Source organism: Oryctolagus cuniculus, chromosome 15, assembly GCF_964237555.1.
Source record: "Oryctolagus cuniculus chromosome 15, mOryCun1.1, whole genome shotgun sequence".
Classification (NCBI taxonomy): Eukaryota; Metazoa; Chordata; class Mammalia; order Lagomorpha; family Leporidae; genus Oryctolagus; species Oryctolagus cuniculus.
Genome location: NC_091446.1, coordinates 43098538 through 43170626, shown reverse-complemented (window position 1 = coordinate 43170626; position 72089 = coordinate 43098538). Strand labels below are relative to the sequence as shown.

General features: G+C 39.1%; 1 protein-coding gene and 1 long non-coding RNA gene across 8 annotated transcripts; one reads left to right on the top strand and one right to left on the bottom strand.

Moving 5' to 3' along the window:
- Positions 1 to 16308: 16308 nt before the first annotated feature.
- On the bottom strand, positions 16309 to 21313 carry LOC103351363 (uncharacterized). The gene is made up of 3 exons (XR_519153.4): positions 20855 to 21313; positions 18292 to 18651; positions 16309 to 16910 (listed from the first exon to the last, which is right to left on the bottom strand). It is a non-coding gene; the product is annotated as an uncharacterized lncRNA (long non-coding RNA).
- MINPP1 (multiple inositol-polyphosphate phosphatase 1) lies at positions 20038 to 61823 on the top strand. Of its 7 annotated transcripts, XR_011382385.1 has the most exons (8): positions 20119 to 20740; positions 22778 to 22975; positions 28838 to 28935; positions 33480 to 33613; positions 36692 to 36805; positions 44153 to 44191; positions 45115 to 45196; positions 60454 to 60591. XR_011382385.1 is itself a non-coding variant. In XM_051823317.2 (7 exons), exons 1-7 carry the CDS (start codon positions 20119 to 20121, stop codon positions 60848 to 60850), a joined length of 1602 nt encoding a protein of 533 aa, XP_051679277.2. In that variant the 3' UTR covers positions 60851 to 61823. The 7 variants fall into 7 exon arrangements, 5 of the variants coding, with proteins under 5 accessions (XP_017204269.3, XP_051679279.2, XP_051679277.2 ...); XR_011382386.1 differs by lacking the exon at positions 36692 to 36805; XM_051823317.2 differs by lacking the exon at positions 45115 to 45196 and having other exon boundaries at positions 60454 to 61823.
- The last annotated feature ends 10266 nt before the right edge of the window (positions 61824 to 72089 follow it).

The window sequence follows — 72089 nt, the reverse complement described above, 5'->3', positions numbered from 1 at the left end:
ATGGAGAAAAGCTGAAAGCATTTCCTCTCAGATTTGGAACAAGATAAGGATGTCAACTTTAGCCACTCTTATTCAATATAGTACTAGAAGATCTAACAAGAACAGTTAGGGAAGAGAAACAAATAAAAGCCATCAAAATTGAAAAAGAAGAAGTCAAATTATCCATGTTTGAAAATGAGGAAGTCTCCAGGAACTGAGAGACTGTTAAGGTTAACCAGATAAGGAAATGGGATCAAATAAATCAGACTCTTTGGGGGTAGGGCACAGTTATTAGATTTGAAAAACTGTGTAGTATGGATTGAGAACCTTGGGTTAAATGACACAGGAGCTACCAAGCAAAAGAGTGGTGGGAAAAGAGAGCACAAAGGGAGTGCATGATCTTGAGAGACTTACACTGAAGGAGCCTTGACACTCTCAGGGCTGTGGAACAGGTAGAAGAGAATGAAGGCACCACACCCCACGCCCAATTCCCTGTCAACTTTGTATGGTTTGGAAGATTGGAGTGAAAGTCCAGTTAAAGGAATGAGGCTTCCTCTGGACTGTTGATGTGTGACTGGATGAGAGGAGGTAGTTTAAGACTGAACCAACTCTCCCTTTCCCTTTCAGTACCTAGTACTGACGTTACATTATTTTCCAAGGTTAAAATGGCAATAGGAAAGTTCAGAAGTGGATTTACCTTCCCTTTCTTCTTACAGGCATTGTCTATTTATCATCTGTAAGTTATCTCAGTTTGAGCTGACCGCTGAAGACTGGTTAGATTTTGGTTGCTAAGTTCTGTGATAACCAGGCCACTTATAACCTACCCTGGAGCATTCACAGTGAAAAGACTGCCTATGGGCTACTTATGTGTGACTGAAGGAAGACCACAGGGACCCAGGCATTGTTATTTGTGCCTACAAAAATAAACTCTGAGGAAACGTTGAATTGAAGCAAGCTTCAGACAAGGCCAGTCTTCAGACAGACTAGAAAGCTGAGATTTTTAAAGATCCTCAGAAAGCTTATGCTTTTCCAGGCCACAAGAACATGTGTCTGCTTATGCTGATATACCCACCGCTAATCATTCAGACATTACCTAACATGAATACTAGCTTTAGTTCAATTTATCACATTAACCAGAAACTAGCAGAACTCTGGAAGAATTGGAAACATTAGCAATGTTCTAATCAAAAATAAAAATCTTAGGTTTGGGATACTTTGCGCTAGTAAGACTTGATTTTGGAAGCCTCCAGACACAAGCAAGTCCCCTGACCTAAGTGAGTGAGCGCATGTAAATGGAAAAGAAAGGGAACAACGAAAAAGGATTAGGAAATCAGAATACATTTATTGGTCGATTTGTATCCCTTAATCTGGAATCTGCTAGAACATGGTGTGACCTGCTCAACTCAAAGAAAAGCATTGACAGGATTAGATAAAATCTCTTGAGTTCTGTTCCCTAAAGGTTCACATTAAATTTGAACCTTTTCCAGGAAGTATGCTAGATACTCACTGTGGGTCAATTTTCAAGTTGATCTTTGTGAATCATATACCGCCCTGGGGATTTGACTAATGGCTAGAAAGATGATTGTACTTTCTTTCCCCTTTGACAGACAATGGTGTATCACTCAGAACATCCAAACACACACACACACACACACATACACACAGTGTGTTCTGGCATGTTTCTAATAATATCAGAATCATCTAGATCAATGATACAAAGAAGATATACTCCACAGTATTTTCCACATGCTGTGCCCAATTCACTATTGCCACTGTTGTGGTGGACACTGGTTTTTGCCAACATAGTGTATACTCTATTTATTTCAGATTGTCTCAAAGCCTTGTCTAAACATCTTCAGACACTGCTTGTTCCCCCAGCACACTCTTCATAACAAGCTAGAGCCTAGAGTTGATGAACTGTAGTGACTTTTTCATCTTTTTTGTAGCCACCATCTTCCTGCCTTAGGTGCAGGATGGCATCCAATCAAGTGCAGCCACAAAGATGGCCAGAAAGTGACAAAGCAAGACTGTGTCTCATTTAATTCACTCTATTAGGTGCTATGACAAAAGTAAAGCTAAGAATCATAAGGAAATAACAGTAACTTTTGAGGATGGAGATCCAGAAAAGCTCACATAAACCTTCCACAAGCAAAGGAACAAGGAAAGAGTTGGTTGGGAGACAATGCTTTTGGAGGAAGAAGTTGTAATGCCTTGAAAACAAAAAGAAGAGGGGAGAGGAGGCGGGGCAGGGGGAGAGTATAGAAAAGAGAGATCTGCCATCTAGTGTTTGCAAATAATGCTTGCAATTGTTGGGGCTGAACCAGGCCAAAGCCAGGAGCCAGAAACTCAAGTTCAGATCTTCCACGTGCATGGCAGGAACCCAGTTATTTATGCCATAATTGCTGCCTCTTACCATTAATGGGAAGTGGGAATTAAGAGCAGAGAATTAAACCCAGGCACTCCTATGTAGCACATGGACATCTTAACTGCTAGGCTGAGTATCCCTCAGAGACTTTTTAAACAGTGGTGGGCCATCAAACGTTTATGAGTAAGGAATTACATAAGCAGCTATTAACTTAGAAAAATAAGTAGGGGCAGAATGGGGGATGTATTGGAAAGGAGATCTGGATAAGGGAGGCTTCCTGAATAGCTTCTGTGAAATATGATAAGGGCTGTAGCAATGGAAAGGCAAGGAGATCAGGGATTCAAAAGACACTCAAGAAGTGTAATCCTCTGGGGGCCAGCATGTGTCATAACAGGTAAAGCCACCACCTGTGGTGCCAGCATCCCATTTGGGCACTAGTTGCAGTCCTGGGCTGCTCTACTTCCAATCCAGCTCCCGGCTAATGCAGCTGAGAAAGCAGCAGAGGATGGTCCAAGTTTTTAGACCCCTGCATTCATGTGGGAGATTCAGAGTAGCTCCTGGCTTCTGGCTTTGGTCTGGCCCAGGCACTGGCCATTGTAGACATTTGGGGAGTGAACCAGCAGGTGGAATATTTCTCTCTCTGTCCCTCCCTCTCTCTGTAACTCTGCCTTTCAAATAAATAAAAACTAAATATTGAAAAAAAGAAATGTAATTTTCCAGAAATAGAGAATGAGGAGAAAGAGAATATGGGTGGATACAGGTTACTAAAAGGGGTTGTAGAATCTCTGTCTTTTGAAAGTTACACTTAGACACATTGTATGTCTATGGAAAGTTTCAGAACTGAAAAATTAAAGAAGTGACTGAATAATACCTTGAGGTTTTCCCTAGTGCTAGTATCTGTGATTAAAAACTTAGGATCATAAATATGGCTTCTTTTAGGAGAAGTTATCAACAATTAAAATATCCAATATTCTCTCTCTTCTCAGGGTGGACTCTAATGGTAAACCCTGGAATGCTCATTCAACTCCATAGTGACTTCCAACTTTTCTCAAATCCTGGAATATATCCATGTAAAAATAATGCAACTACTTCTTCACATATAGAGAATTAGTATGATTTTATGAAGATTTAGCAACTGAAAATGTTCCTATAATTTTTTCATTTGTCCTTCCTGAATCAATGACTCCCTTAGAGTTTCTCTTTTATTCTAATTTTTTTCTTTGCCTTTAAATTTCATTCATTTTTTATAAACACTTTTACAAGGGAAATGAATTATGAAAATAAATGATACAAAGTGAGCCACTGACATGTTATACCGTTGAGATAAATTATGGTAGGTAATTTTAGTGTTCCAGTTGATAAAAGGGGCTCAGCCAAGCAAGGAAGCTTAGCATTAAGGTGTTCCAAATTGTTATATATTCAGGTTTAATTTTAGAAAAGTGAAGATCATGGAATATGCATCATATAAATAAATTTATAAATTACCTTCATCTCTAGTCAACCATATTATGTCATTTTCCAAGAGGTGAATTTTAATGTAATGCAGCATAGATTTATCCTCTGAGTTATCTTTAATTCATATTATTACTACAGCCAAAGACCTCATCAGCATTTTTCATTTCTATTATAAATTCCAGACCACCAGTAAACATTACAAAATCAGCACTAGTTTGTGAAAAAAAGGTACTGGAAGCTGAGAGGGAATAATACTGAACAATTAGTTTGCCCTAAAGGTTTCTCTTTAAGGATGTCTTGAAATAAGGATATATAATTACTTTTTACTTGAATCTTAGCTGAGTGGGTTTTACTGAATTTTGTTTATACAAATATTCACTAGGTTATTAAAAATTCATGCAACATATTTTATGAGGCACATTGTGTATTTGATTTAGCAGATTCAGAAGTAAACAGCATAGACATCTCATACTTCCTCCTGTGGAGTTTTGTGATCCAGGAAAGAAGAGATGAATTAGATTTATAATCTTCAATTCATTTACTTATTTTTTAAAAAATATTTATTTATTATTTGAAAGGCAGAAAGAGAGAGAGAGAGAGAAAAGAGTGAGAGAGTGCCTCCATCTTCTGGTTCACTCCCAAATGGCTGCAATGGGCAGGGCTGGGCCAGGCCAAAGCCGGAACCAGGAGCTTCATCTGGATCTCCCACATGAGTGGCAAGGGCCCAAACACTTGGGTCATCTTCCACTGCTTTCCCAGGCACATTTATCAGGGTGGCAGATCAGGAAGCAAAGCAGCCAGGACTCAAACTGGCACCATATGAGATACTGGTACTGCAAGTAGTGGCTTAATACCCTGTACCACAAGTCTGAGCCCAATTAGGAAAATTCCTAGGAATTTACATGCAGAGATTTCCAGGGTATAATCATATGTGAAAAACAAGGTACAAAAGAATATCTAGAGTAAACTACTCTGCAAATAAGAATGAAGTATATACAGGACAATACACATACATCCAAAACCAAAAAGAAACAAATTCTGGGAAGGTAAACCAGAAGTTAACAAGATTAGTTACCTATAGAGGGTAACTAGGACTAAGGGAGAAAACGGAATGAATGGAAATGGGTAGTAATGATTAGAGGGAAATGACACTGATGGAGTATTCTTGTGTGTATAGCTTTAATTCTTAGAAGCATGGTAATATTTCACATCCTAAAACATTAGCCAAGAGTTTGGGGATTTTTTTTTCCAGTCTTTGGGTTGCCTTTTCATCCCTCCCCACCTTTTTAGTAGGTAAAAAAATATTTTTTGAAAGGCAAATACACGAGTTCTGGGGGCAGGAGAGGGAGAAGGAGACAGAGAGAGAGAGAGAGAGAGAGAGAGAATACACTCCCATTTGTTGGTTCACTCCCTGAATCTCTGCATTAGCTGGGGCACCAGTAAATAATGCAGTTGGAGCACAGGCTTAAGATAAAATTTAAAACATCTTGCTAGTGCTGTAATGTCACATGTATGTTTATATTATTCAAATGTTTCACAAAAAAATAACATTCGCTAGCTTCTGTCACAGGCATTTCAAGAAAGGAAGTGCCTGATTAGATGGATACAGATGATGCAGAGCAGTAGATAAAAATAGAAGCAATACCAGGATATGTTTCAGCTCTTGATTATCTAAGAAATCAATGACAGGTACCATCAAAGCATCAAGTCAAGTTTTTTTTTTTTAATTTATTGATAGATAATAATTGTTCCTCTTTATGGGGTCGAGTGTCATGCTTTGGTACATTTATACACTGTTCTGATTAACTCAAGGGACTTGGGTGAGGTTTTGATAAACTGGTTTGGCCATTTTCAGGGTGCCAGAGCCTCCTTGCTGGCTCCTTTCTTTCTGCCTCCAGATTTGGTAGTTCTTTTGAATTCTCTTTCAACAACCTCCTAAATGTCCAGCTTCCACTCTTCACCTTCTATCATAGAACTCAGAAGACTGAGTAATTCCTCTGTTGGAATCCTTTCATGGCTTCCCTTTGCTCTTTAATAAAGTACAAAATCCTTAATAAGGCTAACAGCTTTCTGTAAGATCTACCCTCTGCCTATCTCCCCAAATCATTTAGAATAATTTGCTATCTGTATTTCTGTCTTTCTAAGTTCTTTCTTGTGTCTAGATCCAGTTCACAATCTTTATGCTTGGCTTCATTTCTGCTTGGGAAGTTTTTTTCTGCTGTTTCAACACCCCCGACCTCCTTTGAGTGGTTCTCTCTTAAACTTTTGCTGGACTTAGTATAAATCTGCTCCACCACTCCTCAGGCTGGAATAATCAACACAGACAGAGTCGGTAGCAAAGTTCACAAAAACTATTTCCCCTAAGGACATGCTATAAAGCCTCATAATAACCCCCTTCTTTGAGTAATTACTGTTTTCTTCCTTGCTGAGAAACTTTGTTCTCTAAAATCTATACTATTAGAAACCTTCTAACACAAGAAAACACTGTACTCTTTTCTGGAGACTCCAAGACACTTAGGGTACAGAGAACAAGCTTCAATTTTCAATCCAGGTGCAAAGCTTAAGAAAAGGGGGCTCCTGGATGCAGCGTTCTACCACCATCTTCACTTTGTAGTTTTCAAGGAAGAAGGGCCCTGGAGCTTGTCCAGACCTGATGTAAAACCTTGACTTCCTTGAAGTCTGTCAAAACACTGCTTCATTTAAATTGCACTCAAACTCCATTCTTTCCATGAATCCTGTAATCATCTTTTCCTTGTTTGGTGAAATGTTCAATGTTCTGTGCATAATCTAATACAATGAGTCAGTAAATCTGACTTGCTATGACTGTAAGTTGGTCCCTTGTATTTGTAGTCTGTGGTAGGACTAATAGCACTTCTTCGAAGTGCCCTTCATTGATGTTCCCAAGATAAAATAGATCTTCCATCCATTCTATCAAACATCTCTTTTATCCTTCATGGTATTCAAGGGACCTTCAAGAACTCCATGGGAAATCAGTATTGTGAAACTATGTATATATTTAAAACTTTTTTGCACCAAAATAAAATTGTCCTTTATTCAATTTTCCATGATACTTTTGAAATACCTTGGGGCTGGCACTGTGGCGCAGTGGGTTAAAGTCCTAGCCTGAAGTGCTGGCATCCCATATGAGCGCTGGTTCATGACCTGGCTGCTCCACTTCCAATCCAGCTCTCTGCTATGGTCTGGGAAAGCAGTGGAAGATGACCCAACAACTCCTTGGGCCCCTGTGCCTGCATGGGAGACCTGGAAGAAGCTCCTGGCTCCTGACTTTGGATCCCCAGCCGTTGTGGCGAACTGGGGAGTGGACCATGGGATGGAAGACCTTTCTCTCTCTCTCTCTCTCTCTCTCTGTGTGTGTGTGTGTGTGTGTAACTCTGACTTACAAATAAATAAATAAATCTTTAAGAAAAAAAGAATATCATTATCATTACAACAGAAAAGCAGAGGGAGAGAGGGGACAGAGAAAGAGAGGGGAGAGAGAGAGAGAGAGAGAGAGAGAGAACATAATTTCATCTATTTTCAGGTAGTAAACAACAGCTTGGTGCCATTCTTTCCTGAACATACTCTCTCCCTCTTCCTCTGAACACAACAATTGTTTATCTGAAACAGCCATGTCACCCTTTGTCACTGAAGCCTTGATGTTGTTATTTTCTAAGTTCAAAAGCCTGAGGAAGGAATGGGAAGCCTGAAGCCTCACAAAAGAGCATAGTATAGCAGAACAAGGTGAAATGACTAAAATGAACACCCTACCTCACAAGTTTGCCTTGAGGTCATTCTGAAGTCTAAAAACTACAAGGTAGCCACTCAGTAAATGGCCATAGAATAAATGAAAAACAAATGAATCAATAAGCAAAATGATTTAGTACATGTCTGTGTTTAATTTCTCATAAGGATGTATTTCTCTGGTAAGGATAAAAACTCAAATTAGTGTTTTCAGTTCATGATGTTGGCTAACACAGGCTCCTACTTATCTATTGCCTGGCACCTTTCCTTTCTAACAAGGTTCTTCTACTCTGCTGTATTACACTATCTAAAATAGCTACCCTGAGCTGGCTAGCACCTTATCGCTTTATACTTTCTTCACCTCCTTTATTCTGTGGCATCTATTATCTTGTTTAATCCTAAGTGCTCCAGTTATTGTTCATGTTAAGAACAGATATCTTCTCATGGGTATTTGGGTGTGAGGGCAGAAATTTCATGGCAGCCAAACATTGAGAAGTACGATGTAGCTGACACTGTGGCATAATGGGTAAAACCACTGCCTGAAGTGCCAGCATCCTACATGGGCACCGGTTTGAGTCCCAGCTGCTGCACTTCCGATCCAGCTCTCTGCTGTGGCCTGGGAAAACAGTAGAAGATGTCCCAAGTCCTTGGGCCTCTGCATCCGCATGGGAGACCTGGAAGAGGCTCCTGGCTCCTGGCTTCAGATTGGCCCAGCTCCAGCTGTTGTGGCCTACTGGAGAGTGAACCAGCAGATGGAAGACCTCTCTGCCTCTGCCTCTCTATAACTCTGCCTTTCACATAAATAAATAAATATTTTAAAAAATAATCAAGAAAGATCTTTATGTATGCTTAACTTTTATATATTTTATTATATTATTGAATCAAAACATTTGAAAGGAAAATAGCTGTTGGAGTATAGACTTTGTTTTATAGTCTTATCTATTCATACTGGAAAAGAGAGGGGCAAGTAATTCACATTTTGAGCATGTACTGTGTACCAGGAATGGCATTAGGCATTTGATTACTTATTTTTTTTAGTTTTTAGTTTTTAACAGATTCCATGTGCTTTGTAGAGACAATCCTAAGAACACAATTATATTCCCGTCCTTGCTGACTCCCTCCCTCCCCTCTCCCTTTCACCCTCCTTTCTTGTCCCTTTCTTTAGTTTTTGAGATAACATATTTTCCCTCCTTTCTTGTCCCTTTCTTTAGTTTTTGAGATAACATATTTTAAACTTACATTACAGTAAAAAAGTTTAACTTTTTTAAAATAAAAAGTTTAACTAGTATAAAGCAAAAGGACCTTAGTTTAATGGGAATATAGATAATGACTATAAACAATAATTTAATGGAAAAATGACCACTTTACTCATATACAATAATTTTTTAAGTAATCAGGGATCATTCAAACCATAGTAGTATAACATACTTAACCACTGGTGTCACAAAGGTATAAAACAAAGTCTAACAAAACTCTATTTGCAGCAATACTGATAATACAAAGACATTTCTTTTTCCTTTTAAAAAAAAATTTAGCTTCCACATATAATGGAGAACAAGTGGTATTTGTCTTTCTAGGTCTGGCTTATTTTATTCAACATGATGTCTTCAAGTTATATCCATTTTGCTACAAATGGCAGGATTTTATTCTTTTTTATATCAGTAATATTCCGTTGTGTTTATATACAACATTTTATCAATTCATCTGATGATGGATACTTTGGTTTATTCCAAATTTTGGCTATGGTGAACAATACTGCTATGAATATGATGGTATCTCTTTGATACACTGTGTTCAAGTCTTTTGGGTGTATACTCATTAGTAGGATTGCTGGGTCATATGGCAAGTGTATTTGTAGTTTTTAAAGAAATCTCCATACAGTTTTCCACAGTGGCTGCACTAACTTACATTCCCACCAACAGTGTAAAAGTGGTCCCCCATTGTCCACATTCTTGCCAGTATTTGTTACTCTCCATGTTTTGGATTTTAGCCGTTCTGACAACTGTGGGGTGATATCTCACTGTGGTTTTGATTTGCATTTCCCTGATGGCTAGTGATGTTGAGCATTTTTTTTTATATATTTGTTGGTCATTAGTATTTCTTTTAAGAACTGTCTTTTAAAGCGCTTTCCCCATTTTTCAACTGGATTGGGTTTTGTTGTTGTTGTTTTTAAATTTTTTAAAATTTATTTAGTTTAAGGAATACGACTTCATGCATTTAATATATACAGATTTGGGAACATGATGCTTCTTCCCCTCATACCTCCCTCCCACCCATACTCCCACTTATCTTCCTCCTCCCTCTTTCCCATTCTTATTTTTTTAGAGATCAATTTTCAGTTAACTTTTATACTCATAAGATTTTTTTAAAGATTTATTTATTTATTTAAAAGTCAGAGTTACACAGAGAGAGGAGAGGCACAGAAAAAGAGGTCTTCCATCTGCTGTTCATTCCCCAATTGGGTGCAACAGCTGCAGCTGAGCTGATTCCAAAGCCAGGAGCCAAAAGCCTCTTCCAGGTCTCCCACGCGGGTGCAGGGACCCAAGGTCTCTGGCCATCTTCTATTGCCTTCCCAGGCCATAGCACAGAGCTATATCAGAAGTGAAGCAGCTGGGACTAGAACCGGTGCCCATATGGGATGCTGGAACTTCAGGCAGCAGCTTTACCCACTACACCACGGCGCTGGCCCCTATACTCATAAGATTAACCGTACACCAAGTAGAGAGTTCACTGATTAAAAGAAAAAAAAAGATTAAAAAAACAAACAAGAAAAACATTGTTTCCCAACAGTCAAGGCACGAGCTGTTCAAAATCATTGCACCTCTAAGTGTCAGTTTTGCTCCTCTAGATCACATTTTGAGTACTCATTTACTACAGATCAGTGAGACCATATGGTATTTATCATTTTGTGACTGGCTTATTTCACTAAGTATAATGGTTTCCAGTTGCATCTGTTTTGTTGCAAATGATAGGATTTCATTTTTTTTCTTTACTGCTGTGTAGTATTCCATAGAGTATCTATACCATAATTTCTTTATCCAGTCTTCAAGTGATGGACATCTGGATTGATTCCATATCTTAGCTATTGTAAATTGAGCTGAAATGAACATGAGGATACAGATCACTCTTTCATATGCTGATTTCATTTCCTTTATATAAATTCCCAGGTGTGGGATGGCTGGGTCATATGGTAGTTCAATATTCAGCTTTGTGAGGTATCTCCATACTGTATTCCACAGTGGCTGTGCCAGTTTACATTCTCACCAACAATGCATTAAGGTACCCTCCTCCCTACATCCTTACCAGCATTTACTGTTTGTTGACTTCTGTATGTGAGCCATTCTAATGGGTGTGAGGTGAAACCTCATTGTGGTTTTGATTTGCATTTCCCTGATGGCTAGTGATCCTGAGCATTTTTTCATGTGGCTATTGGCCATTTGAATTCCTTCTCTTGAAAACTGTCAGTTCAGTTCCTCTACCCATTTGTTAATTGGATTGCTGATTTTTTAAAGTTGCTGATAGATCCAGGACATTGTTTTTCAGGTGGTTTACAAATATTTTTTCCCATTCTTTTGGGTGTTTCTTCATTCTATTGATGATTCCCCTTGCTTTGCAAAAACTTCTGAGTTTGATATAGTCCAATTTATTTAGTTTTGCTTCTGTTGCCTGTGCTTTAGGGGTCTTGTCCAAGAAGTCATTCTCTACACCAGTGTCTTGGAGTGTTTCCTCTACATTTTCTTCCATCAACTTCATAGTCTCAGTTCTTAAATTTTGATCTTTGATCCATCTTGAGTTTATTTTTGTATATGGTAAGAGGTTGGATCTAATTTCATTCTTCTCTATAAAATCGAGTTTTGCCAGCACCATTTGTTGAAGAGACTATCCTTACTCCACTATATGGTCTGAGCACTTTTGCCAAAAATTAGTTGGCTGTACATATGTGGATTAATTCCTGGGTTCTCTATTCTTTTTCATTGGTTTTTATGTCAGTACCATGCTGTTTTAATTACTATAGCTTTGTAGTATGCTTAGAAGTCAGGTATTGTGATGCCTCCAGGTTGATTTTTCCTGTTCAAAATCAATTTGGCTATTCTGAGTCTTTTGTGATTCCATATGAAATTTAGGATTGGTTTTTTTAGTTCTGTAAAGAATGTCATTGGTATTTTTATAAGGATTGCATTGAATCTGTCAATTGCTTTATGTAGTATAGACATTTTAATGATATTTATTCTTCTAATTCATGTGCAAGGAATATCTCTCAAAAATTTTTTGTCTTTGATGATTTCTTTCATCAATGCTTGATAGTTTTCACTGTAGAGGCCTTTCACTTCTTTGGCTAAATTTATTCCTAAATACTTGATTTTTTTAGTAGCTATTGTGAATTGGATTTGTCTTTTGATTTCTCCTTCTGTGAGTCCATAACTAGTATATATGTATTTTTAAACAGTCACCTCTCATCTATACTTTAAATCATCAAATATTTTTATTATTTCTCTAAGATTTTTGAATTTCTTAAAAAATATTTTATTGTATTCTAAAGTAAAACAGAGAAGATAAATACAAGTAGACCAGGGTTAACCAGTGCCTCTTCAAAGAATTTCTTCTAGATCTGCTTTGTTTGCAAGATTTGTGTGCATACTTTTATGTATATATGTATTATATATATATGTATGACATTAAATATTACACTTATACAGATAATAACAATTAGAAAACTTCAACAATACTTGTAGCAATGTTAATTTTATAAACAAGTTTTTAAAAAGATTTATTTCAGGCAAAGAGAGAGAGAATCTTCCATCCATTAGTTCATTCCCCAAATGTCCACAAAGGACATGCTGAATCCAGGATCCAAGTGCTTTCCCCAGGTCTCCCACATGTGTGCAGATGCCCAAGACCTTGGGCCATCCTCTGCTGCCTTCCCAGGTGCATTAGCAGGGAAGCAGAGCAGCCAGGACTAGAACCAGCACCCATATGGGATGCCAAATTGCCCGTGGCAGTTTAACCCATTATGCCACAATGCCAGTCCTTGAACAAGCTTTTAATGCAGAGAATATTTTTCTTAGGAATTTTAAGAAAGTGGAATCTTCTTTTAAGAACAACTGTTAAGAACATTTGACTCTGAAACATACAATATAGAAATGACTGTTGTCTACTGTTTTCCTAAACTCCCATCTGAACTATGGTCAAGCTATATGGAACCAATCAACATAGGGAATTACCCAAATCAACATTTCTATACATTTAATCAAACCTTCACTCTCTGGCAACAACTACCCTAGCGTGTCATAGAAAATAACTTGACTCCTGGCTTGTTTATTCTATTTTAGCACATGAATTTTATACCACTACAGTATGACCGTAAGTAAATTATTTAACCACAGAGATCCTATTTTCCAATCTGTAAAAGTGGAAAACGGTATCTACCTGAAAAGGTCTTAAGTATTTCAAAAATAGTCAAATCCTTTAGTACAATGCTTTGTATACTGTGGAGTGTACCATAAATGGGTGCATTGTCTACATCATTCATAATCAGGGTTATATCATTCATAAATATGATGGATTAATATAAAAACAATTACTGGGATAAACTTTTTAAGGAAGAAATTGAGTTTAGAAGCAAAATTAGTCATTGTGTTTTGTATTGAGGCTATAAAAATTATGACAAATGTAATGGCTTAAAATAACACAGATTTGTTATCTCATATGTCTAGAGACTAGAAGTTTAAAATAGGTCAGTGGAGATAGGCATTGTAGTGAAGTGGGTCAATCTGTTGCTTGGGATGCCAGCATCCCATATGCCTGGTTCAAGTCCTCGCTCCTCTGCTTACATTTCAGTTTCCTGCTAATGCATCCTGGGTGGCAGATGATGGCCCAAGGGATTGGGCCCTTGCTATCCATATGGGAGACTCAGATGAAGCTCATAGTTCCTAGCTTCATTCTGGCTTAACCTTGGCTGTTATGGGCATTTGGGAAGTGAACTAATGGATGAAAGATCTTTCTTCCTCTATTTCTCTCTTGCTCTGCCTTTCAAGTAGAAGAAATAAATAAATATACATTTTTAAAGATTTATTTGAAAGTCAGAGTTATACAGAGAGAGAAGGAGAGGCAGAATGAGTGAGTGAGTGAGAGAGAGAGAGAGAGAGAGATCGTCTTCCATTCACTGGTTCACTCCCCAGTTGGCTGCACAGATGGGAAGCCAGGAGCCAGGAGCCAAGAGCTTCCTCTGGATCTCCCAAGAGGGTGCAGGTGCCCAAGGACTTGTCTATCTTCTACTACTTTCCCAGGCCATAGCAGAAAGCTGGATTGGAAGTGGAGCAGTCGGGTCTCGAACTGACACCCATATGGGATGCCAGCACTGCAGGTCAGGGCATTAACCCGCTGTGCCACAGCGCTAGCCCCTAAATATACATTTTTAAAAAATGGGTGAGCAGGGCTTCTTTCCTACTGGAAGAGTAGAATAATCCATTTCCTTGCCTGCTCCAGCTTCCAAAGGCTGTCCACATTCCTTGGGTCTAGCCAGGACATCACTTTGACTGTGCCCTCTGTTTTAGTCTCACATTATTGATTTCATAAGGACCCTGTGATTACGCTGGGTCAAACAGATAATCCAGGATAACTCTCTTATCCCAAGATCTTTAATTAAATCATATGTATGCTGTTCCTTTTGCCATATAATGTTCACGGATCTGAGGGATTTGGATGTGGAAAACACTAGGGCCACCATTTAGCCTACCAAACCTTCTAGAGATAGACCTGAGATTTTTTTTTTTTTTTTTGACAGGCAGAGTGGACAGTGAGAGAGAGAGACAGAGAGAAAGGTCTCCCTTTGCCATTGGTTCACCCTCCAATGGCCGCCGCGCTGCGGCCGGCGCACCGCACTGATCCGATGGCAGGAGCCAGGAGCCAGGTGCTTCTCCTGGTCTCCCATGGGGTGCAGGGCCCAAGCACCTGGGCCATCCTCCACTGCACTCCCTGGCCACAGCAGAGGGCTGGCCTGGAAGAGGGGCAACCGGGACAGAATCCGGCGCCCCGACCGGGACTAGAACCCGGTGTGCCGGCGCCGCTAGGCAGAGGATTAGCCTAGTGAGCCGCGGCGCTGGCAGATAGACCTGAGATTTTCACAGAATAAAAAATAATTCATTTTTTCATTTTCCATTAGTGAAACTTGCTTTTCCTTAAGTGCCACGAGATGATAAAAATAACATTTCTTATTTACCATATTGCTTTTCTGTTTTATTTATCCATGTTTTAGAATTGTTTATTATAGTTTCATACAAATATGTATCTTGGGTTAAACAGGCTAAACTGAGGGGCAAAGAATTTTAACATTAATCCTACAGGTGAGTTACTTCATAGTTCTAACAATATACTCATCAACTTGCAATATCAACTCTTTTTTTCTGTTTGTGTGTATGTGTGATAAAATATATCCAGGTTGAACATCTAGAATTAAAAAATCTAATTCCAAAATGCTCCGAAGTTTGAAACTGTCTGAGCACCAACATGATGACATTTGTGGCATGGGAAATTCCAACTGGAAAATTTCACACCTGACCTCACATGATGGGTTGCAGTCAAAAACACAATTGTAACAAATTCACTGTATAAAATTACTTTCTGTATAAGGTGTATATGAGACATAATTGGATTTCATGTTTGGACTTGGGTCTTATCCTTAACATATCTCATTCACATGCAAATTCCCAAATCCCTAAAAGTCTAGAATCTGAAGCACTTCTGGTCCCATTTTGGATACTCAATCTGTATAATAAACAATTTGCAAATTTCTAAATATAACATGGCACTAATTGTATTCACGATGATGTAAAATCATCATCACTATTTCCAAAACACTTCCATACTACAAACTCTGTACTAAGGAATAACTCCCATTTCCTCTCTCCCAGCCCAATAATCCCTATTTATTATCTCTATGAATTTGGCTATTCTAAATATCTCATGTATAGTATCATATAGTATTTCTCCTTTTGTGTCTGGCTTACTCCTTTAGCATACTATCTTCAACATCCATCCATGTTGTAACATGTATGAGTACTTCATTCTTTTGTATGGCTTTAATAGTCCTCTGCATGTAAATACCACATTTTGCTTATCCATTTACCTTTTAATGGATACATGGGTTTTTCTACATTTTGGCTATTGTGAAAAAGATTGCGATAAACACTGATGTGTACATGTTTAAGGTATCATTTTCAATTCTTTGGGATACACATCTAGTGATGGAATTGCTTGGTCATAAGGTAATTCTAACTTTAACTTTTTGAAGAATTGTCAAACTATTTTCCTCAGTGATTGCACCATTTTACATTCATACCAGCAATGTATTAGGGCCCTGATTTCTTCACATTTTTTCTAACACTAGTTATTTTCTTCTTTTTTATGATAGCCAACCTAGTAAGTATGAAGTAGTATCTCACTGTGGTTCTAATTAACATGTCTTCATATGTTTCTTGGTCATTTTCATCTTTTCAGAGAAATGTCTAGTTAAATACTCTGCCAATTTAAAAAGTCTGGTTGTCTTTTTGTTGTTTTTATACATTGATAGAGATGATCCTGTGTTTTTCTCTCCTTCATTCCATCAACATAGTGTAGTGTACTGAATTTCATGTTGAGCCACTCTTAGAAATTCTAGGATAAATCCCACTGATCATGATATATAATACTTTTAATACACTACTGAATTTGATTTAGTAGTGCTTTGATGAGTATTTTTATATCTATAGTCATAAGGGATACTTGTGAAAAATTTTCATGTCTTTGGTTTTATTATCACAGATGAGTTAGAAAGTATTCCATCCTTTTTTTCTATTTACAGGAAGAGTTTGAGAAGGATTAGTGTTAAAGTTTTTTAAATGTCTGGGAAAATTCAACAGTGCAGTTATCTGGTCCTGGGCTTTATTTGGAGGTGTCTGGTTGCTAACTGAATCTCCTTACTTGTTATAGTTCTATTCAGATTTTCTCTTTCTTCTTTTTTTTTTTTAAGATTTATTTATTTATTTAAAAGGCAGAGTTACAGAGAGGCAGAGGAAGAGGCGCAGAGAAAGAGAGAGAGAGACAGGTCTTCCATCCGCTGGTCACTCCCCACATGGGCATAATGGCTGGAGCTGCGCCAATCTGAAGACAGGAGCCTCTTCTGGGTCTCCCATGTGGGTGCAGGGGCCCAGAGACTTGGGCCATCTTCTACTGCTTTCCCAGGCCACAGCAGAGAGCTGGATCAGAAGTGGAGCAGCTGGGAATCGGACCAGTGCCCATATGGGATGCTGGCACTGCAGGCAGCGGCTTTACCCACTACATCACAGTGCTGGCCCCTTCTCTTCCTTCTTGAGTATGTTTTAGGAGTCTGTTTCTATGAATTTTTTCAAGTTTAAGTTAGTGTTAATTTGTCAGTAATATAGTAGGTATCAAGAAAAGAAACACAGGGATAGCTCTGTTTCCACAGACCACAATCTAGAACTGGTATTGCTAAAGACTTATTGGATAACATTAGGCAAAGCATCTAAACTCTGACTCAATTTTCACACCCACAACATGATATTAATATTATTTTACAATGTCATGGGATAGCTGGGAAAATAAAATGAGATAATTATACTGCATAAATGCAAAATAATATTATTTCCTTACTTTAGCTTCCCACACTATGTGCTTCTAATTTCATTTATTCACACACCCATTTAACAAGTAGGTCATAAAATCTTTTACAAATAATTGCTGACAGTAAATTTAATGTAAGATATGGGATGAACATTTTCATTACAGTCCCTGCACTTAATGTATTAACTAATGGATTATTTAGCAGAGTCTGCCTTATCTCTTGGAGTATATAATCAGACAAGGCAGTACGGGAAGTAAGACAGGAAGGGTAAGGTGAAATAATAAAGAATGTTACTTGTGGAGCTATCATGGTTGCTACCACTGAAGTGTGAACTGTCCAGTTTACCAAGTGGTTGCAACCAAGCGTATGAATCCACAGGTATCTACATTGCTTTTTGGGCTTAAATAATATTTGCATTCTACTACTCAGTGATATGTTAATATAGACAAAACAACTCAATCCAAGCAAGAAACAAAACCAAACAAAAACTGAGATTATTTGCTCATGCATGGACTATTGAGGCAACGTGAAAATGACATTGAATGACTAGTAAAAAACTGCCTTCCTCATAAAGAACAACAACAACAAAAACCCAGAACTATTGTTCTGAAAATTCTCTATTTTTTTGAATAAGGAGACATTAATGGCTTTAAAGTCAGCTAACCAACTGTCAGAAAGACCCAATGATTCAAAGAGAGTTTTCAATTTTGGAAAACATTCCAGAAGAAAACAAGATGCTAAAATACAACTGTGATCATCTATGCCTGTTTTTCAGAAATACAAGGGAGAAGAGATTTAGTTTTACTAGGATTTGGAAATTCATTATTTATCTTTGTGATGGGATAACAATATATTTTGGATTAATTAATAACAAATTAATTAATAACAAATTAATTAATAACAATATATTTGGATTAATTTCTGGAGGAAATTATGTTGCTAAGCAATAGTGATAATTTGTCCAGGAAAATCACTATATGGAACAGGACTAGAAAGTGTATATATTCATGATTTCCCTCTATTAAATGAGAGTAGCAAAGAATATAAATAATTTAAAACTATAAAACTTTAGAACTAGTTCCTTAGTCTGTGGATGATTTGGAACCAAAACTTGATGAAAAGAATTACCAACCTCAAAGTCCTACGATGTGTCAGGACATCAGAAGTGAAGCTTTGTCACTGCAAAATAACTCCTCTTGTAAGGCATAACAACTGAAACTGAAACTCCATGGTTATATGTGGTTCAGCAAAGTTTTCTACATCAATTGAAGCACAGTTTTATGCAATTCGACTTAGTTTTGCTATGCTGGAGAACAAAGTTGGGGATAACTGTCAGTGATGGTGTGATTCCTTTTGCACAAAGGTATCTTACAATATTCAGAGCTTGTGATCCATGTGGCCTCCCCCTTCAAGCAAGGCTGAAGAGTTCAAGCTGTTGAAGCATGGATCATTCACCCACATACACAGACCTATCTTCTGTTGGCTTCTTCTCCTGCAACAGAATGCAAATAAGCTCTAAATCAACAACTGACAAATGTTAACAGAGGAATGAGGCCAACAGCAGGGAAGTAAGATAGCAGAGTTAAAACTTTCTTGGCACAGACATAAAATTAGTTGCTTACTGTAGTTGTGAGATAACAGGTATCTATGAAAAACTGACAATTTAGGGCAAAGGATGAAAGACTGAATGTACACCATCTCATTAAATCCCCTCAACAATTCCATAGCACAGGTGTTATTATTCCCACTTTATAGGTAGAAAAAAAGCAAAACAGTTTATTAAGTGACGAAGCTGAAATTTTTAAGACCATGAAGTCTAACTTCAGAATCAATGTTCTTAACATTATATTTACATGGAGAACCTAGTGTTCCCCCACAGAATACAGCCTTTCCCTCTTTCTTCGTTATTTCTCCATCAGAAAAACAACTCCAACAACGTCTTTAAAAGTACAGTGGATGGTTATAAACTAAAACACTATATAAAACCTCATGGAATTTTAAGAGTGGAATGACTATTTCAGAAGTCCTTTGAAGAGTCTGGCAAAACGTTAGGACAGTGGATTAACAGAAAAAGAAGTCCTGAGGTGATTTCAGTATATAACTACACGGGAAGAGAGTGAGGGCCTGCAGGGGTGGCCAATAAGGTGAAGGTCTGCTTCACACCGCAGTCGAGCTCATGCTGGATAATGGAGGGAACCTGTGGAGCCATGACTGAGTGGGCCCAAGTTATCAGGATTACTATGTCTCCACTTTCCAGGCCTCGGGGATCAGCAAGCGCTGAACTTCTTGGGTGCTGTCTCCCTGTTTGTTGTGTCAGCTCTGCCAGTCAGGGTCAAGGTAATGCCAAAAGTTCGGGATTCAAGTTTCTGGAGAAGTAGGCCCTGTCCAAATTCTCGGCGGAGTTTCAAACTGAAGCGGGTGAACTACGTTGGGCTTCCAGAGGCATCCCGCAGCAAGGCTGAGCGCTCTGCAAGTCAGCAAGGACCTCAGGTGGATTTGCTCCCCGTGCTTCAGGGGCTATGTAAATCCCCACTAGAAGCAGGTTCGGATGGTGATACTAGACTCCTCTGCTAAAAGACGTTCCGTTTGGCGACCTGGGAGGCTAAGGCGTGGACTGGGCTTCGGTGACATCCCAGCAAACTACTAACGCGAGGGAAACCTTCGAGTCTGTCCCGGAGGCGTCAGCTAATAGGAAGCTTGCCCACGCTTCCCGTCAGCCGGCGCCGGCTCCACCTCAGCCACAGCCGCCTCGGGGTTTTTCGCCGGCTCCACCTGAGCCACAGCACCTGTTCCGCCAGCACCCACCTCCCTCTGCCAGCCGCCACCAGGAGGGCGAAGCGCAGCCCATCACCAGGTGGCACAAGCCGGAAGCGGCCGCAGGGCCCTCCCCCTTGCCGGCCGGAGCCGGAAGTTGAGCGTCAGCTGCCGGCGCGTAGCCCTCCGCGGGCCGCACCGCACCATGCTCCGCGCCTCCGGCCGCCGCCTCGGGGCCGCCGTAGCACCTGCCGTGGCCCTGGCTGCGGCGTTGCTCTCGTCTCTCGCGCGCTGCTCTCTCCTGGGGCCCAGCGACCCAGTGGCCTCGGTATTGAGCCCCTACTTCGGCACCAAGACTCGCTACGAGGATGTCAACCCCGGGCTGGTTTTGGACCCCGAGGCGCCGCGGCGGGACCCGGAGCTGCTGGAGGGCACCTGCACCCCGGTGCAGCTGGTCGCCCTCATCCGCCATGGCACCCGCTACCCCACGGCTAAACAGATACGCAAGCTGAGGCAGCTGCACGGGCTGCTGCAGGCCCGCGGCCGCGGCAGTGCGGGCGGTCGCGACCTGGGCGCCGCGCTGGCCGATTGGCCCCTGGGGTACGCCGACTGGATGGACGGGCAGCTGGTGGAAAAGGGACGGCAGGACATGCGACAGCTGGCGCTACGCCTGGCATCGCTGTTCCCGGCCCTCTTCAGCCGGGAGAACTACGGCCGCCTCCGTCTCCTCACCAGCTCCAAGCACCGCTGCGTGGACAGCGGCGCCGCCTTCCTGCAGGGGCTGTGGCAGCACTACCACCCTGGGTTGCCGCCGCCGGACGTCGCAGGTGACCGCCCGGTGCTCCCCCGGGGCCTGGAGTCTTCCTCGGCCCCAGCCTCTCCTCGGCTCCCCTGTCCTCGGGTCCGGGATGCTCCAGACTTGGCTGTCTCCCTTCTCTTACCTGTATTCACTTACTCTTTGACCTGGTGTGACTTGAGCACATTTCTGCGTGCTCTGTGCGGTCGTAGACGTTGGGCATCCAGCGGGAGAGGAGGCACACCGATCCCTCCCTGGAGATTTTTCATCTCCCGTCCCCAGGTGGATGGAATTGCTTCTCTCTGAGCGCCGTCCCATTTCATCTCCCCTCCCCTGGCTGGTAGTTTCACAGTTGGACACGCTTTCTAGAAATTACGTCTAGAACGGGATTCCCCAGGCATTGCTTCTGATACTAGTTGGGTTTTATTTGCTTGTTTGTCTTAGATCAACAAGCTAATGGTTTATGATTCTTAGAAATTAGTGTTAAGGTCAGAGTTGAAGTGAGGAACATTTAGCTTCAAAGCCCAAGTGAGAAACTATAGGTTGATTTGCCATTTTTCTGTTGCAGCAGTTAAACCATCTGCAAGGGGTTTGTTTGTTGACTGTCGTGTTGTTTATTGCTCTGTGGGTAACTCATTTGGCTGACTTGTGCTTAGTCACTTGTTGAATCATGCCTTTTAATTACAGTTGGATGTTTCCTATTGACATGGGTGACAATTCCCTATAAATCCCTTAAATTAGCTGAATGGTGAGGGAGAACATAGTTGTATAATAGAACTCTTTGAATTAATGAGTTGTCGCCTTCAGATGGCATGGTGGATACTGGCATCTGTCCAGTACAAAGTGAGGGATCACAATAGTTCAGGATTAGCCCACCTTTCACTATATCCAGTCTCAGGGATTAAATGCTTTGCCTAGCCACTTCATTATCATCCGTAGACAATTGTTTTGCGTGTTGTGTATATCCACGGGCTTTTGAGGGAGGCCACTGAATGAGAGTTTGTATTAGAAACAGAACAATGCCTTTGTTTCTGTTTAAAGAGCAGTAGTTAGATAAAAACAAGGATGAAATATCTAGACCCACTCAGGAATCACAGTTTGAGGCCACAGAAAAGGATGACAAAATTCTCGTTTTCCTACTCAAGATAATTTTTGAAGAACTGTAATCCAGTTAGTAATTAAACTGGGCAGAAATTCCATTTCTGGGGACATAATTAGACATCTCTTTTTTTTCTTTTTTTGCACACATATCTGACTCATCAACACAATGGTGTTAACTATATTTTTCTCATGTTATGTACAGAAATTATATACCTGGTATTCTCATGAGAAATTATTAGCAGATATCCCAGCAATTGAATGATTATGAATGTTTTTCCAATATATATTTGTTGTTGAATTGGGGAAATAACGTTAATTTACTAAATTCTAAATGGAAAGTTATCTGGAAGCTTCAGTTAAAGAATAAACCAAATCAAAAGCACTTAGCACAGTGAAACACAGTCAACTGAAACATTAATGTGTTTTGTGCTGTTGTCTGTGGTTTTGGCACAAAGCTCAATCTTTTGTAAAGTTAAACAGGGTTAGGAAAGTTAATTGAGAAAATAAAATACTATATTTAGACTTGTGTTTGAAATATTAAAACAGATCTAATCTCTTGAATTCTTTTTAACTTTGGAGTTGGAAACTTTGCTAATTTTTAGTTTGCTTTGTGAAGTTTTCTGTGCTTTCTGAAGTTTACTGTCTTAGCAGTTTTATGCTTCTCTGACTTCTAATTTTTCTATAAAAATTTTATTATAAAAATCATTTCAATTGCCTTTATTTCATTGCACAGTTTTTTATAACACATTATTAATATATATACTTGATGCTCTCTTTAGTCATTTTAGCATATTCTCATGCTTCATAATTACTGTAAACGAGAGATAATTTCACTCTTTTTCCAGCATAAACTTATACATGCAGATTAAATTGTATTCATTTTTCACACTTGAAACAAAATTTTAAATAATTTGAAATTGTCATTTATGTGAATGATTTACACCTATGTAAACTTTTTTCCTTTCAGATATGGAGTGTGGACCTCCAAGGATTAATGATAAATTGATGAGATTCTTTGATCATTGTGAGAAGTTTTTAACTGAAGTGGAAAGGAATGCTACGGCTCTTTATCACGTAGAAGCCTTCAAAACTGGACCAGAAATGCAGAACATTTTAAAAAAAGTTGCAGCTACTTTGCAAGTGCCAGTAAATGATTTAAATGCAGGTATTGTGCTTATTATCTGTCATTTGAACTTTGGTTTAAATAATTTTGAACTATGAAAATCACAAAATAAGAAAATAGTTATCCTTTTTGAGGCCAATTTATGTTAAGAAAATAAGGAGTCAGGAAAAGTGTATACCTCATGCTTTGCTATATTTACACTCACATTCTTTGACTTTTGTAAATTGATATAGAAGATTCTTGCTGTACTGGATTTTTTTGGAGGACTCAGATTCTAAGTATAAAGCAAGCATTTTTTTTAGATTATCTCTTCATAAAGTGATACAAGTAGAAAAATCAGGGCCATCATTGTGGCTTACCAGTTAAGCTGCCATCTGTGATGCTGGCATCCTGTTTGGACACTGGTTTGAGTCCTGGCTGCTCCACCTCCAATCCAGCTCCCTGCTAGTGACCTGGGAAAGCAAAGGAAATTGGCCTAAGTGCTGCTTGGGCCCCTGTACCCATGCGGGAAACCTGGATAAAGCTCCTGGCTTTGGCCTGACCCTGTCCTGGTCGTTGTAGCCATTTGGAAAATAAACTAGTGAAAGGAAGATCTCTCTGTCTCTCCCTGTCTCTGTAACTTAGCCTTTCAAATTAATAAATCTTTTTTAAAAATAGGGAAATCATAGCCTAATATGTGAGAAGGATAAGTTTTTACAAAGTGAAAAGTAGAGGCATATGTCTTTTGAGGGTTTCATTTACAGAGATGCTGAGTTAATCAGTCATAACAAAAGGTATTGCAGTGATTGAGCTGTGTAATTTGTCATCCAAATTGTGACCCTTTGAGGGTAAAATAGAACACTGATAATAATTATACTGGGAAGGCAGCTAGAAAACTAGGGCACATGGTCTCCTAGCAATGGGAAATTAAGAAAATAAGATATATTTCTGTTTCCTAGCAATTTGTTATCTGTAGAGCAAATGTCGACATATGTAAATGGCTGGATTTCATTATGTTCTGAATCATTTTCCAGAAGACTAGAAGTAGGACATGTTGAGGGGAAAATAGATTAGAATCTATCCGTCTTGGAGCCTGGATGCTTCAGAAGGATCAAAACATGAAGACGTTGCGGGCTGGCGTTGTGTTGTCACAGGTAAACCGCCACCTGCGATGCTGGCATCCCATATGGGTTCTGGTTTGAGTCCCAGCTACTCCACTCCTGATCCAACTTCCTGCTAATGTGCCTGGGAAAGCAATGGGAGGTATCCCAAGTGTTTGGGCCCCTGCACCCAAGTGGGAGACCAAGAAGAAGCTCCTGCTTTGTTCTGGTCCAGCCCTGGCTGTTGGTGCCATTTAGGGAGTAAACCAGTGGATAGAAGATTGATCTCTCTGTCTCTTCCTCTCTCATAACTCTGCTTTTCAAATAAATAAAACTAATTTTTTTTTTATAAAAAGGAATATGCCTAGACTAGTATTTGAAATTTTTTTTTCTTTCCCTAGACTGGCTATACATTCAGGTCACCTCTAGAGCTTTAAAAATTATGTATTTTATTGTGAAATATAGATAAGAATGAAGTCTAATGTACTGAATATATATTCACAGTTTAGTTTTACCAAATTTTAACATTATGTTTCAGTTAAAATTGAGGTCCAGGAGTGGGCGTTTGGCTTAGCAGTTAAGCATCACTGGGCTAAGAATCCTGGAGTGCCTGGGTTCATGTCCAGGCCCTGCTTCCACTCTTGATGCCTGCTATTGCACTCTGGGAGACAACTGGTGATGGCTCCAGTACTTTTGGGTCCTTGTCACCAGGTAGGAGACCTGGTTTGAGTTCCTACCTCCTAGATTTGGCCTGGCCAGTCCCAGCTGTTGTTTGTATTTGGAAAGTGAACCAGCAGGTGGGAGATCTGTGACACTATGCCTTTCAAGTGAATAAAAAGGAAATTGAGGCCCTGTAGTTCCTTTCCTGGATTTCCTTCTTTTTTCTCCACAGGTATTCAGCATCACAAATTGAGTGCTTAAATTATACCAGGCCAGTTTCTGTGTGTTTCTGAACATAAATGGGATGTAGTTGTTCAGATATTTAATCTTTTGAGGTAACAGTAGTCAAGTGTATGATTCTGAAATTTGATTTTTTTATGCACCACTTTTTGTTTTTTATTTAATGTTTTTGATTCTAGCCCTAAGTTTAGAATACTCTTATACAACTGTATTGGTATCTAGTCATTATTCTCTCAGTGAGCATTTAGATCGTTGAAAAAGATTTTTTTGTAAAATATTTTTAAGTCTTTGAAAACAGGCAAAGAATTTTTATTTTGTTAATGGGAACTGAGAGCAACTTCTTTTTGGAGAAAATATATGCATAAGTGGTTGAAATTGTGCATTCTGGATTGTTTGTGTTTGTATCTTGACCTTACTCTAGTATTGACCAACGGATTTTTAGCAACTTCCTTAATGTTTCAATGCCGTAGTTTGCTTCTTTATAAAATGGGTATAGGAAATACTCTTAACCTCAGAGGATCATTGAAAGGATTATATGTGATTAATTCTTTCAAAGCATTTAGTGCAGTACTTGGCATAGAAACTGCTCAGTAAATATTTGAGCTATTTGAATATCTTTTTTATTTACATAGATGTGTGATATAGTGAATATTTTCTGTAATTTATTTTTATGTAACAGTGTATGTCTATACATACAGACCTGTCACATTCTTTCAAATTATATGTAATTTCATAGGATATATGACTTAATTTTTGGTTCAATGCAGTAAAAACCTATCAGATTTTACTGCTATTAGAGGCTGGAGCTAATACAATCCAAATTCTTTTTATAAGAAACTAATTTCTTACTGAAGTTTTTTCTAGTTTTTAGCTCTGTCAAATGATTGTTGCAGTGAACATTCTTGTAGTCTGTTATTTACACTTGAGAATTTCTCTAGAAGATATGTAGTTGTAATTATTGTATTAACACTGATGAATATTTGAATATTTGTTTTCTGAAGGTATAGTAAAAATTATATCAACAGTTTGAGAATCATCATTTTTGCATATCTCATCCAACAGTAAATGTTAGTAATTTTAATTTTTCCAAATTTAATGAAAAATAGCATTTAGCTTTCATTTGTATTTAAAAATGGACATTTTTTCTATGTTTATTAGATATTTGGTTGCTTCTGAGACTTGCATCTTCCTAACATTACCTATTTTCTTTTGGGTTATTTGTTTATCTCATTGATCATAAGTACCCATTATGTGTTATGAATATATTAACTCTATACCTTTTAATTCTGCCTGACAAAAGATTAGTTCTTATTGTATATTCCTAATATTTTCTCTTAATTTGTTGCTTAGCTTAGGTGTATTTATGGTGCTTTTGATTGATGTTTACATCTTTTATGTAGTCCAATCTTTCTTTTCATTATGACTTTTATTATTTTGTCTAGAAATCCTCTCTTATCCCCATATTATTATATTTTTCTATTGTCTTCCTTTATATTTTTAATATCTAAATCTGATTCATCTGAGATATTTTTGGTGTCCCAAAATATTGATCAAGAAGTCAGAAGAGGGGACCGACGTGTTGGTACAGCATGTTAAACAGCCACTTGTGGCACTAGAATCTCATATTGGAGTGCCAGTTCAAGTCCTGGCTGTTCTTCCAGTCCAGCTTATGCTAATGTGCCTGGGAAGGCACTGGAGAATGACCTAATTGCTTGAGCCCCTGCCACCCACATGAGAGATCCAGATGGAGTTCTGGGCCGCTGGCTTTGGCCTGGACCAGCCTCGGCTGTTGCAGCCATTTGGGATGGAAGATCTTGATATCTGGCTCTCTTTTTTTCCTTCAGTATATAAAAAAATCTTGCAAATCTAAAAAAAAAAAAAATCAAAATGAATCAGAGCTATAACTTGCCAACTAAATAGTTTAACCTGCATATTTTGTAGGTGGGAACACTGAGACTCAAACATCCTGAATGGCTTTCCCAGAATAATAAATGGTACAATTAGGACTCATAACCTCAGTCTTAATCTCAAGCTTTTTTTTTTCCTCTATACTTCAAAGAGTTTTTTTGCTGAACTCCTGTTTAGTCAGTTTCTTTTTGATTAAAGAATACACTATTGGGCCTGACTTTCATAGTTTCAGAACTTGAACTTTGAGTCTAAATGGGCCAAGAGCTTTCATCTGCTATACATGGTACTTATTCTAGGTATTGGAATCATGAAACCTTTCTGTTATATAGACAAAAGTTTCTTTAAATTATATTTATTTTGAAAGACAGTGGCAGAGAACTAAGAGAAGAAGGATATCTTATTTTTTTTTAAGATTTTATTTATTTATTCGGCAGATGGAGTTACAGAGAGAGAGAGACAGAAAGGTCTTCCTTCCATGGATTCACTCCCCAAATGGTCGCCACAGCCAGCACCGCGCCAATCCAAAGCCAGGAGCCAGGCGCTTCTTCCTGGTCTCTCACGCGGGTGCAGGGGTCCAAGAACTTGGGCCATCCTCCACTGCCCTCCTGGGCCACAGCAGAGAGCTGGACTGGAAGAGGAGCTACCAGGACTAGAACCTGGCGCCCATATGAGATGCAAGTACCACAGGCAGAGGATTAACCAAGTGAGCCACGGCACTGGCCCCCAAAGGATATCTTCTAACCATTGATTCACTTCCCATCCTCATGGGTGGCTGGAACCCACATACTTGAGCTATCATCAGTACCCTCCTGGGATGTGTGTTAGCAAAAAGTTGGATCAAAAGCAGAGGTAGACTCCATTCCAGACACTTTGATATGGGATACAGGCATCCCAGGTGATGGCTTAATATGACTTAACAAGCTGTGCCACAGTGCCCACCCCTAAACAAAATTTTTGAATGGCTTTTGTGTATATTCCCAAAGAAATACACTTTTTTGTACTATATACTGCATCAGGGGAATTATTTAAACTCAGTGTTCAAAGCATGTAATCTCAATTAGTTTTTGATTAAAAATTTGTTTTTCATTGAAATGGAAGAAAAGCAATAATAATGAGGAAAAAGCAATGGAGTCAACTCCTGCAGTTGACTCCTGTATCTCTGGCATTAAGTATCATCCACTTCTCACTGACTAGAGAGCAGCAATGATTTTATTTCTACCAGCACTACCTTTTGCAGCCCAAGCACTCGTTTCTTTATCCCTTGTCTTCAATACCAGTGTATCCAAAGGTAATATAATCAATAAATTAGCAGTGTAAAAATCCCAGGTACTACTTCTGAAATTGTCTATGCAGCTTGAAAAACGGATGCTGCTACCATCTTTCTTTCCCTTTTAGTGTGTTCTTATTTTTCTCTGTGACTCTTTGTTTCACCTTTCTCTTGCCCCCTCACTTACCTCTGCTCTTTCTTTGTCTCTGTTTTCTACAGTCATCTTTTCCCTTTCATGCCCTTTTCTTTATACTTCCTCGTCATAATAATTATGATGGGAATTGTATAGTTTTAAAAGGTGTTCAATAAATGTGTTCCTGATTTTCAGGTTAGGGACTAAAGCCTTTAATTTAGCTTTCCTTCTCTAGCCCTCTAAATTTCACAAGTCAAGTTTTACATAGTAAATCCTTGGACTAAATTTTTTGTTGGACTTGCTAGGCAAATATGCTCTTAATAAAAAAAAAACTTTTAAAAATGTAATGTTACTGTTTACAGAAAGGTTTTTAGTTTCATTGAAATCTGTGCCTCCTCAAGTATGTTCTGGATAGTTCCACTTCTACACCTTTAAATGGTACAGAGCAAGTCTTTTAACTCTTTGATAGCTGGGAAAACCCAAGTAGTTTCTTTTCCAAAGCAGGGATACCCAGTTTCTTCAGCTGTGCCATACATGGACTTCTATAGATATTTAGCCTTTAAAAATTGCATGAACTAATAACCCACACATTTTTACCTGTTTTTTTCCTCCCCCAGATTTAATTCAGGTAGCTTTTTTTACCTGTTCATTTGACCTGGCAATTAAAGGTGTTAAGTCTCCTTGGTGTGATGTTTTTGACATAGACGATGCAAGGGTAAGTATTACTTTTGCAGTCTTTTTTCATTTTTTTATGTGTTTTTGTTGTATTGTTACTTGAAGCCACTTTTCTGAAAATAAGAGTTAGGGAGCATACACTGTCTAATGACTAGCTCCCGATTTTCATTCAAGAGGTTGAAGTATTCAAGTGAGTCTCACCTATTTGCAAGCAGTTTTTGTTCGTAAAACGCTGGAAAACATTTTTCCATGGTTATTGAATTTCTAGTTTCACACAATTAAAAATGTGTTTAACCCATCGCCATTTTTTTCCCATTTATTTTCCACTATTTTTATTATAAAAGTAATTTCCGTTATTTTTCCACCATTTTACTGGTGGAAGGGGTTGTAGAGATGGTGTAATCCCAATACTTCTTTTTATACGAAGTCAGAACTCAAGAGTGGATTAATGATTTTCTGAAGACTTAACTGTTTGTTTGTGACAATTTTCCCGAGAATTGAGTTCTGTGTTCCACCTGGTGGTGGCAGTAATCCATTTATAATTCCTGCCTACCTACTTCATTTCCCTTTTTTTCTCCTCATTGGTGTATCTCTGACTTATAGCCTCTGATGGCTGTAAGAGAGGTAAATTCTGGTCAGTTCTGGAGTGCTGGACCAGAGAGATAGGGTAAGAGAATGTTAGTTAAGCAATTTTAAGTTTGGATCATTCAGGATATGGACTTGTGAAACGTTAGTTATCCTTTGTGTACATGTAAAACCTTCATTATGTCATATGGAAATTGATTATCAGCTTCAAAATTTATTTTCAAAGTTTGAGAAGAAGCATACTGTTTGCCAGATAGAGCAGAACTCTTAAGCTGAGAGGTAATTTACTACCTTTTGTGTGAAAGTAAACAGGAGGTTTATGTTGTCACTCAGGGACTTCAGGTATCAGCAGCAGATCAAAGGTAATAATGTGATTACTGTGTCAGTGTGAGGGTGGAGCTTACATGGCGACTTGGAAGAGAGGGGAAGGTCCCTCTGGGTGGTTGCTGTAGGATGCTGAGGACCACAGTAAGGAAGAATATTGTATTTTCCTTCAGTGTTCTTGATTCTGGGGGCCTCCTTTTTCCCTAACCAGATACCCATTATCCTTGTCATTTCTGTCCATAATGCACTACTTCAGAAACTTCCTGGTCTTCCCTCTTTTGAAGTACTTTGTGCTTAGGGTGATCATGTAATTTATGTTCTGAATTGGGACACTTTTAAAACTGAAAGGGGCGCTGCTGATAATTATGTCTGTATAGATATAAACTGAGACTTATGATTGCCACTCGTATCACAATACCTCCTTTTCTCCCTACTCAGGTTGCTTCCTGGGGAAAAAATTAGTTGAAGTGATTTTCTATATTGTGTAACGATGGATATTTGCAAGAGGGAAATTTGCCTTTTGACCAAACTTCTTGATTTTTTTATTTTATTTGAGAGTCAGAGTTACACAGAGAGAGGAGAGGCAGAGAGACAGAGAGAGAGGTCTTCCATCCGAAGGTTCACTCTCCAGTTGGCCATAACTGCTGGAACTGTGCCAGTCTGAAGCCAGGAGCTTCTTACGGGTCTCCCATGCAGGTGCAGGGGCCCAGGGATTTGGGCCATCTTCCACTGCTTTTCCAGGCCATAACAGAGAGCTGGATTGGAAGTGGAGCAGCCGGGTCTCGAACCAGCGCCCATATGGGATGCTGGCGCTTCAGGCCAGGGCGTTAACCCACTGTGCCACAGTGCCAGCCTCATGACCAAACTTCTTACTTGCCCAGTTACTCTAGTTGTTTAAGTATTGGGGGTAAGATTCACCTACCTATCTCCCATCTGTTCCTTTCTTGTTCTGAGTAGCTATATTTGTGTGTCCTATTTATTCTGAAGATTAGCAACTTCTAGTTTAAGTGCAGCCTGCTTTCACTGCAGTGACAATATGTTTCTCAGGCTATAGACGGTCTCTGCTTATCCATCCTCTTGTCACCTAGTTGTATATGTACAGTTGTTAAATGCCTCCCCCCATTTTGCCACATTTGCTTTATCTCTCTAAGCTATTATTTTAGTTTTTGTGCTGTTGTAACAAATTACTATAGACATAGTGGCCTAAAACAATGCAAATTTATTATCTATAGAGTTCTGGAGGTCACAAGTCCAAAATGAGGGTTGAATAATGGCAGAAATATTCTTTTGTAGGCTGTAGGAAAAGATCCATAGCTTGCCTTTCTAGTCCCTGGAGATCACTTGTATTCCTTTATCACTTAAGTCTCTGCAAAGTAGGTGTATCTCTAACCCTGACTGTACTTCCTGCCGTAGAAGGAGTTTTGTGATTTCACTGGGCCTACCTGCATGGTCCAGGGTACTCTCTCCATCTCAAAATCCATAGCTGATCAGTTGTAAATTCCTTTTTATCGTGTAGCATATTCATAGGACATCCAGGGATTAACATGGAGACAAATGGGAAACACTTACTCTGTCCACTATGTATATATAATCTTTTTTAAAGAGATTTATTTTATTTATTGGAAGATTTATTTATTTATTGAAAGAGATACAGAGAGAGGTAGAACCAGAGAGAGACAGAGGTCTTCCATCCAGTGGTTCACTCCCCAAATGACCACAGCAGCCAGAGCTGAGCTGATCCAAAGCCAGGAGCTTCTCACGTGGTTGCAGGGGCCCAAGGACTTGGGCCATCTTCTACTGCTTTCCCAGGTCATAGCAGAGAGCTGGATTGGAAGAGGAGCAGCTAGGACTTGAACCAGCACCCATATGGTGCCAGCACTGCAGACTGGAGCCCTAACCCACTGCACTACAGTGCCAGCCCCTCAACATTTTTTTAAAAGATTTGTTTATTTATTTGAAAGGCAGAATTACAGAAAGAAGAGGCAGAGAGAGAGAGAGAAGTAGGTAGGTAGGTCGGTCATCCATCTGCTGGTTCACTCCCCAGATAACCAAGACAGCCGGAGCTGTGCTGATCTGGAGCCAGGAGCTTCCTCTGCATCTCCCATAAGGGTGCAAGGGCCCAAGGACTTGGGCCATCTTCCACTGCTCCCAGGCCACAGCAGAGAGCTGGATCAGAAGTGGAGCATCCAGGATTTGAAACAGCACCCGTATGGGATGCTGGCACTGCAGGTGGTGGCTTTACTCACTATGCCACAGTGCCAGCCCCCTCAACATTTTGTTGTTATTGGATGCTTAGCCCATAAATGCTGGCCCCTCATTTTGATTTTTAGCTTCTCTATAGCTAGCTAACAGAGATGAGTAGATATCCAGAAAGGAGCAAGATTCCTTCAAGTTTAGTTACTCTCCTCTGTGATCCTTTATGCATATGAAAAGACTGACTGACTGTCAAGCCTTGTAGTAGTGTTCATACAGCCCAGGGTGGCTCCCCTTAGACTTCATTCACATTGTTTCAAGGGAAGGATTGCTGCTTTTGCTCCTCCAGGTGTTCCATGTGCTTTAAAGAGGTGTATTCTGCTGGTTTTAAGATAAAAAATGGTGGTGTTTTTTTTTTTTTTTTTTTTTTTTTTTTTTTTTTTTTTTAAATTTGAAAGGCAAAGAGACAGAGATAGAAGTCTGCCATCTAGTTCACAGACTTATGGGACTGCTGCATAACTTACTCTTGATATTCTGCCCTGCTGATTGCCTTTAATGCTTCACAAACTGAGATCTGACTCCTCAGGTTGTGATCGGTGTATGTGTTTAGGTAATAAGTGGTATTACTGTGTTTATTATTCTTAACCCACTCTTTTTTCATTCAGAAGTATTTCTTGAAAATCTTTCCATGTCAGTTATTTCAATATGTAACTTTTTGGTAACTGTAGAGTACTGCATAGAATATGGATATCTTACTTTATTTAACAGGTACTTACTAATGGAATTCAGCTGTTTCCAGGAAATTTTTAACTCCTGTAAACACTGCTATCATAAGATATTCTTGTTTCTCTGTAAATATTACTATATAAGAAGTGGAATTAAATTGATTAGAGTATGTGTGTTTTCATAGACTTCGCTGACTTACTCTCTAGTATGTCTATACCAGTGTACTTTGCTTTCAACAGTACTTACATATCATGTCTTTGATATGCTTTTACCAGTACTTTTGCCAAACTGATAAGTGAACCAAAGTAACGCTTTTTTTTGTCTTCTCAGAATTCTTAAAAATTCCCAATTCACTAATGGTATCTTTCTGTGCTGTAATAAATATCATTCTGTGTATTTTTTTTCTGTTTCTTTCTCATCTTAATATAATTTTAGATGGAAAGGGTGATGAGTGCCTGTTCAGTCTCCTGAACTCTCTTGGATGCTGGGTTATTGGCTGTGTGGATTTACTAACTTGCTTTTGCTCGCAAGCCTCGGCGTTCTTCTGATTGAAATATGTGATGCAGCAGTAATCTCTGTCATGGATTGTCAGGGGCAGCTCTTATATGCTTGAGATGATATAAATAAATCCATGAATATGAAAGGTCTGATGTCTTTTGTGCAAAATGGTAGACAGTGTAGCCTTTTTTTTTTGACAGGATAATTATTAAATTTGGAAATCTGTGTATTGAAATGTTTTTTAAATTTTTTTTTCAGGTATTAGAATATTTAAATGACCTGAAACAGTACTGGAAAAGAGGACATGGCTATACTATTAATAGTCGATCCAGTTGCACCTTGTTTCAGGATATCTTCCAGCACTTAGACAAAGCAGTTGAACAGAAGCAAAGGTAAAATTTTGGAAGTACATTTGGAGTTCACTACAAAACTTCTGGAAAATCATTTATAATGAATGATAAAAATAGTTTTTGCTTGTGATTTAAAAAATATTTTAATAATTGATACTGCTCAAACAGTATGATTTGCTTGTAATCATACTGCTTATTGTTTTCTGGGATTTTGCATAAAACCCTAGTTCATTTTTACAACAGCACAATAATCTGAATATGCTAGTTTATATTATCTACTCTTGTCAGGGGGCATTTAGTTTATATTTTCTGCTGTTACAAAAATATAATTATGAACCTTCTTGTATGTAGCTGTTGGTTTGAATGCTAAATATTTTTGCTTTAAAGGAGAGTTTCTCATCAAAAGGCCTTTGTTAACATTCATTCTTCTAAACATTTTTCAGTTTTTCTTGACTTGAACTTTTTGTAGAACTTCAATCCCATTTTATTTTATTTTAGATTTATTTATTTGAAAGGCAGAGGTACAGAGGGAGAGGCAGAGAGAGAGAGAGAGCGATCTTCCATCCACTCCAGTTGGCCAATGACCGGGGTTGGACTGGGCCAAAACCAAGAGCCAGGAGTTTCATCCAGGTCTCCAACGTGGGTGCAGAGGCCCTAGCACTTGGGTCGCCTGCTGCTGCTTTCCCAAGCACATTAGGGGGCTGGATCAGAAGTGGAATAGCTGGGACTTGAACCAACGCCCATATGGGATGCTGGCATCACAGGTGGCAGCTTTACCTGCTCCACTACAATGCTGCCCCATCCCATTTTATTTGACAGGTTTATGTAAAGGCTTATACCTTTATGATTAGAAACAAAAATCATACTATAAAAATTAAGACAAAAAGACCAGAGATGGTATATTTACTGAGTTTTCAGCACTCAGTTTTACTTATTTTGGTATATATTTTTTTGAGGAATTTTGTTGGGTTTGATGGGAGGTAGACAAATAAAAAAAGATTGAGGTTTTACTTTCTGCAAGAAACTTTTGTGGGGATTCTGTTCAAGTTGATTGCCTTCTTTGGATAGTAGTTAACTTTTTTATGCTTAATAGTTTATGATCCTTAGACTTTGTGAGATGACAGATCTTTACTGTTTGTTCATTATTTATCTCACTGTTGAATGTGAAGTATAATAAAATTGTGTCAGGGAAATTTTTAAATAACTTTTGCTGAGATTACTATTACAGTTTGATTCTATGTTTAAGATGTAAGTAAGAAGCTTAGTATTGGTATTTTTGTACACTGAAAACTGTAAAACATTACGGAGAAAAATTGAAGATGACCCCCCCCCAAATGAAGAGAGATACCGTTTTTATGGATTGTACAAACACAAATTAATAATCTTGTGTGCAATCCCAATTAAAATCCCAGTAAGTTTCTTAGCTAGCTCTAAAATACCCAGAAATTTAAAGGACCAAGCAGAGTTAAAGCAATTTAAAAAATAGCCAAAAGGGCTTGTAATAGCTAGCTTCAAAACTTGCTTAATGACAGCATAACATATGAAAACTTAGGGGATACAGCAAAAGCAGTGTTAAAAGGAAAGTTTATAGCAATTGGTGCCTACATCAAGAAATTAGAAGGCCACCAAATAAATGTGCTATCAGTGCATCTGAAGGATCTAAAAAAACAACAGCAAACCAAACCCAAAACTAGTAGGAGAAAATTAAAATTAGAGAAGAAAAACTTACTGCAGCAGGCACTGTGGCATAGCGGGTAAAGCCACCGCCTGCAGTGCTGGCATCCCATATGGGTGCTGGTTCAAGTCCCATCTGCTCCACTTCTGATCCAGCTCTCTGCTATGACCTGGGAAAACAGTAGAATGTGGCCCAAGTCCTTGGACCCCTGCACCGCATGGAGACCCGGAAGAAGCTCCTGGCTTCAGATCGGCATAGCTCTGGCCATTGAGTCATCTGGGGAGTGAACCATCAGATGGAAGACCTCTCTCTGTGTGTCTCTGCTTCTGCCTGTCTGAAACTCTGCCTCTCAAATAAAAAAATCTTAAAAAAAACCTTACAGATCCAGTCATAGTCAGTAGATCAATAGAACAGAATAAAGAAATAAACTCAGGTATTTGTGTATGTATATGTATATATAGAGACAGACAGATGGATGTATATGGATATATGTTTGTATATGTGCTGAGGTAATGCACCTAGGGAAATGGTAGTCTTTTCAACAAATTGTACTAGGACACTTAGCTAGTCATATGTTTATAAAAAATGAGACCATTGCTTCACACTATGCATAAAAAGGAATCATAGATTTAAATGTAAAATGTGAAACTAAAACTTTAAGAAGAGTAAAACTTTAAGAAGAGTAAAATTTTAAGAAGAGCAAAGACCTAAATATAAAAGCCAAAACTGTAATACTCTCAGAAGAAAATAGGGGCAAATCTTTATGACCTCAGATTAGGTGAAGATTTCTTAATTTAACACCAAATTGGAAAAATGGACTTCATCAAAATTAAGAACCCTCCTCAGTTGGCAGAAAACAAAAAGCAATGTCCTAGGTATTGTTGAGATGTAAAGAAACTGGAAACCTCATAAATTGTTGGCAGGAGTGTAAAAATATAATGCCATTTTGGTGAAGTTTGGCTGTTTTTAAAAAAACTTAGACATATGAAGGTCCTTCAAAATGTTCATGGGAAAACATAAATATAAGTGTGTTTTTGTGCAAAAATGTTTTTGAAGTCCATGAGCACTTTCTTTCATAATACATATTTTCTCTGAAGTTTTTGAAGACCTTTTGTACATCCATCCCTGTGACTTAAAAATTCCACTTCTGGGTATCTGAATATGAATACATATGTCTATACAATGATTTTTATGAGACTATTTACAGCAATATTATTTGTGTTAACTAAAAACTCTAAACAGTTCCAGTGTTCATCCACTGATAAATGAGTAAACATAGTGAGTTGCAAGCATGTGATGGAATACTGCTAAGCAACTAGATAGAATGAACTGCTAATAAATAACCAAATGGATGACTTCAAAAACATTTATAGTAACAAATGACTGAGTGTTGGATGATTCCAATTATTTAAATTTTTTTGAGATTGATTTATTTTATTTGAAAGGCAAAGATACAGAGAGAGAGAGACAAAGAGCTTCTATCCGCTGGTTCACTCCCCAAATGGCCACAACTATGCCAGACTGAAGCCAGGAGCCAGGAGCTTCTTCAGGTCTCCCATGTGAGTGCAGAGGCCTGAGCACTTGGGCCATTTTCTGCTGCTTTCCTAGGCACATTAGCAGGGAGCTGGATTAGAAGTAGAGCATCCAGGACTTGAACCTGTGCCTACATAAGATGCTGGAACTGCAGGCAGCAGCTTAATTTGCTGCATCACAATGCTGGCCCTGATTATTTAAAATCTCTAAGAAGGAAAATCTTTAAAGACTAAAGCAGATCAGTGGTTGCCAGAGTCTGGAGGTGGGAGCAGGATCAGGAATTGACAACAGATGGGTACAGGGAACTTTATAGAGTGCTAAAAATATTCCCCACACGATGCTGGTGAAGATTACATGCACAAATGTGTACATTTATTAAAACATCTGCCTGTACTCATACAATTAAAAACAGTGATTTTTATGGTAATATATTATACTTCAATAAAACTTCTAAAACAGTGTGGTCTTTAAGAAAAGTGAAAGGGGAAAAAGAATGAAATGACATTTTTGTAAAAATGGAAAAAATTTTGAGGGGAGGCTTTGTTGCACATAGTGTGTTAAGCCACTGTTTGGAATGCTGCCCTATCGGAGTGCCTGGGATTGAGTCCCACTTCAGCTTCCAAACTAGCTTCCAGCTAATGCTCTTGGGGAGCAGCAGATGGTGGCTCAAGTATTAGGCTCCCTGCCACCCATGTGGGAGACCTGGGTAGAGTTCCTGGCTCTTTGCTTTGGCCTGGCCCAGCCTTGGCTTTTGGTGAATGAACCAGCAAATGAAAGAGCTCTGTCTCTCTTTGTCTATCCTCTGTCATGTTACCTTTAAAATAAATAATCATCACCACCCCCTTTTTTTTAGTGAAGAAAACGTTTTAAGAATTTTGTCATTTGAGAGGCTGTTGTTACCATTGTGACGAAGTGGGTAAAGCTGCCACCTGCGATGCCAGCATTTCATATGGTGGCTGGTTTGTGTCCTTGCTGCTCCACTTCTAATCCAGCCCCCTGTTAATGGCCTGGAAAAGCAGCAAAGTGTGGCCCAAGTGTTTGGGCCCCTGCCATCCATGTGGGAGACCCGGATGAAGCTTCTGGCTTCAGATTGTCCCAGTCTTGGCCATTTGGGGAGTGGACCAGTGGATGGAATATTCATTCCCCCCCCCCCACTCTGACTTTCAAATAAACAAATCATTTTTTAAGAGTTTGATCATTCATAAAAATTGAATCTTTCCTTGAAGTATTTGCCAGGATGGCTCCATAATGCTTATGACATGGTGTTGAAATGCTTTAAAATTATCAATTCACTTCCCTAACTTGAGGGAATATACTGGAAAATAATTGAATTTTTGAAAAGTTAAGTATATTATAGAGATACTGGGACATAATTTTAAATAGTTTAATTGAGAAATAATTCATGTTATATGAATGTAGTTTACCCATTTAAGCAGACAATTAAGTGTTTTTAGTATATTCAAAATTATTGAACCATCAGCACTATCTAAGTTGAGAACATTTTCTTTATCGCAAAAAAATACCCAGACCCATTAGCCATCACATCCTTTTTCCCTTAGTTCCCTCATAGCCTGGAAATCTCTAATCTCTCTTCTGTCTCTGTGGAATTACCTTCTCTGGACATTTCATATAAATGGAATTGTATAATATGTGTTTCTTTGTGACTGGCTTTTTTGACAGCATAATGTTTTTAAGGTTTATTCATGTTGTAGCATGTATCATTCCTTTTTCGTGGCTGAATAATATTTCATTGTTTGAAAATATTATGTGTTCATCATTTGGACATTTCAGCTATGTTTATTTTTTGGCTGTTGTGAATAATGCTTCTTTGAATATTTGCATACAAGTTTTTGACTGAACATGTTTTCATTTTGCTTGGGAGTTTGGAAGTAGAATTTCAAGAGGAGGCAGTCATTAATTTTGATGGTTAGTGATTGTTAAAGAATTAGTTAAAACTGCAGATTTATAGCACATTCCTCACTTGCCCTGGTTCCTGGACATGGTCAGAAGTGAAACATTCTAATTTGAGGTTGACCTGTTTGTAGCAATCCACATTGTCTGTTGGAAAGTTTTGTTTGTTTTGCTTTTATCTTGAATTTCCAACTTTTATTATTATTTGCTTGTCTCACCCACAAGTGAAGTATGGAAGGAAGAATGAAACTACTTGAGTACTTCATTATGTTAGGAAGTACCTGACTGTGTTTTTTGTATCATTAGAAACTAGTAAGGCTAACTTTCATGCTTGCCATATGAGATCAATACAGTAATATACTGCTAGAGGCAATGTGATACAGTAGGTAGATGCTTGGTTGAAGTCCTGATTTTGCTTTTTTAATACCGCAGGTTCCTAACTTTGGAAAAGGGAAATATCTCACTTGATTGATGGTTGTGCTAATCAAAGGAGAGGATATCTATTAAAGTACTCGGTATAATATAGCATTATTACTGTGAATGAATTTTTTTTAACTTTTATTTAATGAATATAAATTTCCAAAGTACGATTTATGGATTACAATGGCTTCCCCCACATACCGTCCCTCCCACCCACTACCCTCCCCTTTCCCACTCCCTCTCCCCTTCCATTCACATCAAGATTCATTTTCGATTATCTTAATATACAGAAGATCAGCTTAGTATACATTAAGTAAGGATTTCAACAGTTTGCTCCCACACAGAAACATAAAGTGAAAAATAATAGATGATTTTTTTTAAATGATGATGAAATCAGATCAGACCTATTGTCATGTTTAATCCCATTGAGAGTCAAGTTGGGAATTGATAATTTCTTTTTTCTTTTTTTTTTTTTTTTACAGAGGATCAGTTTAGTATTCATTAAGTAAAGATTTCAACGGTTTGCACCCCCATAGAAACACAAAGTGAAATATATTGTTTGAGTACTCATTATAGCATTAAATCTCAATACACAGCGCATTAAGGACAGAGATCCTACATGAGGAGTAAGTGCACAGTGACTCCTGTTGTTGACTTTACCAATTGACACTCCTGTCTATGGCATCAGTAGTCTCCCTATGCTCCAGTCATGAGTTTCCAAGGCTATGGAAGTCCTCTGAGTTCTCCGACTCTTATCTTGTTTAGACAAGGTCATAGTCAAAGTGGAGGTTCTCTCCTCCCTTCAGAGAAAGGTACCTCCTTCTTTGAAAACCTGTTCTTTCCACTGGGATCTCACTCGCAGAGATCTTTTGCCAGAGTGTCTTGGCTTTCCATGCCTGAAATACTCTCATGGGCTTTTCAGCCAGATCCGAATGGCTTTAGGGCTGATTCTGAGGCCAGAGTGCTATTTAGGACATCTGCCATTCTATGAGTCTGCTGAGTATCTCACTTCCCATGTTGGATCACTCTCCCCTTTATTTATTCCATCGGTTAGTGTTAGCAGGTACTAGACTTGTTTATGTGCTCCCTTTGACTCTTAGTCCTTTCATTATGATCAATTGTGAACTGAAATTGATCACTTGGAATAGTGAGATGGCATTGGCACATGCCACCTTGATGGGATTGAATTGGAATCCCCTGGTATGTTTTTAACTCTATCATTTGGGGCAAGTCAGCTTGAGCATGTCCCAAATTATACATCTCTTCCCTCTCTTATTCCCACTCTTATGTTTAACAGGGATCACATTTCAGTTAATTTTTAACACTTAAGAATAACTGTGTATTAATTACAGAATTAAACCAGTCATATTAAGTAGAACAGACAAAAAAACTACTAAGAGGGATAATGTATTAAGTTGTTCATTAACAGTCAGGGCTATGCTGATCAAGTCACTGTTTCCCATAGTGTCCATTTCACTTCAGGAGGTTTCCTTTTTGGTGTTCAGTCAGTTGAATTTTTTTTTTTTTTTTTTATGACAGGCAGAGTTAGAGAGAAAGAGACTCTGCCTCGGTTTTCTTTCTTTTTTTTTCTTTCTTTTTTTTTTTTTTTTGGACAGCCAGAGTTAGACAGTGAGAGAGACAGAGAGTCAGACAGAAAGGTCTTCCTTCCGTTGGTTCACTCGCCAAATGGCCGCTACGGCTGGCATGCTGTGCTGATCTGAAGCCAGGAGCCAGGTGCTTCCTCCTGGTCTCCCATGCAGGTGCAGGGCCCAAGCACTTGGGCCATTCTCCACTGCCTTCCAAGGCCACAGCAGAGAGCTGGCCTGGAAGAGGAGCAACCGGGACAGAATCTGGCACCCCAGCCGGGACTAGAACCCAGAGTACCAGCACCGCAGGCGGAGGATTATCCAAGTGAGCCGTGGCGCCAGCCGAATGAATTCTTTAGTCAAAACATGTCTTTAGATTTTTTTTCAGAGTTCACTCACCCCTATTTTCTCTGTAACTATTCAGATATTTTTTTAAAAAAGTACTCTGTAGAACATATTTTCTTCAAATTTTCGTGATCTTGAGCTCATCTTTTTTTTTTTCCCCCACAGGCAGAGTTAGACAGTGAGAGAGAGAGAGGGATGGAGAGAAACGTCTTCCCTTTCCATTGGTTCACCCCCCAAATGGCTGCTACAGCCGGTGCTGTGTTGATCCGAAGCCAGGAACCAGGTGCTTCCTCCTGGTCTCCCATGCAATTGGTATTTTTTTTTCCTAGTAAGGATCTGGGAACTGAAGTAGAAAAATGGCATATCTGTACAGGACTGGGGAAAGTCATGATGCTGAAATGTCAAGGCAGTGAGGGGGGTCAGGCAAGGCAGTGAATGTATTTTTCATTTCTTTTTATTGTTTATATTCTGAATGGCTTGAAAATTAATTTTTAACACATTGTGGAAATGTGTGAGCATTTAATTCAGCAAGTGAGGATAAAACGTGAGTGGTTAGCCTGAAGGCCGTATAGATGAGGATGCTCTGGAAAGCCTCTGGTAAATCCCATCCAGTCCAACTCTGGCCACAAGGGTGACTTACGGCTGCAAGTAGCTGAGGAGTACAAGGGGTGCAGCTAGCTTCAGGAAAGGCTGAATCCAGGGGTTCAGATAATGTCACTAGGGCTGTCTTTCTCATCCCTGACTCTTCTTTTTTAAAATTTCATCTTGCCTTTTGTTGTACTGGCTTCTACTGTGTGTGTGTGTGTGTGTGTGTGTGTGTGTGTGTGTAGCAGTAGTTGCCTTTAAATATTTAAACACACAAAGATAAGACTTTTTTTTATTTTTTATTTTTTTTAACAGGCAGAGTTAGACAGAGAGAGAGAGACAGAGAGAAAGGTCTTCCTTTTTCCATTGGTTCACCCCCCAAATGGCCACCACGGCCGGCGCGTTGCGGCCAGCGCACTGTGTCGATCCGAAGCCAGGAGCCAGGTACTTCCTCCTGGTCTCCCATGCAGGTGCAAGGCACAAGGACCTGGGCCATCTTCCACTGCCTTCCCGGGCCACAGCAGAGAGCTGGACTGGAAGAGGAGCAACCAGGACAGAATCCGGTGCCCCAACTGGGACTAGAACCCGGGATGCTGGTGCCGCAGGTGGAGGATTAGCCTAGTGAGCCGCGGTGCCGGCCCTTGAGTTCGTCTATTAAACTAATTTTGTTTATATTGAAAGATGGGGAAAATGTTTATACCTTTTGGGTTATTTCTCCTTCATTTGTAAAACTGAAAAGAAAATTCATTCAATATTTTTAGTATGCCAGGCAATGTTTTAGGATATGTCGATAACTAAGGCAAAGTTATTGCACCTGTGACTTTTACAATCTCAAGATAGAAGAGGTGTTTTATAAAAGCATGTTTATGTAAGATTGTGAAAGTTAAAGGAAGGAAAGTCTATTGACTGTTTAAAACCAGAAGTTGTGGGACCAGTGCTGTGGTGTAGCGGTTAATGCTGCTGCCTACAGTGCCAGCATCCCATATGGGCATTGGTTGGAGTCCTGGCTGCTCCACTTCCCATCCACCTCCCTGCTAATATGCCTGGGAAAGAAGTGGAAGATGGCCCAACTGCTTGGGCACCTATACCCACTTGGGAAACCTGGAAGAAGCTCCAGGTTCCTGGCTTTAAATAGGCACAGCTCCAGCCATTGCAGCCATTAGAGGAGTGGACCAGTGGATGAAGACCTCCCTCTTTCTCTGCCTTTCTGTAACCCTGCCTTTCCAATAAATAAATAACTGTTTTTTAAAAAGAGAAAGAGACCAGAAGTTGTTTTAGTCTTTGCCTCTTGCTCTGAGAAAGGAAAGTAATTCAGCAATGATAGTGAAGAAACTGGCAGGTGATTTCACAACTTGACTGTCTGTACTAAAGACTGATGAGGATTTTCAGTTATTTATTTAGTTGAATCAAGACTAACTCTTCTTAAAATAATGAAGGAAAGTGTGCTTAGAGACTTTCATCTGATTTCTCCCTGAAAAACAGTTGGTGCTGAACAATGCTGTGAGGCATACTTTTGAAGAAACCAATATATGCTTAGCAAATGTGCGGTAGTTTTTTTTTTTTTTTTTTTTTTTTTTAATTAATAGACTTTATTTTTTGTTCACAGCAAAACCAAGTAGAAAATACAGAGTTCCCACATACCACACACAGCCTCCCTCACCATGGAGGTGGTGCACAGTATGATAGAATGGTAGTTTTAACAGAGTGTTTTATCTTTGTATTTGTTCCTGATCTGTTTTATCAAAACATTAACTTTTTTCTTACATGATTGTTAAAGTCCTTTTTTGTTAACAATAACTCAGATTTTCTTAAATGCCCCTACTCAGGGGCATTTTTCCAGTATAATTTATTTTTTATTTATTTATCTGAGAGGTAGAGTTACAAACAGTGAGAGGGAGAGACAGAAAGGTCTTCCGTCCATTGGTTCACTCTCCAAATGGCCACAATGGCCGGAGCTTTGCCGATCCGAAGCAAGGAGCCAGGAGCTTCCTCCCAGTCTCCCACGCGGGTACAGGGGCTCAAGGAGTTGGGCCCTATTCTACTGCTTTCCTAGGCCACAGCAGAGAGCTGGATGAGAAGAGGAGCAACCAGGACTAGAACTGGTGCCCATATGGGATGCTGACACTGCAGGCAGAGGATTAACTTACTGCGCCATGGCGCCAACCCCTCCACTATAATTTTTATAACATAATTTTACTTCACAGAAAAATTAAATATCACAATTAATATTATTGACAAATGTCAACATTTCAGTTACATATGAATAGCTCTCTAAATTCAAAGTCTTTAATTTTTATTAGGATCTTGGCTTTTATTTTCTTCCTTTAAACTATCCTTACAGTGGTGGGATTAAAGTTGAAACCAGTGAATTTGCTACCTTTGTAAACATAAACTGTTACTGCTGTTTAAGCAGCTGTGATTAGGAAAAGCAGTTGAATTTACAAAAGAAATGAGATAGCTCTGCATTTTATTTTCTTCTCCCTTCCCCTGTTATCTCTGCTAATATTTTTTTTTTTACCATTTTAGATTAGAGAAATTCAGCAACTTGCTTCCTGTTTTCTCAAAGTAAGACTTTTAAGACTATAATTACTTGCTTCCTGAGATCTTCTGTTCAGTCAGGAATATTTCCAGATACCAAAATTAATTGCTATGAGTAATATTTATATTACAGTCATTAAATGACTCACATTAACCTTTTTTTTTTAACCTTTTCATCAGTTCTGAAATCTTTGGTGTTTTCAGATTTTGTAATTGAATAAGGATATCTTTTTTAGATTGTGTAGTCCTGTGTTCTAACATAAGGTGGCAGCATTGAAATAATGTTCAGTGGCATAATAAATGTGTAGCTGTTTTGGTCAGTTATCTCATTATAAAGAGAGGAACTTGGTCCTTTAAGTTTTTAGAAATGTGTGCAGATTCTAGGTCTTCTTGCTACAACTTTATGATGTCAGGGTTCCATGAATTTTAACCAGGAGTACCAGGAATCTCTCCTAGTATAAGTTGCTGAGAACTACTGCCTAAATAATGTAAAAATTTAAATAACTGTCCTGGCTATATTTGAGCTCAGGTTCAAATGTGCAGTTGCTTTTGGGTAGGTAAGTTTTGATTCCCACTAGGTTGTAGATTTGTCTAAGACATTGTTGCCTCAGTACCTAGAACAATGCATGTGATATAGTTGGTGCTTCCTGTATGTAGTGAAGGAGTATCTACCATTTCTCTGTCTCTCTTACAGTTCTATTGTAGTTGATGTTTCTGTCATCTTCCAAGAAATCCAAGCCACAAATCTACAAATCATTCTTGGCTCCAGCTTCTGCATCTTCTTTATCTCTCATTACATTTTTCCTTTCCAGTTTATGTCAGTACCTTTTACTTTCCTTCATCCTAGTTGCTACCACCTTAGTTCATATTAGTGAACAGTGGCTGTCTTTTCAGTGCTTCCTGATTTCAGTGGTAACTCCTACTCTCCTCAAATACTGTCTGTTTTCTAGGATGTGGATCTGATTGTATCTGAATCCTGCATAGATCATACCATGACTCCCCATTGACTACCAGGATGCAGTCCTCTCACAGGTTTTATGATATTTTGCTGTGCTTTCTGAAGGTGACATTGATGATAGTGATTTTTTTTTTTAAAGATTTGAAAGACAGTCACAGGCCGGCGCTGCGGCTCACTTGGCTAATCATCTGCTTGCAGCGCCAGCACCCCGGGTTCTAGTCCCGGTTGGGGTGCCAGATTCTGTCCTGGTTGCTCCTCTTCCAGTCCAGCTCTCTGCTGTGGCCTGGGAAGGCAGTGGAGGATGGCCCAAGTGCTTGGGCCCTGCACCCGCATGGGAGACCGGGAGAAGCACCTGGCTCCTGGCTTCAGATCAGCACAGTGTGTGGGCCATAGCGGCCATTTGGGGAGTGAACCAATGGAAAAAGAAGACCTTTCTCTCTGTCTCTCTCTCTCTCACTGTCTAACTCTGCCTGTCAAAAAACAAAACAAAACAAAACAAAAAATCACAGAGAGGTGGTAGAGACAGAGTTCTTCCATCCACTGGTTCACTCCCCAAATGGCCGCAATGGTGGGAACTGAGCCTATCTGAAGCTAGAAGCCAGAAGCTTTTCCTGGGTGCAGGGACCCAAGGACTTGGGCCATCCTCCATTGCTTTCCCAGGTCATAGCAGAAAGCTGGAACAGAAGAGGAGCAGCCAGGACACAAACTGGTACCCATATGGGATGCTGGTGCTGCAAGTGGAGACAGCCTGTTACACCACAGTGTCAGCCTCCAATAGTGACTTTTTTTGTTTTTTGACAGGCAGAGTTAGACAATGAGAGAGAGAGAGAGAGAGAAAGGTCTTCCTTTTTTCTGTTGGTTCACCCCCCAAGTGGCCGCTACGGCCAGCACATTGCGCCGATCCAAAGCCAAGAGCCAGGTACTTCCTCCTGGTCTCCCATGTGGGTGCAGGGCCCAAGGACCTGGGCCATCCTCCACTGCCCTCCTGGGCCACAGCAGAGAGCTGGACTTGAAGAGGAGCAACCAGGACAGAATCCGGCACCCAACCGGGACTAGAACCTCGGGTGCTGGCGCCACAGGTGGAGGATTAGCCTAGTGAGCTGCGGCGCCGGCCAAATAGTGACTTTTAAAATATGTTAAAGGTTACTAATTTAGTTCATTAATTGTTTTTGGCAAATTTTACTTAGCACATTTCAAAATGATCAAGATGTAAGAGAGTGAGGGATGTGGGAAGTATCATTATGTTCTTAAAACTGTATATATGAAATACATAAACACATGAAATCTGTTCCTTTTATATAAATTATTAAGAAAAAATATTTATAAAATATATGTACAGTTTTAAGAACAATTAAGATGGGTATTTGGCATAGTTGTAAAATCTCCATTTGGAACACCCACATCCTAAATTGGAGTGTCTGGGTTCAAGTTCCAGCTGTACTGCTTTTTTTTTTTTTTTAAAGATTTATTTTATTTATTTGAAAGAGTTACAGAGAGAGGTAGAGACAGAGAGAGAGGTCTTCCATCCGATGGTTCACTCCCCCATCGTCCACTGCTATCCAAGGCCATAACAGAGAGCTGGATCAGAAGAGGAGCAGCCGGGACTAGAACCAGCGCCCATACGGGATGCTTGCGCTTCAGGCCAGTGCGTTAACCCGCTGGGCCACAGCGCCAGCCCTCCAGCTGTACTTCTGATTTCTATTTCTGGCATATGCATACCCTGGGACACAGCAGGTGATGGTTCAAGTTGCTGCCACCGATGTGAGTTCTTGGCTCCTAACTTTGGCTTGAGCCTGCTCGGGCTGTTGGAGGCATTTGGGGAGTCAACCAACAAGTTGGAACTCTCTCTGTCTTGTCTTTCTCTGTCTCTTGAATAATTTTTTTTAAAGGAACAATTATAAAGTGAACAGTTACATATATATTAACCAGGTCAAGAAATGGAACACCTAGTACACCTCTTGGTACAACTTTCAGTATATTAAGAAAGAATATCATACAATTCTGCCTTTATATTAATGGAACCCTACTGTATGTGTTGTTTTACCTTCTTTCACTCAGTATGGTATTTGCTTATTAAATGCATATTATTGTGGATAGCCAAAAGTTGTTTAACTTTAGTGTATTGTTATATTAATTATTCATTATTTCTACAGTTATTTTCCCTTCATACATATTTTTACTTATCTATTACTGAATTGTGTCCAACTTTTTTAGAATCACTTTCACATTTATTTCCATATCTATTTTTGCCATATTTGGGGAGTATGCCTATTCTTCATTGGTCCCAAGAGCAGAACCAGGAGACAAATCTTGTTTCACTTGACATGCACACATGTCCCATGATTTTTATTAATTATTGTTGATCCATAGTTTCATTTTTTCATTAACTGCTAGCACCATCTGACAATCACACAGGTAGAATTTGGTTGGAGAAGAATGATTAGAATATTCTGCAAGGAAGAGTATGGAGCAAGACTTGTGTGGGACTGAAAATGGGAGTGTTTGGGGGATGCTAAGTAAATTAATTTGATGGTTTGAATTGAGCAACATTTGTAAATAAGTCGTGCTAGGTACGGTTTTACCTGTGCCTCACCCATCAGAGTGTACTTGGCCTGTCTTGTAGATGCTGGCTTAAAACTTTTATTATTTCTCTCTTAATGTTTTTGTTGGCTTAAACATAGGTTTTGTGGGTTGTGAGATTAGTATGTAGACATCTCTCTCCTTAGTTAGGATACTGGCAGATAATATCTATTAATTTTTTAAGTTGGGCATATCTATTTAAATACAGAGCTTTTCTCAAGTTATTTTTGAGTATCCACTATGTTCAGATTATTATGTAGGTATAGACAGTAGAGGTTGTAGAAGTAGATGAATATATTTAAATTATCGCAAAAAACTTATGTCCATTTCAGAGGACTTATATAATAGCACTAAACAGGTAAAAACAGAAGTGATAAGGGAGGGTTCACTTGAACTACAGGGTTTGTTAAGGGTTTTATGGGAAAAATAGTGAAAAGGTTCATTAAGGGTTTTATGGGAAAAAATAGTGAAACTGTTCGTGAAAGGTTTTAAGGGAAAAATAGCCAAAGATTTTTTTACTAATCTCAACAAATCAGATCAGTCCTTAGTGTTTATTTTGGTGTAATTTTTTTACTGTTATTTTGAGGTATAATTGATATAATACTTCAAAAGTGAGCTGTACGTATTTACAGTGGGCAGTTTGATGTGTTTTTAACATATGTATACACTCATGAAATGGTCACCACATCAAAATCATCTTCTCCAAATATTTCTTTGTTTCCATTTTTAACTTTTAATTTCTAATCCATTTCCCATTCCCATTCTGAGCAACTGCTGATTTGCTTTCTGGCACTATAGATTACTCTATACTTTTTAGAATTTTATGTCTGGGAACCATTATAGTATATACATTTTTTGTTTGGCCTCTTTCACCCAGCATAATGATTATAGGATTCATCCATGTTGTTGGATATATGCATACCACATTCCTTTTTAAGACTGAGTGATATCTATTGTGTTAGATATATCTAACACAAATTGTTTTTGATAGATATTTGGGTTGTTTCTGCTTTGGGGCTATTACAAATAAAGCAGCTTAAATGTTCTAGGTCTTTGCATGGGTATGTGCTTCCATTTCTCTTGGATAAAGCCTAAGGATAGAATGGTTGAGTTATATGTAGGTTTTATGAGTTTTTTGTTTTGTTTCTTTTTTATTTTGGAGGCAGAGACAGAGGGATAGAGAGAAAACCAGATTGGGAAAGTTTCTGTCTGCTTGTTTACTCCCCAGATGCCTGCAGTGGCCACAGGTGGGCTGGGCTGAAGCCAAGTACTCAGAGCAGGTCTTCTACACAAGTAGCAGGAACCCAATTACTTATAACCATCATTGCTGCCTTCCAAGGTCTGCATTAACAGGATGCTGAAGTCAGGAGCTGGAGTGGAGTATTGAACCCAAGCCCTTCAATGTGGCATCTTAACTGGTATCTTAACCATTAGTCTAATACTTGCCCTTGTAGGTGTATCTTTAACTTTTTGTAAAACTTCTGAACTTTACCCATCAGTGTTTGAGAGTTTCAGTTGTTTCACATTCTGGCCAACTGTTACTATGGTAGGTCTTTAAAATTTTAGTCATTCTGCCGGCGCCGCGGCTCACAGGCTAATCCTCCGCCTAGCGGCGCCGGCACACCGGGTTCTAGTCCCGGTTGGGGCGCCGGATTCTGTCCCGGTTGCCCCTCTTCCAGGCCAGCTCTCTGCTGTGGCCAGGGAGTGCAGTGGAGGATGGCCCAGGTGCTTGGGCCCTGCACCCCATGGGAGACCAGGAAAAGCACCTGGCTCCTGGCTCCTGCCATCGGATCAGCACGGTGCGCCAGCCGCAGCACGCCGGCCGCGGCGGCCATTGGAGGGTGAACCAACGGCAAAGGAAGACCTTTCTCTCTGTCTCTCTCTCACTGTCCACTCTGCCTGTCCAAAAAAAAAAAAAATTTTTTTTTAGTCATTCTAATCAGTGTTTAGTAGTACCTAATTTGGGTTTTAGTTTGCAAAACTAATGATAGCGTCTTCACATGTGTTTATTTACCATACATATTATCCACTGTGGTTAAGTGTGTTCAAATCATTTGCCCATTTTTAACTTGAGTTGTGTATGTTATTCATTATTTTTGTTGTAAGCATTTATTATATACTAGATATAGAAGTTGCTTGTTAGATTGGTGCTTTACACATATTTTTCATAGTCAGTGGTTTGCATTTTTGTTTTTAATGATATGTTTTGATTTTGTACTGCCATTGAGGAATTTCTTCCTGAGTATCTGTATGATATCCTTTGCATTTTGAGGTTTTCCTAGTCTGACTGAATGAACATATACTATTCCTGCCCCCTGTATTAGCTTTGAGAATTTTTCACTTGTTTTTTTCCAAATATTTTTCTCTAGATTTGTGATTTTATTATGGGCTTGTGCTGAGCGATATCAGCTGAAAACTTGAGGGAAGCCCCTACTGAACTTTGAGCTTTCTGTCCTGTAGCTCTCTTCTCTGGTATTATATTCTTGTCTAAATTCTCACTGCCGTCTCATGGTTGCCATACTGTTTAGGTTACACCTTCTTGTGTCTGCAAACTGTAGGCAGTAAGCTGGGGCACCTCATTTGCTCTCCTTCTCTCTTACTCTGTTGAGTGTCTAAAAGTAGTAGTTTAAAGCAGAACGGTAAGTCTGATCCCTTTACTCCATCTTGACTGGAAGCAAAAGCTGGTTTTGCGCGTGTGTATTTTTGCTTAAGAAAAAACTTTATGCTGGAGTCTTTTCAGTTCTACATTACTGTTAAGCTGTTGAATTGATATTTCTTCATATGCTCACTGGAGTTGATATTGCAATCAGAGGTATAAGAAAACTTAAACTTTGTTTATTGGTAATTTTCTTCCCAAAGCATCTCATATCTGCTGGTTCATATTGCTTGTTTGTGCACTTATATAAGTCTGGAAATTATGTGTTATTTGAAGCTGTATCTGATATGCCTGGATCATGTTTAAAAACATACTCTAAGTGATATCAGTTGAGTGTGAAACATGAATTAAGAGCTTAGAAAGATCTGAGTACATTTGAGGAAAACATGCAATTATTGGTTTTCTGGGTAAGCTTTTAAAATGATTTTTAAGTATTTTCTTTGTGTGTTTTACCTGCTTTTTGAACATACCCATTATAATCAACTCTGGTTTAACGATGTAATTTCAGACTTCAAAGTAAATATTGTTTTTACTTGGAGATTTTTGTAAAAGAGGGACAGAATTTGAAGAATTACATTCTAATCTTCCTGGGTAACATTAGGTCGTTCAACCATGTTGGGCCTCTTACTTCTTTTTTTTTTAAGATTTATTTTTATTTATTTAAAAGGCAGATAATGGAAGGAGAGACAGAGCTCTTCCATCCACTGGTTCACTCTCCAGATGGCCACAGTGGTTGGGGCTGAGCCGGGCTGAAGCCAGGAACTTGAAACTCCATCAATATCTGCACATGGGTATCAGTAGCCCAGGTACTTGGGCCATGTTCCACTGCTCTCCCTGGCACATTAGCAGGTAGCTGGATCTCATTCAGAGCAACTGGGACTCAAACCAGCACTATAGGCAGTGGCTTAACCACTGCACCTCGGCATCGGCCCCTGATTCTCCTATTTCTAAAATAAGGGGGATTGACCAGATCCCAGCCCTAAGAATTCTGTTTCTGTATATTCTTATAGATTATTCATTTCGCTTTCTTGCATTTGTATTGTTTACATTTTCCAAGTTTTTTAAACAAAATATACTTCTTTTAAAGTGGCTTTGTCCCAAGTTTAATGCTTTTGTGTTTTTAAATCAGAGTGAGAGATCAGAGTTAAAGATGTCCCATACCGTGCTTTTGTGTTCCCTGTTTATTGGGAATCTATTCTACTAAGAGTCCCAAAGTAAGAAGTCATTACAAGTGGTTAGGTGTAAGTTAAATTGAGAAATGTGACTAATAGAAGTCTGTTTGTTATTGGATCAGATTACAGAAAACACCAACAGAAACAAAGATTCATGAAAATAGGAAAGTTGAAAACAAATTATAGGACCTATGAATTCTTTATTTGGTGTTAAGTATATAAATTTAATACATTAGACATTTTAAATGCAGAATTTATTAGAATAAAAATGGTCAGTTTTCTGGAATACATGTGATTCAGGAGGTAAAACCAAAGTGGGATGGAATTAGAGGTGCATTATGTCTCAGGATGACAGATTCTAACATATAGCACAGAGGTTTTTGTTTAGAAGTCTGAACTTCTAAAGTTATATTCAGGTTTTTATGGCTGTGTGCGTTTCTCTTCTTACTCCTTTAGTCAAAATCTCAAGCTACTCGTAAGTTAAAAACCACCGATGCAGTGGATATTGAATATGCTTGATCACTGATTGCATTGCCAGACCCTCCTTAAAAAATCATATACATATTCATGTTAAAAGTTTGCATTGTGGGCCGGCGCCATGACTCACTTGGTTAATCCTCCACCTGCAGCGCCAGCATCCCATATGGGCGCCGGGTTCTATTCCTGGTTGCTCCTCTTCCAGTCCAGCTCTCTGCTGTGGCCTGGGAGGGCAGTGGAGGATGGCCCAGGTGCTTGGGCGCCTGCACCCGTATGGGAGACCAGGAACAGGCTCCTGGCTTCGGATCGGCACAGCGCCGGTCATCGCGGCCATTTGGGGAGTGAACCAGTGGAAGGAAGACCTTAAAGAAAAAAAGAAGTTTGCATTGTTTTATTAAGAAAAAAGCTTGGTCTGTGTGGTCATGGCACCTTGAACCTCAACTCTGTTCATTGAATGGCAGCGTAAAAGAAGGCTACATGGGACTGTTGATAGAGTAGAATATATTAATCTTTGTATTCCCAGCAATTTTATGACAAAATTATATGTATAGAGTCATATAAAAAGTAATTTGTTTCACATTCCTCCCCTTTTTGTCCTCTTACCTACTTCATCTTTCTGTCTCCCCCACACACATGCATCCCCAAACCATAAACATATTTCTTCCTTACTCCCTCATTCACATACATGCTCACACCGATTTGCTGCCACCAGTATTATGTCTAATTATAGACAATTTTGGCTTCGGAGAATATTAGGAATGAAATCCAGAGAAGTGTTTATGCTATGCTTGGGGTTTCAGTGTTTTTAAAGAGAAACGGGATATGACTCTTTGATATAGTGAGTAGGCCTTACCAACTGGCATGTATCAGTTCCTAAGAAATGGCTTAGAACCAAATTAAATTCTGTGGCAGATTTACTGTGGGGGCCAGCGCTGTGGCTTAGCGGGTAAAGCCGCCTCCTGCGATGCCGGCATCTCATATGGGTGCCGGTTTGAGTCATGGCTGCTCCACTTCCTATCCAGCTCTCTACTGTGGCCTAGGAAAGCAGTAGAAAATGGCCCAAGTCCTTGGACCCCCGCATCTGCATGGGAGACCCGGAGGAGGCTCCTGGCTTTGGATCAGCGCAGCTCGGACCATTGTGACCATTTAGGGAGTGAACCAGCGGATGGAAAACCCCCTCCCTCCCTCCCTCCCTCCCTCTCTCCCTCTCTCCCTCTCTCTCTTTCTCTCTCTCTGCCTCTACCTCTAATTCTTCCTTTCAAATAAATACAAAAATCTTAAAAGAAAAAAGATTTACTGTGAGTTATGGCACAAAGCAAAGAGTAGCTGTGTTCCTAGAAATTAAATCAAGCCACTTTCTTGCAGAAATTACTGATTTACTTTGTAAAAACTTGGCAAATACTTGTTATGAAATTGGATAATAATTAAATACCCTTGTATATTTGCTTTGAGATGTTTAGAGTTAATAAAAAAAAAAAGCCTTGTTGTAAGTGTGCATATACATGCAAACCCCACAACTCTTTCAGCTTCCAGTAGTAGAATGATCCAAGTCCCAATTTTAGGTGTTCACATATAATTTAAAATAGAAATACGGTATGTTTTTCCATTTGACACTAATGCCACTTAACTTTGCCAAAGAAAACAGAAATTTGAGTAAAGTCTTATAAAAGGACAAACAGGTATAAGCATGTGCAGCTGTTTAAGAGGGATTATATTAACCCTTTAGAGGAAACATATACTTCTTTTGGTCACCAATATTTCCATGGAAGTAGTTAATTTTTTTTTTTTTTTTTTTTTTTTTTGACAGGCAGAGTGGATAGTGAGAGAGAGAGACAGAGAGAAAGGTCTTCCTTTGCCGTTGGTTCACCCTCGAATGGCCGCCACGGCTGGCGCGCTGCGGCCGGTGCACCACGCTGATCCGAAGGCAGGAGCCAGGTACTTCTCCTGGTCTCCCATGGGGTGCAGGGCCCAAGCACTTGGGCCATCCTCCACTGCCTTCCTGGGCCACAGCAGAGAGCTGGCCTGGAAGAGGGGCAACCAGGAAAGAATCCGGCGCCCCGACCAGGACTAGAACCCGGTGTGCCGGCGCCGCTAGGCGGAGAATTAGCCTATTGAGCCGTGGCACCGGCCGTAGTTAATTTTTAATATACCAGAGTTTGATATTTTGCTAGTTGAGATTCAAACAATGTATAGTAGGAGTCAGTGTACTGCTAAGTCATTCTTGCTTATAATAAAAGCATTGTTACATTCTTATTGTAAATGGACCCCTGATTTAAGAGGGCTCTTCAAAAAACTTGTGGGAAAAACAAATTAGAAGTTAAGTTTGGGGCAGGCGTTTGGTGCAACAGTTAAGATTGTCTCTTGGGGTGCCCACATCCCATGTGAGAATGCCAGGCCTAGGTTTGAATTTTGACTCTGCTACTGACTCCAGCTTCCTGCTAATGGGTACTCAGGGAGGCAGCTGGTGATGGCTCAAGTCCTTAGGTCCCTGCCAACCACATGGGAGGCCTAGATTGAGTTCCCAACACCTGTTTTAAACCTGGCCCAGCTCTAGCTGTTGAAGACATTTGAGGAGTGAACCACTGGATAGAAGCTCTGTCTCTGTCTCCTTGTCTTACAAATAAAAAATAATTTAAAAATTTTAAAGTTTATTTTGGTGCCAAAATTTCTGAAACCATGCATAGTTTCCATGAACCTTTGGTGTATTCTTGTATAGTTTTAAATGGCAGAAAATGTTTGGCTAAGTTCTTGAATTTTATACCTCAAAATTATGAGTTAGTTTTTTTTTTTTTTTAAGATTTGTTTGTTTATTCAAAAGTCAGAGTTACACAGAGAGAGAGAGGAGAAGCAGAGAGAGAGAGGTCTTCATCTGCTGGTTCACTCCCCAGATGGCCACAACAGCCAGAGCTGCTCTGATCTGAAGCCAGGAGCTTCTTCGGGTCTCCCATGCGGGTGCAGGGGCCCTAGGACTTGGGCCATCTTCCACTGCTATCCCAAGCCACAGCAGAGAGCTGGATCGAAAGTGGAGCAGCTGGGGCTCGAACTGGCTCCCATATGGGATGCTGGTATTGCAGGCGGTGGCTTTACCCGCCATGCCATAGCACCGGTCCCCTGAGTTAGTTCTTATAGTTTCTTGGGAGGCTTGAGGAAGAAGGCTGTTTTCTTGGGGATAATAAAAATTGCTTTGTTGTCTTTATTCTAGTTTTCACTCAAACCACTAAGGATTAAGAAATTGAATTTGGAGTAGGAAAAACAAAATAGTGAAGAAAAATGTTTTAGCCTTCAATTATTTAAATCCCAAGTTATTAATTGGAAGTCAAACACCTTTTGTATTCCAAAACAGGGTCTAAAACATTTTGTAATTTTCAGTTAAATTGTTAGGAGGCTTGGAGCTATTGATCTATCTTCCAATACACTGTTTAATATAGCACTGAATAAATTATGCAAGTTGTCAATGAATGACTGATCAACTAATAGCTCTGCTAGTAATTGATTTATTTTTCTTCAATAAAGTTGCATAAACCAATGAGTTAGCTGCCTGTATTAATCAGTATGGGAAACATTCTTTTGTAAATGCAAAGCTTTTTTTTGTATATACTGCTGGGAATTGCTTCATTGTTTGACATCAAATGATAAGTTCAAAAAAATGGATATTTTGCCATGTTCAGTTAGAGTGCACAGTCTGATACAGGTTGACACATACCTGATGTATGCAGAATTAATAGGCTATTCAGATAGTGCAGCTTTAGTATGCTGCACCACGATACTGGCAACCCTGGAGTTCATAGATGGACTTGGGAGTCAGCAGTTTTGAAGCGTGTATATGGAATTTTAAGAATTTATTTTCCAGGTGCAGTCCCATCTAACTAAAATTTATCTTTACCTTGAATACTTGACAGCTGATAAAAACATAACTTGGGAGTGATAATGGGTCAAAAGTTATAAATGAAGTACTGTGTCAGTGTGGGAAAAAAATAAATTCCAAGTTATTTAGTGGAAATACTTTTGAGGTAAAGCAAAAAATACTTAACATTCTTTAAGTTGTGACTTCTTTAAGAGTGTGCAAATTCTGCTTCTTAACCCTAAAACCTCAACCTAGACATTTAGTAAGTTCTGTTTTGTTTTCAAATGGTGAAATAAAAAGTTTTATTATAAAAATTATAATATATAAATATTCAAAAATAATTTTTGTCCCCATTAGGGTTTCCATTTAATGTTCATGTTGACAGGATATTTTATAAAGCATCTGTTAGTCAGCTGTTTGTTACTTTAACCAAAATACTCAAGAGAAGCTACTCAGGAAGGAATAAGGCTCATTTCAGGAGGTTCACAGTCCGTGCTCAGGCGGCCTCATAGGTTTAAGCATCTAGTAAGGCTGAAGAATGGCAGAGGGATGATCACGTGGTGAACCAGAAACAGGCTCTGCTTATTTAACCAACCCTGCCTCTAGTCCTGCCTTCTGAGATCATGCCTCCAGTGGACCCACACCTCCCCCTGCCATGAGACTCATCTCCTAGATGGCATAGCTATATCAAGCCTTCCACCTATAATCAATCCATCAACCATTTAACATTAATCCAATAAACATTAACATAAGGCTTTGGGGAACCGAATTGTATTCTAAGCATAAAATAAATCATCCTTTATTTTATGAATTATTTTTTGAAATAAAATTTAACCCATGTTTGTAAACCTTCATTGTTGACATTTTTTAAAAAGTCATAAACCAAACCAATTAAACATTTTTATTCAATATCCATTAGATTTGTGTACGTGAATGTAGGAATAAATTTGTATATATATATATGGTATATATATTTTTGTGTTGCTTTATGATATACTTGACTAGTAATGATATTGTCATAAAGCAAAAAAAAAATACAGCATCATAATATTAATTCAGTGCATCTTATGTTACAGTGTGCACACACAGTCTTTATTACCAACCAGATTGAATTCATGGTGGGGAATATAAGGTAATGAGTGTTTTAGACACTGAGAGGGAGAAGCTGTCTAGATAACCTCACAGAGACATGATGTCTCTAATTTTAGGAAGCGGTTAGTCATGAAGTATGTTCCTGAAGCAAGATTTTTTTCTTTTCGTTCATCCTCTTATATCATTGATGATGAGTTTTTGTAGGACAGTATTTTTATTCAGTTTTTTTTTTCTTGCTGTGTATTCATTTTGGATTTAAAAACCTGAGGAATGGGTCTTTGCTTTTTTTTTATATTCTTGGAGAAGAATCTATGCCTTATTTAAGAAATAATCCATTTTCTTATTCTGTAGGATTTAACATGAGAATATAGTCCTCTTCAACTAGTATGTCGAAATACCATGTTTCTCCACTCAGATAAAAACTGATTTGATTCTAAACGATTTAAAATCAGCAGTGGTTTGAAAGTAAACTTTGGGGCTGGTGCTGCGGCTCACTAGGCTAATCCTCTGCCTGTGGCGCCGGCACACCGGGTTCTAGTCCCAGTTGCTCCTCTTCAAGGCCAGCTCTCTGCTGTGGCCTGGGAAGGCAGTGAAGGATGGCCCAAGTGCTTGGGCCCTGCACCCACATGGGAGACCAGGAGGAAGCACCTGGTTCCTGGCTTCGGATCTGCACAGCATGCCGGCCGTAGCGGCCATTGGGGGGTGAACCAACGGAAGGAAGACCTTTCTGTCTCTCTCTCTGTCTAACTCTGCCTGTCAAAAAAAAAGTAAACTTTGGAGCGCTAAATTCCTAAGTATTTGTTGTAGTCCAAATATACAAGTATTGTCTTACACAAGAAGGCATGAAGATTTTTCTTTTGGTGTAAATCGGGGGTGAGGCACCTTTTTTCTGCCAAGGGCCATTTTTACATTTATAACATCAGTCATGGGCCATACGAAATTATCAACTTAAAAATTAACCTAATTTACTGAATTTTGAATCCTTCCTGCAGTTGCCTTGGCAGGGCCAGACCAACTGATTTTGCAGATCTTAACCCTGTAAATTTTAGTTGTGAAACTTGATTATGCCATGCTTTTGAATTTGGATCTTTGGTACTTTAGGATAGCTGATGAGTTTTAAAATATATGAAAATATACCATTCAATCAAATGAATTTGTTACTTGAAACTATGTTTACATTTAAAGTATTACATACTGATATTTAATTTTATTTCTATTTTATTTGAAAAGCAGAGAGAGATTGAGGTGTTTCATCTGCTAGTTCACTCCCCAAATGCCTACAGCAACCAGGGCTGGACTAGACTAAAACCAGCAACTGAGAACTAAGTCAGTGTTTCCCATGTGGATGGAAGGGATCCACATATTTGAGCCATCACTGCTGTTTCCCAGGGTTCACATTAGCAGGCAATCTGCATTGGAAGTAGAACTAGGATTTGAACCAGGTACTCCACTATGGGATACTGGAATCCCAAGCAGCAACTTAACCAATGTGCCAGACACTTGCCCCCCTTATAAATCTATAGCAGGCTAATTTTTTAAGTTGATCATTTTTATGGCCTGCAAATGATATAAATACCTAAATGGTTCTTGACAGAAAAAAAGATTCCCCACCCCTGATTTAGAAGAAGGCCTGTGTAAGATTGCTTTTCTAATCTCACAAGCTCCTTTTCCCTATGTGTGTTCCATGCAGATATGTGTGGCGTTGCTTGCTTGCTTTTTTTTTTTTTAAGATTCATTATATTTATTTGAAAGGCAGAATGTGTGTGTGTGTGTGTGTGTGTGTGTGTGTGTGAGAGAGAGAGAGAGAGAGAGAGAGAGAGAGAGAGAGAGAGAGAGAAAATCTTCCATCCACTGGTTCACTTCCCAAATGGCTGCAACAGCAAGGGCTGGGTCAGGCTGAAGCCAGGAACTGCATTCAGGTCTCCCATATGAGTGGAGGGGGCCCAAGCACTTGGGCCATCTTCAGCTGCTTTCTTAGGCACAGTGGTAGGGAGCTGGATTGGAAGTGGAGTGGTACCCATATGGGATGCCACCATTGCATTTGGAAACTTAACCCATTATACCACAACACCAGCCCCTGGGAGTTGTTTTCTCAGGTTGCCTGGTTCTGTTCTCTCCCGCCTACTTTCATCCGAACTTACTGTTTCCTTTGTCTCTGCTATTCCCTTCCTGCTTGTCTTGATTCCATTCCCACTAGTTTCTATGTATTGTGGGCTCTGTGTTTGTGATGTTCACCAGGACCAGGTTTCTCCAAGTCCCTGGGCTAACCATAGGCCTGCCTTGCACTCACCAATACTAGAGTAGGCTAACAGCTTCCTGATTTCAGCTGCTCTCAGATTGACCCCTCTTACCTCACCCCCCACCCCACGCCTTTTCCGGCTAATACCTATTGGCTGTTTGGGGTTCTTCTGCCCTCAGATAGCTCAGATACTCTGGTTTCCCTCTGCTTTCTCCAACAAACCCACTGATAATACACAATTCTTGAGAATATGTGATGGCTAATAGGGAATACTTTTCCACCTTGTTGTTTGTAAATATTTCCCATGGGTTTTGGGTTTTCAGTCTAGTTGCTCCAACCGTTTTTTGTGGGAAACCTAGAAGGTCTACAACTCCTGTGTCTGTCCTCTTAGAAAATCCGGATGCACTAAATTTATAACTTGATGTGGGGAGTGGTTGGCAAGAAGTCAGATGGCTGAGTTTGAATAATGAAGTTTACAAATTCTGTTTAAGAACAGGAATCATATTCTCTCTGTAAAAGTTGGAAAAAGACTAAGCAGCCATTCACTGCTTCTTATAAAAAGAAGCCTTTATCAGAAAAAAAATCATAGAAAAAAGCTTGAAGAAAAATAACTTAACTGATAGTGTTGAAAGCAGTTTGTGTTTCTGGCACCGAAAAGGCTCCTACTCTCAGTCACAGAGACAGGGTGTATTCACATGATATGCTGCATCTCTATCATTGTCTGGCTCTGTGCTAAAGTTTTTGTGCAGATCAGGTCTCGTAAACAGAGGATTACATGGATTACTATTCGTTGTTCAGACTTGGTCTTAACCAAAAAATTTACTGAATATTGTTTGTCCTTATTCCTTAGAAATAGTAGTAACATTTTAAATTTACTCTGATGGCTCTATGAAGTAGTCTGTTTACAAAGGGCCAATTTGCTTAGCTTCATTCACTGAAAGGCAGCTAGTATTGAAATGTATGTCTGCTTCAAGTTCTTTTATATGCAGGACTCTCTCTTTAAACATAAAGGATAATATACATGCACACTATTTTAGATGAATTTACATTACAGTGATCCTGGATTTTGAAACTTAACTTTCAATATAAAAAGTTCAGTTTTCAGCCGCACAGCCATCTGCTTGAGTTACATATAAGAAGATAAAAAGGTGAGACTATTTAAACTTAAAAGAGAAGAAAATGGGCAAGTTGCATATGACTTCTAAGTGAGATATTATGTTCCATGCTTTGAATATATATATTCTTTGTTTTTTCTCAATTTTTCTTTGAAGGTCTCAACCGATTTCTTCTCCAGTCATTCTCCAGTTTGGTCATGCAGAGACCCTTCTACCACTGCTTTCTCTCATGGGCTACTTCAAAGACAAGGAGCCCCTGACAGCTTATAATTATAAGGAACAAATGCATCGGAAGTTCCGAAGTGGTCACATTGTACCTTATGCCTCAAACCTGATATTTGTGCTTTACCATTGTGAGAACGCTAAGACTCCTAAAGAACAATTCCAAGTGCAGATGTTGCTGAATGAAAAGGTGTTACCCTTGGCTCACTCACAGGAAACTGTTTCTTTGTATGAGGATCTGAAGAACTACTACAAGGACATCCTTCAGGGTTGTCAGAACAGTGAAGAATGTGAATTACCAAAGGTGAACAGTACATCTGATGAGCTGTAAGCCACTAGAGAAAACTTTTAATTCTTCACCAAACTGTAGGGGTGATTACATGCTTTTAAGAGGTAGGCAATCCTTTGATTACAGAGAATTTTCACATTTCTTGAGTATTTCTTTTCACAGAAAAATGTTTCTTTTTGGATCTGGACATGATATATAAGAAATGATTCTTCACTGGGGCAGCTTCTTAAAGAGAAAAATATCTATTTATTGAAACAGCTGGCACTGCAGATATTAACAGAAATGAAATTCTTCCTGTTTAAGAAACCTCACACTGAGATAGGAAGGATGTAATTTCAAAATGATACTTGAAAAATGCTTGAGTAACAATTAATAAAATATTAATTGAATGACTCATCATTTGATTGAACTGAGTCTAGGGACTACCAAATGTGCTAAAGTTCTTTTTGCCTTAGGTAGGACAATTCTGGTATTAATTGTCTGTGTTAATCAGAAATGTTGTGATAAACCGAGTATTACTTGGGAAGAAAGCTAACATCTTTCTAGATGAGAGTTTGAAACTTACAGAGCAGAGTCTGATTTAAAGAGACGCTTTCACTGGAGCAAGATAAAAAGTATAATGTGTTTGTTGGTAGTATTTGTAAAACATTTGAATACTTTTTCAATAATTCCTTAAAGCTTCTAATAGGTCTTAGGTTGTCTTAAATTATCATACCACTTTTACAGAGATAGCAGTGGAAGGACAAACAGAACAGTTACCAACAAGTCAGATGGATGGAATCAAAGTTTCTTAAATCTATTGCTTAGCTATCTTTTCTGTTGTTACTGGCTTCTGTTTTTATATTTTGCTTTATGAAATGTATCTTTTGCTTGTTTGATTTTTTTTTAATAAAGACTTCATTATGGCTGGCTTTGTTTTCACAGATTTGAACCTATCTCAAAGAAGTAGTTCTGAGTTCTGTCAAATACCATGAGACTGTTACAATAATAAAATTCTTGTGACTTTACTAACACAGTTTTTTTCTGCTGTCCTTTTTGAATTTTAATCAATAAAGGGTTGGCATTTCAAGTAGCTACGCAATCAGGCTTTTTAAGGCAGTTTTCTTCTAGTAAAATTTCCTCAAATAAATTGACTACTAATCCATTTTATTTTATTTTAATTCATGGTCATTTTAAAGATATATTTTAAAGAGAGTTTTAGGATTTTTGTATTAAAATGTGGTTACTCTTATCAAACAATTTACAGTAAAATTTCAGTTTAATTTACTGCATGAGTTTTTCAGAGTTTACTTTTGATTGGCCAGACCATAGGAAAACAAACACATATTAAGGATATGCATGTGTTTATGGACAAATTGTCGTGTATGGCTAAAATTTGAGTACTTTCTGCCAAATTTCAGGGTAAAAATAGAAAAATATCTTTCCAGCTTTAATTTTAAAAAGTGGAAATGGGATTTATTTTTATCATTGAGAGTTAAAATGTTTTCTGGTTAATATTTAATCAGTTGATTTTTAAAAATTTTTTTTACTCAGTGATACTTTATGCTAATTTATAAATACAATTTTAAAAATTTGAATTTTTTTCTGTTGATCAGAAAACTTTGTTGCTTTCACTTTTGCAAAAATAAGACTAGGATATCTTTTAAAATTAAATTTACCGTGGGGTTATGTAACTTTGCCAATACCTTTTTGAATGGATTTCTAATATTAAAAATAGTAGCACTGATAAGTAAGTAAAGGACTCAAGGCATGGCAGGCATTTGGCATAGTGGTTAAGACTGGTTGAGTTGCCTGGTTCTACACCAGCCTCTGCTGCTGATTCCAGCTCCCTGCTAATATAGATCCTGGTAGGAAGTGGTAATGGCTTATGTGGATTGGGTTTCTGCCACTCAAGTGGGAGACCTGGATTGAGTTCCTGGTTTCAGCTCCACTGAAATAGTTGGGGGCTATTGTAGGCATCTGGGGAGTAGGGAGTAAACCAGCAGGTAGGAGCCCTCCCTGTCTCTCTCTGCCTCTCAAGTACATAAATTAAAAAAAAAAAAAAAGCTACAAGCCAGCATTTGGGAATTATAGAATACTCAAGGGTATTTCAGAAAGTTTGTGGGAAATGGAATTAAAGATAAGTTTATTGTGATGTAAAAAAATTTGCAGTCCATGTATAGTTTTTTTATAATATGCATTTTTTAAAAAAGATTTATTTATTTATTTATTTATTTGAAAGAGAGAGCACATGTGTGCTTCTATCTACCAGTTTACTAACACAATGGCTTCAATGGCTGTTAATGGGCCCATCTGAAGCCAGGAGCCAAGAGCTTCTCAGGTCTCCCATGTGGGTACTTGGGAGTACTTGGGCCATCTTCTGTTGCTTCTCCAGGCACATTAGCAGGGAGCTAGATTGGAAGTGGAGCAGCCAGAACTCAAACTGGCACCCAAATGGGAATGCAGGCACCTCAGGCAGCATCTTTACCCACTATGCCATAGTGCCAGACCCCATAATATGCATTTTACACTAATATTTTGAAGACCACTCATAAATGCCTCCTTGTAGTCACACTGCATGTCAGCATGTGAAAAACCTGAGACAATCCATAGGAAAGAGAAGCACAAGTTTCCTGAGTCATTTGAATCCAGTATCCTATTTTTCACTTCTGAAAGACAAATGGAAATCTATTTTATGTTAAAAATTTACATAATAAGGTATACAACTCTATGCCAAAAATCATAAAGAAGATGCATACATCATTTTGTTGGTCACTGATCTTCAAATGAATGATGTCCATAAAATAGATGATTAGTGGTAAATGCTCTGAATTTACCATGAATGTTCTCAGTGCTGATTATTTCTGGAAAATTCTGGTGTCCTCATTTTTCTTCAAATGTTGTGAATATGTAGATAAAAGAAGAAAAATGGTAAGGACTCATACCCATTATGTTTTGTCGAAGTTACATAACATTTGTTTTAAACCAAATAAGAGCAGTTTTGAGAACTTCTGTGTACTTCCTTGATCTTACTGTCCTTACTCCTTGCCTAGAGGTGACCATCAACATAAAATTCAAGATTAACCTTTCTGTTTCATGCTTGATTCTGGAAACTTGTATTATTGTTGTGGAAGTTTTTAAATTTTCTGTAAAAGGACTTAACTGCATATCATTCTTGAATGAGTGATTTATTATTACTGCTGTATTTGTTTTCAAGGCTTTCTTAATCCTAATCATTTGTTGTAAAAATTAATACTTTGAATTCAATACCCATTGAGTTCTTTTTATGTCCAAATATTAGACTGCATCTGTGAGCATAAAAAAATGAATGAGCCTAATTATTTTATTGAAAGGGGTTATCTTCAAAAAACTTGAATTTACATGGTGTCTGACATTAACTAAATAATACTGACTCTTTGAATACTTTATACAATAACAAAGACTATATAAATTTTATGAGTTATTTAATTTCATTGTTGAATAGGACCATAAAGTCATCTTTGATTATATAAAAATGTGTCATATATAAAATATTTCAGGATGGGGGAGTAAGTGGTGTGTGTTTTGTTTTTTTTTTTTTTTTGCAAGTGTTAAAAATGTTGTGATATTCTGGTGCTGTTATTCTCATTTAGGAAATGCCTGAAACTGAAGAATCTCATGGTAAAATCTAAAGATCCTACCCAGGATAGGATATATGAAAAGCTGAACATTGAGAAATAATTTTTGAATAGGAAGGGTTCTTTCGCAATAGGTCACCAAATTACTCAATTAGGCCAAAGTCTAATCCCTTTTGTTTCTGACATTTTAGTTGATTAATTAATACCTACTGACATTAGGTGTCTTTCTTCCTAATCTATAACTTGTGTGTATTGCATTGTGCTTAGTTTCTTCTGATTATGTAGTTTCTGCTCTGTCACACAGTCACTCATTGATACTGTTTTTGTAAATGATCTTAATTTTGACACTGAAAGCAGAAATCATTGTGTAAGAAAAAAGTGTTTTTTGTAGGTGTAATCAACTTTCATATCTCTGAATGTGTTCCTTTTGCAGGCTGCAGAACTGATTTTTTTTTGCACGCTCTTGAAGATGTCTAAGTAAACACGCAACTGATCCAGTAAATGTATAAATTTTGGGATCACGTTTCTCCCATGTGGCATTTCATGTGGTCCATTAATGATACTTGGAATTTGGCTGTCTTTTGCCAAATATGAGCTGAAAGTAAATTTAATAAATAATGCATTACTATATAGTATGCTCATATCTAGATTTTTACCTTGAATTTGTATCACAGGCCTCTCCATTCTCTCCTAACCATTCTTTTTCTCTCAAGCATTTTTTTCTGCTCACCTGGCAACCTGTTGTACTCTTAAGGGTCTTCTCAGTCTAGTCAGCTATTTTATTTATTTGTGTGTGTGTATGTGTTTGTGAATGGTTTTCTGAGATAGTTCCACTGCAGGAAAAGATGTGTGGTGTCAGCTTCATACCTGGCCACTTGGTAGATAACTTTTTTTTTTTTTTTTTTGGACAGAGTGGACAGGGAGAGAGAGACAGAGACAGAAAGAAAGGTCTTCCTTTGCCGTTGGTTCACCCTCCAATGGCCACCGCGGCTGGCTCACCGCGCTGATCTGAAGGCAGGAGCCAGGTGCTTCTCCTGGTCTCCCATGGGGTGCAGGGCCCAAGCACTTGGGCCATCCTCCATTGCGCTCCCTGGCCACAGCAGAGAGCTGGCCTGGAAGAGGGGCAACCAGGACAGAATCCGGTGCCCCGACTGGGACTAGAACCCGGTGTGCTGGCGCCGCAAGGCGGAGGATTAGCCTGTTGAGCTGCGGTGCTGGCTAGATTAACTTTTAAAACTTTGACTATTTTATCATTATTGAATTAATACGTTTTAAGATAAAAGATTGTTAATTTTATTTCTAAAACTGGTCCTAATTCAGTATCTTCCTGGTACTATATATTTTTTTCCTGGTACTATATTCTAAAATATCAAACCGTTCAAACCCAAAGAGTTCATGTTCACACTCTTATTTGTTATACTGAAGCAACAAATATTTGTTCATTAAAATAATAGCCTTCTGAATTAGATAACACTCCCAGTATAATAGCAAAGCATAATTATAATATTTATTTTACACTATTCCTAAAACAGCTAGTATAAAAAATAGTTTGGATGAAAGTCTATAGATTTTTCTTTTTTTTTTTTTATTAGAGTTCATCTGACCAAACTTGGTTCTGTTTGTCTTCGTTAAACATTTAAGAGTGTAGGTGCTTTTGCAAACTCAACAAATTTTGTGGAGAAAAAAATCCTGGTGTGGTGTCGATTACTTATGTTCTGGTGAAATAAATCTAAGGATTCAATTCTTATAGACAAAAAATTAATTGGAGACAGCGAGAGCATTCATCTTGCTCTAGCCATTATTGCTCTTCTCTTTGAGAGACCCATTAGGTTCTTTTCCTTACACTTTTTTTTTATTCTTATCTTCCTAAGAAAGTGAGAAGAGCAGTCTTGGTGAGAAGATAGTGCTTATTTTCCATGTGCAGGGCTGCTCCCTCAGGCTCTCTTTCAACATTTGCCTTATGGAGATTAGGTTGAGAGCCTGGTTTTCTAATTTGATTACTTTAGTTACAGTTTTGTGTTCTCTTTAATCCACCTAAGTGTTACTCATAGTGGGGAAAAAATAAAGCAGTGGAGTCTCACGGCTTTGCTTGCTACTTCAGTAGATGGGACTAAAAAGAGAAATTGAGATCCTTGTCATAGGACATTGGAAAAGTGAGATAGAAGCAACACCCCTTTGCCTTTTTCTTTCTGAGAGAAACAGTAAATGAAATGCAGATTGAAGTGTGGCTTCTAGAAGTAATGGGATGTTACATCTGCTCGAGTCTGGTGGAAAGGCTTCAGGTTTCTCTAGTGAGGAAAATAGAGAGTGGGCAACACTGGCACTTTTCAAATAGGTGCTGCTGATCTTTGCCTCAGTCTCCTAGTAGGTGGGTCAGTAATACTTGCTTTTCAAGTCTAGCTGTCATCAGCCTAGCTCTTAAAAATAGCTAGAGGCATGACTAGAGCAGCCCTGCAGTCCCTGGGCCAAACTGATGTTTCAAAGCACGATTTTCCTTAACAGGTCTAAAAACTCTTTCATAAGTATTTTGTAAACACGTTTATGGATCTGAGTACATGTATTTACCCAAAGAAAAGTGTGTAGTCCAGGCTTAAGAGAAAATCATCTTGTTACAAAGCAAAGTATAATTAAGTATTTTTGTAATTCTCAGTACTCAGCAATGTACCTGATGTGAATTAGGTTATCTATAAGATAAATCATGTATATTAATTAATAGATGCTATTGGGTAAGAGAAATATCTGCACCTGCCAAGCACTGTAGTCATATATACTCTTATCTGTTATCCCACTTAATCCTCATTATAGCATTATGAAGTCAATAGTAATGAAACACTTTGCAGCTGAGGAAATTGAAGTTGAGAAAGCACTATTCAAATTTGTTATATAGCAGGTAAAGCTGTCACCTGCAATGCTAGCATCCCATCTGGATTCCAGTTCTTGTCCCAGCTGCTCCACTTCTAGTCCAGCTTCCTGCTAATGCACCTGGGAAAGCAACAAAAAATGGCCAAGTGCTTGGGCCTCTACCCACATGGGACTTCAGGATGAAGCTCTTGGCTTTGGTCCTGCCTAGCCCTGGCCATTGTGGCCATTTGGGGAGTGAACCAGCAGATGGAAGATCCTCTTTTTCAGTCTCTGCTGTTGAAATACATTAAATCTTTTTATTGAAAAAGTGGAATTTGGGCCGGCGCCGTGGCTCAATAGGCTAATCCTCTGCCTGTGGCGCTGGGACACCGGGTTCTAATCCCGGTCGCTCCTCTTCCTGTCCAGCTCTCTGCTGTGGCCTGGGAGTGCAGTGGAGGATGGCCCAAGTGCTTGGGCCCTGCACCCTCATGGGAGACCAGGAGAAGCACCTGGCTCCTGGCTTTGGATCAGCGCGGTACGCAGGCCGCAGTGTGTGGGTCGCGGCGGCCATTGGGGGGTGAACCAATGGAAAAGGAAGACCTTTCCTCTCTGTCTCTCTCACTGTCCACTCTGCCTGTCCAAAAAAAAAAAAAAAAAAAAAAAATTCTTAAAGTGGAATTGCTTGCACATCGTTCATTTGGGGCATTTTGATGTGCAGGTTGTTTCAGTAATGCAGACTGCTTGTTGGCCAACATCTTGGTTCTGCTCCCTACTGCAATAAAACTCCAGCTATCCTGGAAGTTGCTGCTCTCCCTTGTTCTTCTCTGTACTCCATGGTCATAATTGTGGAATCCCGGAAGTTGTAGGAAATGGGAAGAAGAAAGTGTATTGTGATCAGAGCCTTGGAAATGGCCCAAGACCAATCAGCTGACTGCACAATGCACCTATTCTAAAATGCTTTCAGATTTAAACAGAAAGGTGGGTCAAGTTAATTGATTCTTTTATTTTAAATGATCCTTTAAAATTCTGTTTTAAGTATTTCTAAGCAAGGCACAATTCAGACTTTTTTTTTTACTGTGAGCAAAGCAAAATTTATTTTTTTTATAAGATTATTTGAAAGGCAGAGTTAGAGAAATCTGCAATCTGCAGGTTCACTCCCCAAGTGGCAGTAATGGCTGGGGCAGGACTGGGCTAAAGCCTGGAGCCAGGAGCTTCTTCTAGGTCTCCCACATGGGAGGGGTGCAAGCACTTGGGCCATCCTCTGCTGCTTTCCCAGGCACATTAGCAGGAAGCTGGATTAGAAGTGGAGCAGTTGAACTTGAACCAGTGCTGCAGGGGATGGCTTTACCTGCTATGCCACAATGCTGGTCTCATGATTTTTTTTGGAAATGCAGTTGTTTGAATTCAAGAATAATGGGAACTACACTTATCATATATATATCTTCTTCCATTACTTTCATGACAGAACCCTTTTGAGAGGATGGTTTTGAGCACTGGAATAAAATATTTTGTGCCCTCAAATATTTTGGGTACATACTCTGTATTGCTAAATAAGGTGTTATTCCTGTTTTAGAAATAATGTATCTTTGAATGTCCTCAGTCTTAGGAGGATTCTTGATGATTTCTGTGCTTGAGTTAGAATTATATGCCTGTGGTCTTTCCTGGCACTCCCGTCTTCATTCAGATAACATAGCTGTCATATAGTTACGCCAGCCCACAAACCTTCACTTCTGTAACTCACCTATCAAGTCTATAAGCCAGGCTCATTGAACACTCAGAGTGACAGCTGACAGTTGCTTTACCAGGTAACTATAATGGCAGATTCTACAGAGAATGAAAAAATACAATTAGGCTGGCGCCGCGGCTCAATAGGCTAATCTGCCACCTGTGGCACCGGCACACCAGGTTCTAGTCCCGGTCAGGGCGCTGGATTCTGTCCTGGTTGCCCCTCTTCCAGTCCAGCTCTCTGCTGTGGCCAGGAGGGCAGTGGAGGATGGCCCAGGTCCTTGGGCCCTGCACCCCATGGGAGACCAGGAGAAGCATCTGGCTCCTGGCTTTGGATCGGCACGGTGCACAGGCGGCAGTGGCCATTGGAGGGTGAACCAACAGTAAAGGAAGACCTTTCCTCTCTGTCTCTCTCTCTCACTGTCCACTCTGCCTGTCAAAAAAAAAAAAAAAAAAAAAAAAAGGAAAAGAAAAAATACAATTAGCTACTGACTTGTCAGAGGCAAGTTGCATATGTTATCCCATACCAGCAATCTCTACCCCTCTGCCACTTTGATAATCATTGCAATAACAATGTGGTTACAGTAAATACCCAATTGTTTTACGTCAGCAGAATCTTGTTACAGACATTGCTAGAAAGCATTTCCCAATCTGAGGACCAGATGCTGAAATTTGACCTCTCGGTGATAACTTTGCTATTTCAAGTGTGGTGTTACCTAGGGGCTTATGTGCTGATATTTCCCGCATATCTACTACTAATTCATTTTCCTGAACCTTGGTTAGGGTGAGGCAGAGGGAGCCAGTCAGGAGAACTGTCCCTTGTCCTTTGTGAAGTCTGATTGATTCAATTCCCAACCCTGTTTTTATGTAGACCTTCTCTTTCTTTTTCTTTTTTCTTTTTTTTTTCTTTTTTTCTTTGTCCCCATCCTCTTTTGATAGGAATCTTCACTCCCCAGGAGATTGTCCACAAAGTGAGGTCCTGTCCTGGAAATGAACTGGTGAGGTTTGAGAGTCCATAGAGCCCCCTTGCCCCCTCTAGCCCTTTTCAGACCTTGAGGTAAACTTTACAACAGCATATTGTTGCTGCTGTGTGTTTGTTCTTGGTGCTCTCAGTGAGTACCTGTGGGTGACTCAGAGGTCCCTCACTTTTTGGATCCATCAGCTGCCCAAAGCTTCCCTCTGCTTTTCTGCCCATAAAGAAGATAATTCATGTGGTATAGGTCTTTGAGCTGTCGGTGGCTAGTCTCTACCTTCTGGGAAATTCTTGGGAATACTTCACTAGTTTTGTTGTGGATAGTGTCTGGGTTTCTGGTTTTGCTATTTTGGTTGCTCTGTTTCTATGGTGGGCAGTGGGCTTGGGTAAATATAAAAAGCCATGCCATCACTATCATCTTGGAGTTCTTTTAGAAGATCACACACTGAGTACCTTCTAATGTCCTTATTCACCATTTATAGCATTTTTAGGTGAAGTGCCTATTTCAATGTTTTGCCCATTCTGAAAGTGAGTGGTTGTCATCTTATTGAGATATTAGGGTTTGTCATAGATGCTGGCTATAAATCACATATCAGATTTAAAAAAAAAAAAAGGATTATTTTATTTGAAAGGCAGCGTTAGGTTTGCCATCCACTGATTCTCTCCCCAAATGGCTGCAGTGGCCACGATTGGGCCAGTGTGAACCAGGAGCTTCTTCCAAGTCTCCCATGTGGATGCAGGGGCCTAAGCAGGTGGGTCATCCTCCACTGCTTTCCCAGGCACATTACCAGAGAGCTGGATTGGGTGTGGAACAGCCAGGACTTAATCCTGGGCTGCCAGCATGACAAGTGGTTGCTTAGTCTCCTACACTACAACACAAGAGAGGGAGAGACAGAGTGCAACAAATTTTCTGTCTGCTGGTTCATTCCCTAAATGGCTGCAACAGTCAGGACTGAGCCAGGCCAAAGCCAGTAGTCTGGAATTCCATCCAGGTCTCCCATGTGTCACTGCAAGGAGCTGGATTGGAATTGAAGCAGCCAGGGCTTGAACCAGCACTAATATGGGATGTGCAGCCTTGCAGGCAGCAGTTTAACTCTGCACCACAATGCCAGCCCTATTCCTATCTTCTGATGAGCACATATATACATTTCTGATCTTGCGTGTGTAGTTCTATTTGCAGTGAAACTGCTAAGTTATAGGGTATTGTGTATGTTCAACTTGAAGTGGAACATCCCTATTCTGAAAAATCTGAAACTTTTTAAATGCCAACATGATGTCATATGTAGAAAATTTCACATCTGAGTTCAGGTGATGAGTCAGCCAAAACATAGTTAAATGTTCAAAATTTGTTTCATCCACAAAACTATTAAAAACATATAAAATTACCTCCAGGCTGTGTGTATAAGTTATGAAACATTAATCAATTTTGTTTTTATATTTGAACCCTATTCCCAAGAAACCGCCTTATATATCTTCTGTTACTCTGCACTCTGACAAAGTTTCAAATTCCAAACCCTTCTGGTTCCAGGCACTTGGGTAAGGGATACTCAACCTGTATATCATTGAACAGTGTTCTGAAGTGTACCTCTCTACACTCTCACCACCAATGTAACAAAGTGCTGTTTGGCAGACTTTGTACCAACACTTTTTCATTTGAACCATTTTTGTGTGTTGAAGTATCTCAAAATAGTTTGTTTTTGCATTTCTTTGATGGCTAATGAAATTGACTGCTTTTTCGCTTGGCCATTACATAACTTGTGAGGTGCCTGTTCAAGTCTTTCACCCATTTTTTTGTTGGATAATCTGCCTTGTATTGATTTGTAAGGTCTGGTACTTTTATCCTTGATATTCTGAAATTTAAGTGTAGAATTGCCTTTATTTAATATGAGAGGGTAGACTTGAAAACATATACCATTTTTCTAATTCTGCAAGTTTCACAATCTTTCTTTTTTAAAATATTATTTCTTGGCCATTTTCTCCATTCTCGTTTCCAGAATTTCTGTGAAATTTATGTTGGATTCTTTTAATTTGCCCCCCTCTAAATCAGTCCTCCAGGCTTCTTTGGCTTTATATATTTTTTAACCCTTTGTCTCTGTGCTGCTTCCTGAATAATATCCTTGCTTTTTGAAAATATTGGAGACCACTT

Coding starts and splice junctions, on each gene's coding strand:
- MINPP1 (XM_051823317.2), top strand. CDS start 20,119: ATGCTCCGCGCCTCCGGCCGCCGCCTCGGGGCCGCCGTAGCACCTGCC. Junction 28,936..33,479: donor TTGACATAGACGATGCAAGG/GTAAGTATTACT, acceptor TTTTTTTTTCAG/GTATTAGAATATTTAAATGA. Junction 33,614..36,691: donor GCAGTTGAACAGAAGCAAAG/GTAAAATTTTGG, acceptor TTTATTTGAAAG/GCAAAGATACAGAGAGAGAG.